Source organism: Panicum virgatum, chromosome 4K (assembly GCF_016808335.1).
Source record: "Panicum virgatum strain AP13 chromosome 4K, P.virgatum_v5, whole genome shotgun sequence".
Lineage (NCBI taxonomy): Eukaryota > Viridiplantae > Streptophyta > Magnoliopsida > Poales > Poaceae > Panicum > Panicum virgatum.
The window spans coordinates 491,425-546,994 of NC_053139.1; the positions used below are offsets into that span (position 1 = coordinate 491,425).

The 55,570-nt window shown below is 46.6% G+C and overlaps 4 protein-coding genes and 2 pseudogenes across 4 annotated transcripts; 3 read left to right on the plus strand and 3 right to left on the minus strand.

Annotated features, from left to right (window-relative positions):
* Positions 1 to 5,272: 5,272 nt before the first annotated feature.
* Positions 5,273 to 15,539, plus strand: LOC120704704 (the record flags this gene model as incomplete). The annotated part of the gene is made up of 5 exons (XM_039989188.1): positions 5,273 to 5,707; positions 13,194 to 13,338; positions 13,669 to 13,718; positions 14,851 to 15,034; positions 15,126 to 15,539. Coding segments are annotated over 5 exons (1,200 nt in total), but the record flags the coding sequence as incomplete, so codon positions are not given.
* Positions 7,702 to 11,159, minus strand: LOC120702346. Its single transcript, XM_039986109.1, has 8 exons — positions 10,906 to 11,159; positions 10,272 to 10,870; positions 10,045 to 10,155; positions 9,845 to 9,901; positions 8,878 to 9,738; positions 8,447 to 8,488; positions 8,124 to 8,267; positions 7,702 to 8,039 (listed from the first exon to the last, which is right to left on the minus strand). The coding sequence occupies exons 1-3, from the start codon at positions 11,119 to 11,121 to the stop codon at positions 10,059 to 10,061; spliced, it is 912 nt and encodes a 303-aa protein (XP_039842043.1). The 5' UTR covers positions 11,122 to 11,159; the 3' UTR covers positions 7,702 to 8,039; positions 8,124 to 8,267; positions 8,447 to 8,488; positions 8,878 to 9,738; positions 9,845 to 9,901; positions 10,045 to 10,058.
* A 7,409-nt stretch (positions 15,540 to 22,948) lies between the features above and the next one.
* LOC120702347 lies at positions 22,949 to 24,531 on the plus strand (annotated as a pseudogene).
* A 3,920-nt stretch (positions 24,532 to 28,451) lies between these two features.
* On the minus strand, positions 28,452 to 29,268 carry LOC120704972 (B3 domain-containing protein Os06g0107800-like). Its single transcript, XM_039989521.1, has one exon. It carries the CDS (start codon positions 29,220 to 29,222, stop codon positions 28,587 to 28,589), a length of 636 nt encoding a protein of 211 aa, XP_039845455.1. The 5' UTR covers positions 29,223 to 29,268; the 3' UTR covers positions 28,452 to 28,586.
* A 4,424-nt stretch (positions 29,269 to 33,692) lies between these two features.
* LOC120704705 lies at positions 33,693 to 41,874 on the plus strand (annotated as a pseudogene).
* A 628-nt stretch (positions 41,875 to 42,502) lies between these two features.
* On the minus strand, positions 42,503 to 43,448 carry LOC120704973 (expansin-A17-like). The gene has a single exon (XM_039989522.1). The coding sequence runs from the start codon at positions 43,445 to 43,447 to the stop codon at positions 42,662 to 42,664; it is 786 nt and encodes a 261-aa protein (XP_039845456.1). The 5' UTR covers position 43,448; the 3' UTR covers positions 42,503 to 42,661.
* Between the last annotated feature and the right edge of the window lie 12,122 nt (positions 43,449 to 55,570).

Here is a 55,570-nt window from a genome sequence, read left to right on the forward strand (position 1 = left end):
TCCCCCATGCATGTAACCCTTCCTCCTTGAGCCTATAAAAGGGGGAGGGAAGAACACCCGCACATTCACCTCTCCTGATATTGGCACTTGCCTCAATCAAATCCTAGCACACCCAGGGACTTGGGAGCTTCTCTCTCTCCTGCACGAGCTTGTACCCCCTACTATGAGCACCCCAGTGCAAGATAATACAGTACCTCTCTCCTTGCTGGACGTACGGCCTCATCGGCCGGAACCAGGATAACAGTCGCTGTGTTTCTTCTTGCATCAACCATCTAGGGGTAGGGACATGCAGCATTATTACTAGTTGGCGCTGGACCGCAAGGTCCGGACGCCGACAGGTATATACTCATTCATTTCCTTCTTTATTTGCTGCTGACTCCTCACGAACACAACACTTCCAAGAGCTTCCAATACTCATTTTCAATCCCTTCTAAAGCTAAACTTTGAGTTGATTTGAGCTAGGGTTTAGGTGAGAGCAAGATTGAGGTATGAGACTTGGCCATTTGAGTGAGAAGGTGGCCACATTCATCTCAAGAGCACTAGAAGCATATTTATCTTTTGATTCGGGTTTGTTACTTTCGAAGCTTGCTTCTAGTTGGTTAGGTATCGCCCGGTTGAGCGTCCTCTCGTGTGTGCGCCCTGGGAAGTTTATCTTACCCATCCTTTATGAATTTGATAGTAAGTGACTCAATCCTCCTTTGTGGTTGATTGAGCGAGGGAAAGGGTTAGTGAACAACTCTGCTCTTTGTGAGCTTCTCAATGGAGATATAGCTTCCTTAGTGGAAGTGAATTTCGGGGACAAATGTAACACCCGGTTTATAAAAGAACATAAACCGAGCAATCATATACGTGCCAGAATCAAGTCACACGTATATACAACAGAATGAACAGTATATCACAGCACATATCACGAATAAGTCATAATAAAGCGAATACAAATGTTATTTATTACATTAATGACAAAATGTCTGATACAGCGGAAGCGAAGTACAAATACGATAAAAGAACTCTCCGAAGCTGAGCAGGACGCCACAGGGACGTCGACTGGGAGACGAACGCCTAGAAGTCCTCGTAGTCCTGGTAGCGCTGAGCGAACTCCCTCGTGTCGGCAGGAACTGAGCAGCAGTAGCGTAGCCAAGAGGAAAAAGTAGAGAAGAGGCAAGAGTGAGTACACAACTTGTACTCAACAAGTATAACACAAACTATGAGGCTCTAAGGTTGGCTGACTCAACTACATTAGCTTTTAATTCTTGGCAAAATTTTATTAAAGCTAATTACTACAAGTTGATGAATTACCATTAACCCAGTTACATAGTAATTAATCAGAATTAATCAAGAAACTACTGAGAACCAAACCGAAACCAAGCCACCCGGGGAAACCTGCCTCGTCAAAGGAAGATAACCCCACTAATCAAAAGGAGGATCTGGGCCGCTCATGACCGTGAGCACGGCTAGTATACCAGTTTTACACTCTGCAGAGGTTGCACATCTTTACCCACAAGTCGTGAGCTACGCCAGTTGTTCATCACACTTCCTTAGGTGAGATGACTAGCGACTCACTACGAGGCCTTTACAAAGAATCTCGTTGGTAGGGAGTAACCGCGAGGGTGGATCGGCGACTATGGAGCAGGTCTAGTGGGCGTCAAGACACGAAGCACAGATGAGGCCACTCAGTACGAGGGACATAGAAGCTTACCGCCCCTGCCCCGCAGGTAAGTTACTCCAAACCAAAAAGACCTAATTATTACGCCAAGACCATCCCATTCCAGTCTTGTGGTAGCGCTGTTGTCCCAGATTGTCGCTCTATGAACCGGTCCTTATGGAGAGTGGCCAACCAAGCACTAAGCACCGTGCTGGCCCCCTAAACCATGTTTCTAACAAAAACCAATTTTAACGAGACGTGAGCCACCCAAGCACGAAGCACAGAGGGCCACTCTCAGAATTAAGTTCAAGTAAACTATTAATCAAATTAATTAAAAAGGACCAGAGTGTGTTATAGCGCAGCAACCTAGCACAACTATCCAAATGCAACCCAAAGGGATATATAAAGGATATAAAGTGGCTAGGAAGTCCTTATAGGCATACAGTATTAAGATGCAGTATGAAATTATATTTAAAAGTGATAGGTTGTTCATATTATACTTGCCTTCCTCGTACTGCTCCTGCTGCTGCTCAAAGTGCTCGGAAGACGGCTGCTCCGGGTACTGGTACGGGGGCTCCTCCGGTAGCTCAACGTCTACTCACGAACACATGGCCAAAACAATGCACAATAATAAGCATACAAGCAAACACTAACAAAAACTAAGAAACAATACATCAATACATAAAAACAGCACACTAAACTAGTCTAAAACTATTCTACGCGTTACAACGATCGCGTGGATATAAAGAACGCCTAAAACGGAGCTAAAATGCATAATCTACGCTAAAAACAAGGTCTAGGGGCTTATTTGTAATAAAAATAGGGTTCCAGGGACTTTTCTGCTAAAATCGAGGGCCTAAACATAAATAACAGAAAGATCCGAGGTCTAACACGCAAAAACATCAAGGAAAGGACGGCGGGTTTAATTTTAAAGAACTCCAGGGGCTAAAACGCTAAAAACAGGACCTCTGCGTAAATATTTTTGAATAAGATCGGACTGCGGGTTGATTTCGATAAAGATGGGGGTCTCTTTAGTAAAAGATCCAAGCCGAACCGTTATCTTTGGATCTCGGCCGTAGGATCGGGATCTGACGGTCTGGATCTAAAAGGGGATGCGATCTAATCCTGGCCGTAGACTTCAGATCGGACGGCGTAGGGGGGTTTTGGGCGCACGGGCGGCGGTGGGCTGCCGCCGGCGATGAAGCCCGCGGCGAGGGATCGCTGGAGAAGGTCGATTCCGGCCTTCCCGTGGCCGAATCGGGCCGGGGCTAGGCTCTGAAGCTTGCCCGTGGCACGAGCATGCCACGGGGGCGCTCTGCGGGGTGCTACGGGGTGCGTAGGGGGGTGCTCGGCGGCGAGGCAGGTCGGCGGTACTCCAGCGAGGAATCCCGCACGGAACAGGGACATGCCGAGGACAAAAGAAGGCACGAGGGGGGGGGGTTCGTTACCACGACGTGAAGGTCTGAGGAGGCGCAGAGGAGGAAGAGCGGCGGTGTAGAGGCGGATCCGTGGCGTCGCGGCGGAGCTCCGAGTTGAGCGGTCGTGGACGAGGTCGACGCGGGGGTCGAGGTGGGGTGCAGCGGGCCCGGGGAAACTCCGGAGGTCGAGGCGGAGCCGGTGCGCTTCCTTGGACGGTTCCTGGTGCGGCGGAGCGGCGACTCCGCGGCGGCGCAGAGCGGATGTGCAGCGGAGCAACTCAGAGGCGGCGCGCTAGGGTTAGGGGGCGCTGGCGGGATGGTTTGGAGTTCTTGAGGCGTGGGGCGATATTTGTAGGGGGCCCAGGTGGTCTTGGGTTGGGGGGGGGGGCGTGCCGCAGAAGGAAGGTTCGCCGGGGATCTCGGAGGGGATGGCGTGGTTGTTGCGCGAGAGGTGGAAGGAGGGCCTGACGGGCGGGGCCGGGCTGTCAGGCGGTGCGGGACTGAGGCGGGGATGCGGTGAAGCGGGGGCGTACTCTGCTGGCAGCGGGCCCGTGCGGGGCGATTGTTTCGTGGGCTGAGCGGATCGCGGGGCAGGCCGAGCGGAAGTCTGGGCCGGGCGGGGCGCGGGGAAGGGGAAAAGAGAGCTGGGCCTGGGTTGAGTTTTTGGGCTGGGCTCTCTTCTAAATCTTTTCCTTCTCTTTATTCTATTTCTAAACCAAACTAAACACAAATGAATTCAAATTTGAATTTGAATTCACACAAGCACTCAACAAATAAAACAATGCTCCAGCATGATGCAACAACAAAAATTAAACCTATGATAAATTTTAATTACTTGAGGATCAAAATTAGATTAAATGCAAGACTAACACAATAATCCTTAGAAATTTAATTAAAACCAATTAAATTTGTTATTAAATAGGAAATTTAAATTAGGGTGTTACAACAAATCTCTTGTCTCTTGTTTTTATTGGTTTACTTAGTTCTTGTTGACCTAGAGTTTGTTTTGTCCCGATCTATCATCTCTCGTGTTGTTTCTTTGTGCAAGATCACCGGCATGTTAAAGAATACTTTGTTGAACTTTTTGATTCAAACAAATTCTGCAGATTCAACTTTAATTTTAAATTTTGTTAAATTCAAAAATTCTTGTGTCAAAGATCCCCTTCTCTAGGCATCATAAAGATCCTTTTAGCTCCATCCGGCTGCAGACCGCCATTCAGCTCATATATGGACCCTCTGCCACCCCAATGTCTGGATCAACCTCTTTCGGAGTGGATCCGCCGATTTCGTTGCTCGGAGTGGCCTCCTTGCGTGCTGATGTCACCGGCTGCTGGAGCAGATTTATGCATGGCCTCTAGGTTTTTATGAGAGGGAGACAACAGGAGGGAGAAGTGCGGTTCGCAACGCATGCAGGTCGGGGAACGTGGAAGAAAACTAGCGGTGGCAAAATGCTTGTAGTTTCTTCGAAGTTTGGTGGCAAACGTTAGACGTGGTACGTGGGGCTGCGACCGGAGCCAGACGGAGCCACCTTTTGTGGCTCCCACTCCAGTCACCTTGTTTTTAGGGGCTTCGATGCCGAAGCCCTTTGCAATTCCAATTCCTCCATTTGGCAGGGATCTATAGACGAATCTATAGATAAATCTATAACTCAGTCATACATGATCTAATAATCATAAAATTTTTACTACAGCTCAATCATATAATGATTAGCTCACCATAAAAATTTCACCATAATGGGACGGCGAAAACTGTAGCTATAAATTAATTATAGAAAAATATATATCTAAAGTTACAGTAAAAAAATTATACTAAAGTATACCATATAATATATTCACTGCGTATATCTACTCATGTGGAGTCCAAAAAAATTGAATTTTCTATTTTATGATTTTTTTTGATTTACTATGATTTTTTAAAGATTCAACTGAAATTTTTTTAAAAAAGAAAAAGACAAAATACGGTTACTGTAGCAAACAGTCTTCAAAACCGCTCGAGGGAGGTAAAATGGACGGTTTGAAAAGTTGAGGGAGGTGAAATACCCGGTTTTATAGTTGTAGGAGGAAAACCAAATTTTGGTGATAGTTGGAGGAGGTAAAATAGACTTTTGCCTCACCTGGATGGATGGACCTGGCCGGTGGGCCCGTTGGGCTTTGGTGGGTTGGCTACCCTGTGCCCGGCCCGGCCCATCTTCCAGGTCCAGGAGAAGCCTTGAAATGCCCCAGCCCTCCCGCTAGAGCAACGGTCGCAACCAATTCTGCTGCTCCTGTCTTCCTCTTCCCCCCCGCAGCAGCAACGCCAAGAAACCAAGAAATCGGAATCGCTCGCAGCCGCCGGCCGGCCGTCCGCCCCCTCAGACCATGACACCGCGCGGACGAGGACGGGCGGGCCGTCTCCCTGCCCCCGCGTCACCCGGGTTGCGCCTTGGCATCGCCTCGTGCGCTACGTCACCGCTAGCGCACGATTCGTCCCGCTGTCTCCCGGCCGCCGCCCCGCCGCGAGCGGCCACGGCCCCACGCACCAGGAGGACGCCTTCGGGGAGGGGGAGCGGGACGGGGACGACCAAGACGTCCTCCTCCTGCGCCTCGGGAGGTGGCCCCCCGGCCACACCAACGCTGGGGGCCGTCTGTACTACGACGACCGGAATGAGGTCATCCCTTCTTTGTTTATTTCTTTCTTTCTACTTGATTGATGACTCGGTTCTTGCAACAATTAATTGTTGCTCCTGTACGTTGCAGTTACATGTATCTGCTTTGCAGGTCGACCTGTTGATTTTTTTTAAAAAAAAAGATCTGTTGATTATTCCTGTTAAGTTCAGGGGGCCGTGGAATTTTGCCAAGATCCCTACTTTAATTTCTTCCGCTTAAAACTTTTTAGCCCACCTAGGGAGGAGGAGGACCGCCAGGATTAATTGGGGTTTCTTTAGGGAGAATCCCGTTTTCTACCAGTTACAAATTAGGATGTTTTCATCACGAATTTCTATTTGCCATCTGCTAGTCTGTATTAGATTGACTAGTGGATTGCACGCGCGTTGCGCGCGCATAATTTCTTTGTAATCTTACTGGTAATTATTATGGTAGTAGTAGATGTTTTGAAGTGTAGGGAAATTAAAAATAGTATATAAATTTTATAAGATCTGATAGGATAATGGATAAAGGAAGGTCAGAGTTAAAGTTTTATAAAAAAATTTTTCCAGGTGTAACCTAATAAGATCGTAACGGGTCAGTTCGTGCAAAACAGCCCAGATAGCATATGTAGCCTAAGTATTAAAGAGGACTCACACTCAAGTAGAAAATGTAACCCAAATGTTAAGGAGTACAGAGATATGACACTGTAAGCAGTTTGGGAAGCGCAAGAAGTATTTGAAATCGTCAAAGAGTTAAATTCTTGCCATCATTTTTGTCAGACCCGGGGCAGTCCCAAGCCAAATATGACCTCTGTTTTTGTTTTAGAAAGCACAGTAACTGTATGAATAAATTTGTAGTAGAGCTATAATTGTCAAAAGATAGGCAAAACAACTAAATGATCCATACATAGAGGATTACAATAGTTCGATGATACTTTATCTTAAACAGCCAGTTCAGTCATTTTGTTAAGCTAGCAAAATGCTAAACATTTACAAAGGATACCAAGGCAGATCTACATGCAGCTCAGGTGTAAAGGTTGTTGTCTGCATTGAATTTTAATTCAACACAAACCTGCTGAATTATCACATGGAGAAGGTGCAAACACACTCAACAAAATTTGGTGGACAAATTCCAGATCCCAATTAACAATACTAACTAAAATTACTCACATTCATTAAATAAAAGTGGAATAATGTCAAGGTATTATAGGGACAATAAAGGAACTGAATTGCTTGCTCCTGTTGTTCACAATCAACTTCATGTGTAAGGACATACAATGTTGCATGTTCCAAATTTGAGAAGAAAAACAACCCAAAAAGAATAACAGCAGGTTCTCATTAAGCTTAACACCGCAATGAGGGCATCAGAAGGCAGCAGTTGTAACATAAAAAAAATAATAGGGGGCTCAAAACACCAAGGCGATTAAGGGCTGAAAAGCAAAACGTAATGTGGTGTGCGCATTTCAGGTAGGATTTGTTTCCCCTACTGCTACAGCTTAAAATTGCATGTCCATGGAGATAGCTCACATGGTTTAGGGACACGTATCGCCGTAACAGTAAGAACCAAAAAGCAACAATGAGCTTAATTCATATTATTACTGTTGCGGAAAGCAACTGAACTTGGCCATCCAAATGTGTCTGGGTGCACGAATTTTTAGTCAGTATAAGTAAACGGGGAGAGGAGCTAACCAGACTTACAGTAGCTAATAAGAGACAGCCAACGCCAAAGATTGCTAGTTAGGCTTATGAATTAGCCACCTATAAAGATAAGAAAACTAATCTACCACATTATCTGAGCAATTCTTGGCAGACTATGAGGTTATTTCAATCCTAAATAAATAGCTATCCCATTATAGTACAGCTAGCTCTCAAAAGAAACGGAATTATTCTGTCAACTTAATGTTTTGTGGTCTTGTTGAGCCAGGCATGCAACAGTTGTATTTTTGGATGTGGTCCTAGTTTCAGTAGAATGCAAACAATATAATCTGAGGAATATGAAATTTGGAAGAAGCTGGATGGGAGGATGCAAGTATATTTTTCAGTTCATTATATATGTACATATTTTTTTCCTCGCCATAGGATACATGCTTACTGGAAGACTGATGAGCAGCAAATGAGACCACCACAGTCCATAAGAAAATAATTTTAAAGCAACATAGAAGGCCATGATAATAATACATGCGAAATGACTTCTTGGCGCACAAACGCTTCAACCAGCCGTTCACGGGGGCAAATGTGAAAGGGAGAAGCCGAAGTAAGAATCTGCGACGCGCACGACGCAAACGAGGCAGGCGGCGAGGGACCCCCACTGCACCAACAGCACCCATTCCAACCCCTGCAGCAGTCGCCAATCCAGCTGACAGAGCAACAGAAGCAAGCTCAGCATTTTCTAGTACCCAAAGGATTGGTAGCTTCCTGTTTGAGTTTCTTGTGTTCATACCAGCCTTGATGGGAAAAGAAGACGGGGCGGACAAAATCGGAGGCAGACAGGTACAGTTTCAGAGTTGTACGTGAAGGATGAGCAGGTCACCGTGAAGTCACCCCCAAATACAGTAGAATGGCATTCTTTTCCTATGCTTTGCTTCTGTATATGTTCACATGCATTAGCAACAAGGAAGTTTCAGTTATGCATATTATTCTGATTGTGCTGGGCAAACATGAATTAGCAAACTTTAAACATTGGTAATCTTCTGGAACGACTTACAACTAATCCTACTGCAGATTAGTTATGCATACAGAAATAAAGGGAGTTTCAGTGTGCACCTTTCATCTCTCCCTTTGGGTTCACAATCACTGCAGCATTCTCTGAAATATCACATAAACAGATCATCCGAACATGAACAATGACTTATCAGCATGATCTTATAAAAACTAAATGGTGCAAACAGCAGCATGTAAATATAAAATGTTGATGAACCTGAGGTCCAAGAGTCCAGTTCACTCAGATAATGACAAGGAAAGCAAAAAAAAAACATACAACTCAATGGTTATCTGGCTTGGCTGTTTTATGTTTGGAACCTTTTTAATTATAACTGGAATATAAAGGAGGTATGACAACAGTTTGTATTCCTAGTTTGAAAGTCGTCCCAAGACTTGTGGTATGCAAACCGAAATGCTAACGCACAAATGGACTATAGTAAAACCAGAAAAAAAAGGATGCCGCTATGATAGATCGATTGACTATTGTCACTGACCAGCAGCTCCCAGGGTGAGCAAATAAATGTAACACCAGCTGCAGGGGTGCTTTCACCTTCTTCTCCGAGGTACTTGACCTACATGAGCAACATATAAGAAAAAAGTCAAAATAACCTTAGGATGTTAAATACAGCAGCAGCAAAATTTCCACTGGAAGGGGGATGGGGGCACAAACTCAACCCAGCATAATACTGGCACCCATCCAGCATTATAGAAGCGATCTGATACTGAAACAAAAATCAAATCCCCATATGCAGTTAGGCAGAGATCTTCTATCTGCATGCCGCGGGAAATTCGGGTTGAAATAAAATCACGCCGCAGGATCTTCTATCTGATAAAGGTATTCATGCTCTAAAAAGGGGGAAACAGAATCAGTTTAAGTAGTTGTTACAATAATGTGTATCAGTAGTTTAAGGGGAAATTTGATGTTGCTAGGGAGGTCAAGACTGAAGACTATGAACCCACAAGCAGTATTGCCATGGAAAATAGCTTTGTAATTCTGAAGTCTGAGGCTCAGAAAAAAGCTTTAACCTAGTAGGGTATTCAGAATTTAAATAACAATGAGGAAAAGGGAAATACAAACCACAATAAGCTTTAGCTGAAGAAGGGACTTTCTAATTTTAATTTAGGACCATAATTAATATCTCCCTGGGCATGAAAAAGGACTAAGAAAGGAGATGTAGGTAAGCAAGTCAAAATCAGAGTTGATAGTTATAATCAAATGTGTAATTAGCATGATATGCGCTAAATCATTTTATTGCAAAGCTGAAGAATGTGAATGATTTTGCGTCACCTTCCCATGACCATGTTGACGATGAGCTTCAGAAGCAGCACCATCGCCTACATCTCCGAGATAAAATCTTGATTGGTTTTGGAGAAACGAAAAAAGAAATGAGCACACTTATGTCGGCCAAACATGTGATAACTGATAAGGGAAATGCTTCTTCTCGGATAGGAGATACTAACCTTCCCCATGTTGCAATGTTTCTCTTTCATATTGCAATGTTCACCCAACTTATTATCCTGACAAAGAAAAATAGACCAAAAAAATAGAGAGTAAAGGGAAGAAATAAAGAAGACATGTCACACCTTACAGAGATTTAGCCAACTAAACGAAATAATCATCTAACTGTCTGTGGGCAGGAAAGGACGAGGCTAACGCATACCACAGGGAAACAGATTAGGCTAATCGCCTGCTGCTTGGAGAAGTCAGTTCTGTAGATTCATTCTTAGCCACAGGGATTGCAACCTTAGTAGGGAGGAGGAAAGGTTCAGATCTGAAAAAACAAAACAACTAACACGGTGTTATCTTCCTCCGCATTTATAGTGAAATGATTTGAGTCCAAAGCATCCTAGCTGATCTACTGGTAGCTGCAATTGAAAGGTTTGTTACCTCGCTGGGGGTTTGATACAGCAGGATCGATTCCTCAGCAACTGCATGCAAGTTGCTGCTTCCAACGAAATGCAGGGGTGGGGGCTGTATGGGAGGGCAGAGGAGATCGGTACTGGTGGCAGCTCCCAAATTTCCAAGCGCGGACGAATCGGCAGTACCTGCGGCCGCCGCTCGCCGGCCACCGCGGCGCCATGCCGCTGCCCCAAAACCTGCACGGACTGACCGAGGGAGCAGAGACGCGGAGCGATTTGGATTCGGAGAGACTCCGAGAGACAGTCCGAGACGGAGAGACGTCGAGACGCGCGGCGGACGACGAAACGCGAGACCCGATCCACCATTTGGAGCCGCCCCTGCCTAAATAGGAGAGCTCGAAGCGCTCCTGGCCATGGATGCCGGCGGCACTGGCCGCCCGGCTGGCCGGCGTTCTGGGGTGCGGGGTACTGCAGGTAGTGGGTACTGCAGGTGCGGGGTACCACCGCCGCTGGACGCCGCCACGAGCTCTGCCATGGTGACCGCGTGCGGATCCGGCCGGCGGAGCTCGAGGCGGCCCGCCATGGCACGCTGCGGAGGCCGTCGCGGTCCGCCATGGCGCGCGGCGGAGGTCGACGCAGCCCACCTCTGCCGCCGACGCCGGCATCTGGAGGAGGGAGAGGGACGAGGGGGTGCGCCGGGAAGAAAGACAGCCTCGCGCGGCTGAGGTCGAGGAGGTCCGGCCCGGCCGAAGTCGCGCGGTGGACCTCGAGGAGACCCGCCATGGCGTGCGGCAGGTGAGGGGGCAGAGGAGGAGAACGGCCGCCGCTAGCCCCGCGCGCAGCAGCCATGGCTCGGATCCGGCCGCTGCCACCGCCATGGCGCCGCGCGGGCACCCGCCATTGCTGCCATGGATCCGCAAGCCATGGAGGGCAGATCCGCAAGCAATGGAGGGCGCCGTCGACGTGCCCTCTCGAACCGACCATGGACGCCGTCTCCGCCGCGCCGGCCATGCAAGCCGCCGCAGGATGGAGGAGGGAGGCTATGGACCCGCGTCGCCGAGGGAGGAGGGAAAGGGAGGAGGGCCGCGCCGGCCATGGACGCCATCTGTGCTGCGCTCGAGGTCCGCTCCGGCCGGATCCGGAGGCCGCCGCCGGAGCTCGAGGAGACCGGGGAGACGCCTCCACAGTCGCCCGCCGGGCCGGGGACGGCCGCTGCGCCCCGCCCTGTTCGCCAACCGCAGCTCCGCTCGGAGGCGAGCATCCACGGCGGTGGCGCGCGCGGCATGCGTGCACGGCGTCGGCGAGCGGCAGTGGCGGGCCGGAGGCAGCAGATGAGCAGGGACGCGGAGGAGGACCGTCTGAAGGCACGCGGCTGGGTAAGAGGACGAGCCGCCGGGCACTCATATATGGCCATGTTTGTTTCCGCTTATAAGCGGATTCTCGGTGGAGAAAAACAAGAAGTCCACCCAAACATCTCGATTAAAATCGGATTGTCTGGAACACCGCTTCCGTGGGAATCGCAGAGACAACGTGAAGCACGATTCTCACCAACGCGTCACATGAGCCGCGCACCCCAGAATCGAGGGGATTTTCCTCACCTTACCCCGATACCCCTTCTTCCCCGAGCGCCCCCTTCGTCTGCGGTGGTGGCGGGCGCGGTGGTGCCGGAGGGCGCGGCCCTGGTGGGCGAGGCGGCGAGCGCGGTGGCCGCGTCGGCGGCGGCGGCGCGGGAGGGCGCCAGCAGCCCCACGGCCGCGGTGGTGCCGGAGGGCGCGGCCCTGGTGGGCGAGGCGGCGAGCGCGGTGGCCGCGTCGGCATCGGCGGCGGCGGCGCGGGAGGGCGCCAGCAGCCCCACGGCCGCGGCGGCGGGGCAGGTCCCCAGCAGCCTTACGGCTGCGGCGAAGGCGGAGGCCCAGGCGCCGGCGGCGGCGGGTACCCGCAGCAGCCGCTCGGGCGCAGCGAGGGCGCGGCTCCGGGCCGCGGCGGCGTGGGGGTAGCATCACCCGTCCTGTAGTGCCGCCTGTGGCCGTTCCCGCGGCAGCCGCCTCGACTTCAGCAAGGTCGGCCGCGCCCGCGCCGGGTACGCCGGCGTTAGCGCCTCCAGCCCCCGCCGCCGCGGCTGCTACTGACTTGGCGGCAGGCATGGGGAGGCTGGCCGTGGCGGGTCGATGCTCCATGCCATGTCCGTGTCGATGCTGCTGCTAGTTGCTAGGACCTTGGAGAATTTTGTTCGCGTGTGTGTGCTACGCTTGTACTGGTAGCTTCTTCTCTGATGGCTCTCCTCTTAGTACTAGTCTGCTGTTTAATCTAATTGTATTCACCATTTATGTACTAGTAGTCTATTTGTGATATTAATCTATTTGATCTAATAGTCTATTTGTGATATTAATCTATTTGATCTAATTATGTAGTCAAGATACTAAAAAAATATAAGAATTATTAAATTCTGCTTGTATTCAGAAAAAAACAAGATATCATCAGCCTCAAGGGTATTTCAGACATTTTACCACTCAACTCAGAGAATCGAGTCAAAATAATCAGGATTGCCAAACACCCAGCTTATTCAGACAGTCGATTCTCCAGGCAGCTGGCTTATCTCAGAATCCTGATTCTCAGAAAAACAAGATGCAGAAAAGCGGAAACAAACAGGGTCATAGAAACGCGGTTGACGGCGCTATAGTTTCAACCGTGCATAACAATCTTTACCGTCCGATAGGCATCCAATGAGCAGTAAAATTTTCGATGACGTGGACTGGCTGAGCGCCCACGGAGCCGCGGGGGACTAATATATATAGAAATGTCACCGTTCTAGTCCTGTCCTGCCTGCCTAGTGGATACTACTATTTCTTTCCATACCCCTAGTCATTGCTCAGTTCTTGCCTGGGCTGTTACATATTTTGATTTTCTAACCCCACAGTATGTAATATATATATATATGCCCCTTCAACAGTTCAATGAATGGTCCGTGCCATATGGAACATGCATTCTTCGGCACAACTCTCTGTCAGTGGCCAACCTTCGACGACCTGCTGACCCCTCTGGTCATTGGGGAGCTCACGGCACGGGGACCTCTGTCCTCACTACTGAGCTTCCAGGTGAGAACCTTGCCGTTTTCCTAGTGTTGGGCTTGTGATTTCCTTCTCATCTGATGATAATTGTAGGTACACGATATGATCAGTGCTGAAAGAACTGTACCGTGTAGCATCCATCTAGCTCACAGATGAATTTGCAATAGAGATCAGTAGATCATATTATCATAAATGACAGTATAAACTGTGAACTGCATGCTGTGTACCGCGGTTTAGAAACATCGTGTAGTTTGGATTACTTACCTGTGCAGTATCTTCATAATGAGTTTACATTTTGCTACTTTAGTCTGTTCCTCTGATATATAACTTACGGTAGAGGAAACTGTATACTTGCAGGTGACATTGTGCAGACAATTTTTGGCACTGGTGGTCCATGTAGAGAACAGGTTAGCTTGCTGTCCCATCTCCTTGTAAGATATTTGAATTTGTGGCTGTCGATCAGGTTTATTGCGATGCAACTCTTAAGTTCGATTGTAGAAAACTTTGCCTGATATGCAATGTAGTATCATTAACAATTGTGACAGCTTTCATGATGAAGGTTTGCTGTTAGCATGCCTCTGATCTTATTATTGTTAATTGTCATCCATTAGCTATCTATTGAGGATGCATATTGATTTCAGAATACATGAACAAATTGGCATCCAATTACTTGTGCGATGTTGTTTTGCTACAATGAAACCCATTGTTATTCCTGCATCTAATGCTCTGGTGTTTCCTTTTTGCCTTTTTTTCGGTCAAGAATTGCTAAACCTGATGATTGCATTCCTTTGTGTCTGCTGTCACCTAAGTACTATGTGACTTTCTATGAAGATGTTACTCACTTAATCCTGCCTATTTTAAGTTCACAGTAATGCAACTATTAGTACATTTTGTGCCAAGATTACTGTTACTGCTCCATTAGGTCAAAGTTATAATTTCTGTAGGTCGTGCTCCTTTGGGTTGCATGGCACGTTCCTCTTATTAGCATAGGGAGCAGTTGTTGATCACAACTTTTGCCTTCTAGTTTCTTTCAAATCCAGTTAAATGTCTATTCTAGGAATTAACTTGGGGATATATTTCCGGTGTGACTGATCTTGTTGTTATTAATTTCCATCTAGCTAGTGAGGACGTGTGTGTTCAAGTCGGAATAGATAAACAGATAGCTTCCTACTCATAGTGTGCTGTTGGTTTGCTACAAGAATACAATGAAGGCCATTGCTGTAGTTTCTTGTGACATAAGCCTTTTGTTTTATTAATTATTAGAATGATTTGAGCTCATTTTCCTCATTGAATCCCTAGTTATTTCTTTTCTGTCAGTTAACAGTGATCATATTGCCCCTGCCACTCTGATCTTGTTGCCATCTGCATTGGCTAGAATATATGAACCGCTAGCTTTGCATCCCAGTACTTGTGTGCTCTTGTTTTGCTACAACGAAACACATTGTTGTTCCTGCATCTGGTGCGCTGCTTGTAGTTTGATTTATTTGATTCTGGTTTGGGATGCTGGGTGTGCGTTTGATTGCTCTTTGGTTACCACAGATTGACAAGGATGATGATAGGCAATGCCTCCTGAGGGCTTGGAGGCGCTGGCTTGCCAATAAGAACAATGATATGACAACATTCAGGTGCGATTTTTCCAAGTTTTGGAAGCCCATTGGGCCTGTGATACGGCACAACTCCTGGGAAGCCTACATGGGGTTTCCAATGGTGCAGACCGTTGAAAGTCAGATATGCTACCTGCTCGTCATCTCTCTCTCAGTTGTTTGCTAGTTGGTGATTGTATCCCAAGCCCGATTTCTGTTTGGTCTGTGCAGACACATGCACCCTTGTGGCGTGCTCGGTCTGTGTGGAGGCGATGCACCGCGTCGAGTACGAGACCTGGCACGGTGCAGGAACCTTCCCCTGCAGGGCTGCAGCACCTCGTAAGCTGCGGAGGGCTTGCTACCGGGATGGGATTTGGGCGCCCAAGGATGGAGCCAATGTGGACTTGGTGCTCAAGAAACTGCGAGAGCTTGGTGGCGTCAGGACAACAAATGCACCAGCCCCAGCACCGTTTGTGCTGCCCGTGCGTTCGTGGCAGGGGTACCATGAACCCACGCTAGAGTGCGTGGAACGGCTACTGGACCATGGGCCATGCATAGGCTCTGTTGGAATTATGGGCTTCCCCATTTATTCTAATCAATGCAATAAAAGAATTTAAACTCCACTATTAAATGCTAGGAAATCAATTGCTTAATTCCATACCGGGATTTGAGGAAGATCTCAACCGACTTAAAGGGTGGACCTCGTGTACACCACTTGTGAAGCCGGTAAGAGGAGGTCGGTGAACCACACGCGTGCGCGCGCTCGCTCGCCTCGAGGCGCGGCGGGCCGGGCGGTGCGTGTGCGTGGCGCGGTCGGACGTGACGTGCAGATGCGGTGCGATATGATGTGCTGAGATGAGAGAACGTTTTGCCGTTGAAAGCATTAAAATAGAGACAATAAAACGTTGGCATTAACAGGTGAATGATGACACAGAATAAAATCTTTGCAGTTAATGAAATTCATGTGACTCAATTGCACCAGTAATTGCTGATCATCAAAGCCCATTATGACGTCCAGGTTCGTTGAATCTGAGGCACCTCCACGCCTATATAAACCAGGCCATCCTCCACTCATCCTCACAACACAGGTACTCTTGCTTAGGAGACCTCTCCCTCTCTCCCTTCTCCCTCTGCTGCTTTCTGCATTCCCATCGCTAGCGCTGCGCGCACAACTCTAGCGAGAGCAGGCCTCCGGAACCTCTGCTCGCTGAAGGTCCTGCACGGGATGCAGGCAATCAGGTTTTTGGGGAGCGTCTTGACGCGACTGCTCGCTCCCTGAACGACTACTTCGTTTACATCCTGGCGTGAACGAACGACTACTTCGTCTACATCCCGGCATGAACGAACGACTACTTCGTCTACATCCCGGCGTGAACGAACGACTACTTCGTCTACTTCCTGGTGACCGTTTGTGGGACTGCACTGTGAACATCTTCCTGCATCGACGTTGTTCGGCTACTTCAGTCAAGGCCAGTTGAATAGAATGTCTATTCCAGCTGGTAACGGCGCAACCGGTGCCTCCGGCACTGGTCCCGCCTTGGGGTACACTCTAAACCTATTCTGGTTTAACATTTTATTCATGCTTATTAGTGAGAATAATATGAACACAAGCACATTCTTTGTTCACACATTATCACCCTTTTATGCCATGAAATTGCTAGTAATATTTGGAATTAAAATATACCGAAAATTGCCTAGTTGTCTAGCAATCCAAAAACCTGATCATGGTAATAGGCTTTCGGTATCTAGCTTTGCTGCAACAATCAAACCACCACCTTTTGATGGTTCCAATTACAAATGTTGGCAAGAGCAGCTTATACTATGGTTAACAGTGCTGAGAGTGATGCATGTAAAAGAGGGTAATCCTGAACAGTTCACTCCAGAGGAAGGGAGTGCGTTCTATGAGGCTGATACCCTCTTTCGAGGCTACGTCTTTAGTGTTCTCGCTGAAAACCTGGTGGATTCTTATGTCCTACTGCCAACTGGCAAAGAATTGTGGGATGCTCTTGAGGCTCAATATGGAGTGTCTGATGCCGGCAGTGAGTTGTATGTGATGGAGCAGTTCCTTGACTATAGGATGGTCGAAGACCGTTCTGTAGTGGAACAGGCTCATGAAATACATACTCTGGCAAAAGATCTCAAAAATTGCAGCAAAGAGTCCCTATGTGTGTTAAGCGATAAGTTTGTGGCCGAAGGTATTATCTCTAAGCTACCACCTTTTTGGAGGGACTTTGCTACTTCACTAAAACACAAGAGACAGTAGTTCACCATAGATGGACTCATTGGGACTCTTGATGTTGAGGAGAAGGCGAGAGCAAAGGACATACGTGGGAAAGGAGTTGTTGGTGCTTCTAGCGCCAATCTTGTTCAGAAGAACAACTCCCACAAGAATAAGAAAAAGCCACCGCAGAGCCAACCAAAGACTAAGTAGACAACCATCTTCAAAAAGAAGAAGAAGAAGAAGAAGAAGAAGAAGAGAGCTTGCTATGTGTGCGCTAGTACGGAACACTTTGCTGCAAAGTGTCCGAACCGCAAAGGCAACGACTCTGCCAACATGGTAATTAGCGAGCCTGGAGGAACATCGGGGTACGGTAATTTATTACCTACAGTTATTTCAGTTTTTTGTTCACCTGAGTGGTGGGTTGACACTGGTGCTAATATTCATGTTTGTGCTGATGCTTCTTTGTTTTCTTCTTACCAGGACAGCGGGACTTCCTCCTTGCTGATGGGGAACGGATCGCATGCGCGTGTTCTTGGTGTTGGTACGGTAAATCTGAAGTTTACTTCGGGGAAGACCGTGCAGCTGAAGAACGTGCAGCATGTCCCCACCATCAAGAAGAATCTAGTCAGCGGCTCTCTACTGTGTAGAGATGGTTTTAAATTAGTCTTTGAGTCCAATAAATGTATCTTGTCTAAGTTTGGTGCTTTTGTTGGAAAAGGTTATGAAAGCGGAGGCTTGTTCCGTCTTTCTTTGACAGATGTTTATAATAAAGTTGCTTACAATATTATTAACGTTGATGAAACAAATATTTGGCATTCGAGGCTTTGTCACATTAATTTTGGTTGTATGATGCGCTTAGCTAATTTGAGTTTAATTCCAAAGTTTACTTTTATAAAAAATTCTAAGTGCCATGTATGTGTTGAATCAAAACAAACTCGCAATCCTCATAAGGCCGCTGAGGCGAGGAGCTTGGCACACTTAGAATTAATTCATTCCGATTTGTGCGAAATGAATAGAGTGTTGACAAAATGTGGTAAAAGATATTTCATGACTTTGATCGATGACTGTAATAGATTTTGTTACATCTATTTGTTGAAGTCAAAAGATGAAGCTTTACACTACTTTAAAATCTATAAAGCTGAAGTAGAAAACCAACTTGAAAGAAAAATCAAAAGAGTTAGGTCAGATCGTGGTGGCGAGTACTTCTCAAATTTATTTACTTTATTCTGCGAGGAACATGGTATTATTCATGAGAGGACGCCTCCCTATTCACCTGAGTCAAATGGGGTTGCCGAAAAAAAGAACCGCACTCTAACAGATTTGGTTAACACCATGTTAGATACAGCGGGACTTTCCATGGAATGGTGGGGTGAGGCTATATTGACTGCATGTCATATCCTAAACCGTGTTCCTACAAAGAATAAAGAGATAACACCATTCGAGGAATGGGAGAAGAAAAAGCCAATACTTTCATACTTACGTAATTGGGGTTGTTTGGCAAAAATGAGTGTGCCAATAACCAAGAAATGTAAGCTTGGACCTAAAACTATGGATTGTGTCTTTCTAGGTTATGCTATTCACAGCGTTGGGTATAGATTTTTAATAGTGAAACCTGGAGTACCTGACATGCATGTTGGTACTATAATGGAGTCCAGAGATGCTATATTTTTTGAAAATATTTTTCCCATGAGAGATGGAACAAGTTCATCTAGGCAAGAGTTCATCGAGGATGATAGCTCTACTGAGCCGATAGAACACAATGAACCTACACTTGTGGAAAGTCCTGAGGAGGATAACAATGCTGCTCTGAGAAAGAGAAAGAGACAAATGACTGTAAAGTCTTTTGGTGATGATTTCATTGTATACCTCATGGATGATACACCCAGAACCATTGAAGAGGTATATTCATCTCTTGATGCTGACTATTGGAAGGAAGCAGTGAGGAGTGAGATGGATTCTATTATGTCTAATGGAACCTGGGAGGTCGTTGAACGTCCTTATGGGTGTAAACCGGTCGGATGCAAGTGGGTGTTCAAGAAAAAGCTTAGGCCAGATGGTACTATTGAAAAGTACAAGGCTAGGATTGTGGCCAAGGGTTATACCTAAAAAGAAGGAGAAAATTTCTTTGACACTTATTCACTAGTTGCCCGATTGACCACAATTCGAGTGTTACTTTTCCTGGCAGCCTCTTATGGTCTTTTCGTTCATCAGACTGACGTTAAGAAGGCTTTCCTCAATGGAGAGTTGAAAGAGGAGATCTATATGGATCAGCCAGATGGATTTGTATCAAAGGGTCAAGAAGGAATGGTTTGTAAGTTGTTGAAATCTTTATATGGTCTCAAGCAAGCGCCTAAGCAGTGGCATGAAAAGTTCGACAGAACTTTGACGTCTGCTGGCTTTGTTGTGAACGAAGCTGACAAATGTGTGTACTATCGCTATGGTGAGGCTGAAGGAGTGATTTTGTGCTTGTATGTGGATAACATACTGATCTTTGGTACTAGCCTTAACGTGATTAAGGAAGTCAAAGACTTTTTATCTCAAAGTTTTGAGATGAAGGATTTGAGGGAAGCTGATGTTATCCTTAATATAAAGCTGGTAAAAGAGAGCAATGGTGGGGTGATTCTTACACAGTCTCACTATGTGGAGAAGGTGTTAAGTCATTTTAGTTATAGCGACTATAAACCTGTCTCAACACCATATAATGCCAGTTTAATTCTAAGGAAAAACAAAAGGATAATGCGAGATCAGCTGAGATATTCTCAGATCATTGGGTCATTGATGTATTTAGCTAGTGCAACAAGACCTGACATCTCGTTTGCTATAAGCAAACTGAGCCGGTTTGTTTCAAACCCGGAAGATGATCATTGGAAGGCTCTTGAAAGAGTAATGTGCTATCTAAAGGGCACAATGAACTATGGAATTCACTACACTGGGTACCCTAGGGTACTAAAAGGGTAAAAGGGTATAGTGACTCAAATTGGATTTCTGATGCTGATGAGATAAAGGCCACAAGTGGATATGTGTTTACACTTGGTGGTGGAGCTGTTTTCTGAAAGTCTTACAAGCAGATCATCTTAACGAGGTCAACTATGGAAGCAGAACTCACAGCATTAGATACCGCCACTGTTGAGGCTAAGTGGCTTCGTGAGCTCCTTATGGACTTGCCGATAGTTGAAAAACCGATACCGGCAATTCTAATAAACTGTGACAATCAAACGGTGATTGTCAAGGTGAACAGTTCAAAGGATAATATAAAGTCATCAAGACATGTGAAAAGGCGGTTGAAATCTGTCAGAAAATTGAGAAACTCCGGAGTTATAGCCTTGGACTATGTTCAGACGGCTAAAAATTTGGCAGATCAGTTTACAAAGGGTCTTTCACGGAATGTGATAGACAATGCATCTATGGAATTGGGCTTGAAACCCACGTGAGTCATTCTATAGTAGAAGCCTGTCCTATGTGATCGGAGATCCCGTGAAGTAGGATGGTGAAACAAACTAAAGTCTGACTGAGAGAAGAGAACCTTTGTGAAAAGGACTCATTCCGTGTATAAGGTGCATTTCTCTTCTAATATGTATGGCAGGTTGGTATATACCTTAATGTGTTCCAGGTGATTTCTTTAAAACAAATGAGTTATTTTCTTGAAACAAAGATGTTGTCCTACAGAATATCTGAAAGGAACATACCTATATGAGTCTGACTAATGGTCATGGTCTATTAGAACTAGGTATTCTCTAGAAACTCATGAAGTGCCTGGAGTATGACTTATAAGCTCCAAACCGTGGGGATGCTTATGCAGCCTAGTACCAGTGTAGGACTCTGGTCAAACTTGTTTGCACAAGACTGGCAATTCAAGGCATAGTCCATTGTACAGTTGTGAATAAGTGTAGCCTTTTGTCCTAGATGGAAGTTCAACTTAACAGTCTCTGTCAAATACTAGTATATCAATGAGAGAATGAGAGCATTTCTAGTGTGGCTTGAATTTCTTGGTGGGGATTGTTGGAATTATGGGCTTGGTCATTTATTCTAATCAATGCAATAAAAGAATTCAAACCCCACTATTAAATGCTAGGGAATCAATTGCTTAATTCCGTACCGGGATTTGAGGAGGATCTCAACCGACTTAAAGGGTGGACCTCGTGTACACTACTTGTGAAGCCGGTAAGAGGAGGTCGGTGAAATACACGCGCGCGCTCGCTCGCCTCGCCGAGCCGGGCCGAGGGCGTGGCGAGGCGCGGAGCGGCCGGCAGGTGCGTGTGCGTGGCGCGGCCGGACGTGACGTGCTGAGATGAGAGAATATTTTGCTGTTGAAAGCATTAAAACAGAGACAATAAAACATTGGCATTAACAGGTGAATGTTGACATAGAATAAAATCTTTGCGGTTAATGAAATTCCTGTGACTCAATTGCACCAGTAATTGCGGCTCATCAAAGGCCATTATGACGTCCAGGTTCGTTGAATCTGAGGCACCTCCACGCCTATATAAACCAGGTCCTCCTCCACTCATCCTCACAACACAGGTACTCCTACTTAGGAGACCTCTCTCTCCCTTCTCCTTCTCCCTCTGCTGCTTTCTGTATTCCCATCGCTAGCGCTGCGCGCACAGCTCTAGCGAGAGCAGGCCTCCGAAACCTCTGCTCGCTGAAGGTCCTGCACGAGACGCGGGCAATCAGGTTTTTGGGGAGCGTCTTGACGCGACTGCTCGCTCCCTGAACGACTACTTTGTTTACATCCCGGCGTGAACGAACGACTACTTCGTCTACATCCCGGCGTGAACGAACGACTACTTCGTCTACATCCCGGCGTGAACGAACGACTACTTCGTCTACATCCCGGCGTGAACGAACGACTACTTCATCTACTTTCTGGTGACCGTTCGTGGGACTGCACTGCGAACCTCTTCCTGCATCGACGTCGTTCGGCTACTTCAGGCAAGGCCAGTCGAATAGAATGTCTATTCCAGCTAGTAACGGCGCAACCGGTGCCTCCGGCACTGGTACCGCCTTGGGGTACACTCTAAACCTATTCTGGTTTAACATTTTGTTCATGCTTATTAGTGAGAATAACATAAACACAAGAATATTTTTTGTTCACACATTATCACTCTTTTATACCATGAAATTGCTAGTAATATTTGGAATTAAAATATACCGAAAATTGCCTAGTTGTCTAACAGGCTCTGTGTGGGTGTGCCCCTGGTGGGTGCTCTTTGATGCTTCCATCAGTGATGACCTTGTCTATCGTGGGTGTGGAAGGAGTCAGGGAGCCAGGGATGCAAGTTTTTGTCTGTTTAAAAAGGACACGGTTGGATACCACGCCGTAGTTTGCTACAAGTACCGTATCGTCTGTGTGGAGGAGCAGGAGGGGGAGGACAGCAAGGAGGAGGGTAAGGGAGAGGCTGAAGCCAAGGAGGAGATGGAGATGCATGTCTTGGTGATGGACAACCACAGTGCTACCGGCCCGTCGCTTTGGATCAACTATGAGGAGCTCCTGAGCCTCTACAGTGTGAATGTCGAGCGGATGGAACCGCCCATACACCTGGGAGGGCGTCGGCTCACATACCCGAGGAGCGGGTGTTAGTGTCTGTTAGTAGACCAGCTGTTTTTTATTTTGCTAGAGCTATTGTTGTACCTGATATGATTGGTGTTGCTGTGCTTCTGGTGGTAGCAGCAATATGAGAGCGAAAAACAGCTTAACCACTTGTTTGTATTCAGCCGGCCGTTCGATCAACACAACAGATGTGTAAAGAAATCATCTTGATGCTTCTTGCTGTATGTATATACGATTGGTTTGCCTGACTATTTTGTTCGAGTAATGGAACATTCAGGTTCAATTTTGTTTTTGTTATATAATATAAAATTCATGGCATTACTCTAGGTGACCACCTGTCGTCTGAAGCAGCAGCTACTTTATAATTTCTTTCCAAATGCAATGTTTCTTGGGTTCGTTCAATGGTAAATTGTCGTCCAACATAAGTGTGTATGTTTTGGTGGAATTTTTGGCCGTCCAACATAAGTGTGTATGTACTGTTTCCATAATTCATAAGATTGTTGCTCCCTTCATTCTCAACTCTGAAGCAACACATGGTTGACGTTGAGAGCCACCCGGCCGGGCTGCTGCAGCGCACAGACACAAGAGTATCAGATTGTATGTTTGCACTTGCAAGCTAAGGGATCGTAAAATGGAAAGCATGATGGATTGGATTGCATTATATTGGGTGGACGAAGAGGAGGGCTCGGTCGGCTCCATGCCTCCATCTCCAAAGCAGCAGATTCAGATTCAGATTGTATCAGAGTCCTGAGCCGGGCCGATCGAATTTGTTGGATTCGGTTTCCGTTTCCGATGCTGCTTGTTCCGATCCGATTCCTTTCCTGCATTGCCCCGCCCCTCTCCTCCTCTACGGCTGGCTCATCTACCTATAAATAAATAAAAGTCGAGAGGATCATCAGATAAGCTAAGAAATCGATCGAGATCAATCATCAGGAACGAGGATGGAGGACTAGATGAGGGCGGCGATGGAGTTTTCATCGCCGGTGCTGGAGGATCTTGTGCCGGATCTGTCCCGCGAGGAGCAGCTACGACTGCAGAAGCAATTCTGCGATCACGAGCGCATCTGGAAGCGGAACAACAAGTCTCCTCCGTTGCTTAGTCCGAGGTGTTGGGAGCGGTCGCGCGACGCCTTCATCTCCCCCCACGTCCACAATGCTCTCCGCCATTACAACGCCAGGCATCCAGGTGCCGAGTTCGACGCCGTCAAGCCCCTGATGCAGTGCCGCGTCGGCTTCAGGGACCAGGTCTGGTTCCACCTCAACTTCTGGGCTCGCCGCCGAAGCAGCAGCAGCGGCAGCAAGGTGATCATCAAGCGCTTCTTCGCCGAGGTGCACTACAAGCCAGCAGCAGCATCAGCAGCAGCAGCAGTGCCTCCTCTATCTCAAGTAGTAATTCCCATCGTGGAAGTATGCACCATCATCGGTAAGTCATCAATACCACTGGCCAGTAATAATCACAACAAGTAAAGTAGCTAGCGGAGCGCATGCTGATCGAATTGAGTTTTATTTGGGCAGAAGAGCCGCTTTCGCAATACCGGAGCAGCTGCGCATTCTGCCCGGCAGATTCGACATTTTGTACCCCAAGGGCTCCAAGAAATTCGTATGTGGAAACGACAAGGACCGGATAGAGCAACGCCTGCTGCACTGCAACACCGGAGCATGCCTGGGGATGCCATTCACTGGCAGCTAGCGTGCGTCTCACATGTGTGTATCCGATTGAAATTCCGATTGATCGATTTGTGCGGGTTCTGATTAGAATTTCAATTAATTTATTAAGGTTCTGATTGACGGGCTGTGCAATCATTGCTTGCTTTAGAATTATAATTATAGTGGAAATTAGAAGTTTTTACAGTCTTGTTTCAAGTATTTACGCCAGCTGGACTTTTAGAGGGTTCGCCGGATGCGAGCAGAGTTTTATTGCCTTAGATTTAACGCAGTACTAGTAGTAAATAGATACCGTTTTGCAGAAGCGGGATTCTAGGAGTAAATTGATGCCTTGTTTTTACGGAAGCGCAGATGGTTGGACTAGACGCTGAGCTATGATGTCTTGGCGTTGTGATTCATGGAGCCGAGGTGCCAAGCCCCTAGCTGACTTGACGCCGCAGGGACCTTGGCGCTGAGCTTAGCGCCACATATTACATCGCCGAGAGCGAGGCCATAGATCTCAGCGTCGAGTTGTTTTCCATACACACCCGGTTGGATCCAGGTGTCTATGTGCTTTAGCGGTTCTTTGTGCAAGTTGATGGAGTCGAAGATTTTAAGTGACGACTTGGGTTCTTTAGAAAACACATTCCGCTTCAGTGCGTTGCCCTGCAAACAAAGATGACAAATGCATAGTCGCCATATTGTGCTCAAACAATAAAGACCATACCTCATGCCATGAAAAACCAGCCAAAATAAACATAAAAGAAAAACGAGAAAAATCACTGAGACAAACCAGCTAAGAAGGTCACATGTCCGGTATCGCGAGTCCGAGGAACCCAAATAAAAGAAAAACGTCGCATGATGACGTGGATGCTTTCCGTTGCCTCGACTTCAAGTTCCGGAACACAGCAAAGGCGCTAAAAAGTTGGAGTGCAAAACATATCGGCTCTGTGCGCCTGCAGCTAGCGATAGCCAAAGAAATTGTGTTCAGACTGGACTCGGCTCAAGACACTAGATCGTTGCAGCCGCACGAACTTGCGCTGAGAAGGAAGGCGAAGTTGTGCTCTTTGGGGCTTGCATCGCTGCATAGGACTTTAGTTCGCCAGCGCTCCCGTATCACCTACCTCGCGGAGGGGGATGCCAACACGAAGTTCTTCCACTTGCAGGCCTGTCACCGCAGTCGCAAAAACTTTATTCCCAAGTTGCGTACCGCTGACGCTGACTTGTTCAAGGATGATGAGATGGCTATAGCGGTTTTTGATCACTTCAACTCAATCCTAGGCGCTCAGGGACGCCAACAAAACCATCTAAGGTTCGATGAACTCCACTTGCCAGTCCTTAACGACACTCTCATTGATCGATGCTTCATGGAGGAAGAAATTTGGCAGGCAATTACGGACATGCCCACGGATAAGGCGCCGGGTCCGGATGGGTTTACTGGGCTTTTCTACAGGACTGCCTGGCCTATTATTAAAGCAGACATTTTAAGGGCCTTCCATGCTATCTGGTCGCTCGATAGTCGCAGTTTTTATTTGGTGAATCAAGCCTACATGGTATTGCTGCGTAAAAAACATGAGGCAGTGTCAGTCTCTGATTACAGACCCATTAGTCTGATACACAGCTTCGCCAAATTATTCACCAAGGTGCTTGCCCGTCGTCTGACTCCGCACATGTGCAGCCTTATCGAACCTAATCAGAGTGCTTTCATAAGATCTCGCCTCATCCATGAAAACTACAAGGCTGTCCAACTAACCGCCAAATTCCTGAACCACAGCAAGGTACCTTGTTCCCTACTTAAGCTTGATATCGCCAAGGCTTTCGATACGGTTAATTGGACATTTCTATTGGATCTCCTACGACATCTTGGTTTCCCTCGAAGATGGGTGAATTGGATTTCGATCATCCTTTCCTCGGCAAGCACAAAGGTGATACTCAATGGTTCCTTGGGTCGGAGGATATGTCACGCGAGGGGGCTCCGCCAGGGCGACCCCCTGTCACCGCTTCTGTTTGTGCTTGTGATGGAGCTACTGAATGCGCTACTCAGGTTAGCTGATGAGAAGGGGCTTTTGCGCAGGTTACACACCAGGGTCAAGGAGAGGGTTTTCATGTATGCCGATGATGTGGTGTTGTTTACCTCACCAGGGTCAAGGAGTGGGTCAAGGAGAGGGTTTTCATAAGAGCCATCCTTGAGATCTTTGCTGGGGCTTCCGGTCTACACACGAATTTGGCCAAGTGCCTTATCTCCCCAATTCAGTGTGATTTGGAATCCACAGTTCAACTGCTTACTCATTTTCCAGGTAGAATTGACCCTTTTCCCATTAAATATTTGGGCATCCCACTCGGTCTACGAAAATTAAGCAAGTCAGATTTTCAACCTTTGATCGATAAGGTTGCCAACCGTTTGCCTACGTGGAAAGCGGGCCTCATGAACAGAGCCGGTCGAACAGTGTTGATTAAGAGTACTCTATCTGCAATACCCACACACACTGCTGTTGCGCTCAACCTTTCCTCATGGGCGATTAGTTGTATCGACGGTATCAGACGGGGTTTTCTCTGGAGAGGTGCCCAAGCAGCAAAAGGAGGCCATTGTTTGTTGGCGTGGCCCAGAGTATGTTGCCCGTCCGATTTGGGAGGTTTGGGTATTGTTGACTTGCAACGCTTCGGTTATGCCTTGCGGATGAAATGGCTCTGGCACCGGCGGTCTGAGAATGCAAGACATTGGCACGCGCTCCCAGATAGTAAAGAACAGGTCGTCCAGGCAATGTTCACCGCCTCCATCTACGTTGAGATTGGCAATGGGCAAAGGGCCCTTTTCTGGACGGATCGGTGGATACAGGGGCAATCCATCGAAGACCTTGCACCGTGCCTCTTTAATGCTGTTACTACACGTGCTAGACAATCGAGAACAGTAGCACAAGGCCTGCATGAGGATCGATGGACTCAGGACATTTCAGGGGCTTTGACTGTGCAAGTTCTCTTGGATTACTTGCGCATTTGGGACCTAACCAGGGAGGTTCACCTGGACATAGATCGGAGCGACCGTGTTTGTTGGATGTGGACACCTGATAAGGTCTTTACTACTGCATCTGCTTACAGATCCTTCTTCATGGCCCAGCACCCAATTAAGGGAGCAAAGATCCTCCACAAAACACGGGCTCCAGGTAAGTGCAAGTTCTTCATGTGGCTTGCGCTCCACGATAGATGCTGGACTGCTGATCGTCGTAAACGGCATGGGCTACAGAGTGATGACACATGCGTCTTGTGCTCTCAGTTGCCAGAGACCATCGATCACTTGCTTGTGGGCTGTCCTTTTTCACGTGAGATTTGGTTTAAAGTGCTACGGTGGCTAGGTTGGGAAATGGTCGCCCCCTCCACTCACACGACCAATCTATCTGATTGGTGGCTGGCTGCAAGGAAAGACGTTCCAAAGATTGGTCGCAACGGTTTTGATTCTATGGTGGTTCTCGTTTGCTGGCTTTTTTGGAAAGAAAGGAACAACAGGACTTTCGACCGGCGGGTGCGGACAATTCAGGATGTAGTACTCAAGGTGGCTGATGAAATTGTTCTTTGGGTTCAAGCAGGTTTTAGGCATTTAGATATGGTGGCTAGTGCCTTAGGTCGGTCCCCAGGTCGCAACACGGTTATTTTGTAATCGTTCAGCGCTAAGTCCGGGGTTGGTTCCACTTCTCTGTAACCAGCCCTTTGTAAACTTTTTTCTTCCCTTTTTAATGAAAAATGTGCTCAGGCACAGTCGCGAAAAAAAAATGACCTGTTTTCGAGTCCAGAATGAAAATGTGGACTCAGCCCATTGTCCAGAAAAGTAAAAAAAACTCAAGTGGGTTGAACTGAGCCAAATATTCTCCGCCATCCCATTAGGGAGATGGGCCGAATGTTTCCTGGATGGGCTGGGGCTGGGCTGGGATGACGAGCCGAATTCGTTGCTGGTGATGGTGGGGACCAGCAGGCTAGGAGCTAAGCTAGCGAAACGGATGAGAGCGAGAAGAGTCAACTGCGTGCTGGTCAACGAGGTGCATGTTGTTTGTCTACTGTCTAGTGTCTAAGTCGGCATTACAATTTTCTCTACGTTTTCTTTCTTTTACTATAAGTAATTTGTAGACAGCGTTTGTTTCAAATATTGTTCGATCAATTGCATGCACTGCGTTGGTTTAATTAACGCCTCTGGATCGATGGATCGAGTTACATTACAATGCTCAACGACAATCACCATGTCATGTGCAAACTTAAATTACAAGGCATGCACGCACTAATTAATATAATTAAAGCTGCAAATCAAGCAGCAGCAGCGGCTCCGGCTCCAGCTCCAGCTCCAAGTTGACGCCGAACAGCCGGAGGCACCGCCCGCTCCGCGCCTCTTCTTCTTCCTCCTCTTTCATGGAGCGCGGCGGCGGCGCCACCACCAAGCGCTGCTGCACCGCCTGCAAGGAGGCCTGCTGCTGCTGTGGCGGCACTACAGGCACAGGGACGACGGCGGCCGGCCTCCTCCTGCGGCGGCAGTCGATGTAGAGCCTGGCGCCGTCGCGGCAGAAGGAGACGGTGTCCCCGGCGGCGAGGCGCTTGTCGCGGACGTAGCGGCTCCAGCCCTTGGTCATCACGTAGCTCTGGCTGCTGCTCCAGTACGAGTAGCGGAACCGCCAGGCCGCCTCGCCACGCGCGTCGTGGAAGCACAGCACGGTGCCCCCCGCCGCCCCCGGCAGCGGCAGCGGCAGCGGCAGGTGCTTCTCCGCCAGGTGCTTGGGCACCACCAGCCGGTTCAGCTTCCCCACGTCGCTCGGCGTCACCACCTTCTCGAACATGCGCTCGCGAGGTCTGCTGCAGTCGCCGGCGGCCTCTCGGCGACGGCCGTCGTCTGATGGCCCGCTGCTGCCGCTCTCCAGTACAAGCGTCAGGGCCATCTCGATCGACAGGCAATGCAGCAATTGACCAAGGCTTGGTGTAGCTGATCTGATCGAGCTTGTGATGTGTTGCCCTGCCGCCTTGGTCTGAGCATATATATATATATATATATATATATATATATATATATATATATATATATATATATAGTAATAGTGCCACTGCCCGTGACCTGCTGGGTTGGCATTGGCAAGCAATTTGGGCACATCTGGCCGTTGGCTTTGGATCCAATGGTCTGCATGAACCCTGCGCTGCGTTGACCTGATAATGGAGGCTACCTAGCTAGCTCGTTCCTTGGTTCGTCGTGGTTTAGGTATGGAGATACTCCTATATGGGTCAAAGGGTTTGTTGATACTTTGTGTTGATTCGCCGACCTCCTGGGTTGCTGACATACATGCACGATAGAAACCACCCGGTCATTTCACCTTTCCAATCTTCTTTTTTATTTAATCACCCGGTCATACACCCTAGCGCGGTGTCATTAGCTTTCATCGTTTAATTAATTTCATGTGCATGGTAGAAAAACAAATGTGAAACCACGAGTTATTTCCTCGTCACTGACTGAATGCTTCCTTCCGGATGACTCAGCTACCAGCAGCTCTTTTCTCAGTAACTACAACCAGTAATTATTCTTTACCTTGATGTAAGGTCTCTTGCTAGCACTTCAGTCTGTCAAAGACAACTCTACACAGTACAGGAGGAACAGGTCATATATATGTCCAGGTTAATTAATGCAGAATAATTAAAGGGGACCTAGCTAGCTATCTGTTCCTTCCTGAACTAATATGTGATTGGAGTACTTAGCAATCCAATGATGCGACCGTGTTCGTACATAATTTCCATTTGCAGGCATAAGCCAATCGTGCTCGGCTATATGTATTTAGTAAACTCTAGCTAGCTTGATCAAGAGAGGTGGTGCAGAAGAGATCAGAGGGCAAGTTAGTTGATGGATTGATTATTATTAGCTATGTCAACTGCTTGTTTTGTCGCATTGTTTGGAAAAGTCTTTCCCCAGTTTTACTATTACACAAGTACAAGATGCTCTCACAAATGTGTACCTGCTAGCACAAGACTTATGCATATAGCATGACAAGAGATGCCAGGTATTTTCCTCTATTGAAAAAGACAACATGCATGGCAGATAGTCCACCAATAATCTATAGCTATAGCAGGTAGTTTAATTTAGGCTTATATGGGTTGCATCAAGCTGGATATGCACCCAAATATTCCTGCAGGTCCTAGAGTATCACTTACTACAGCTTTCTGCAATTATGAAGGGCAAACGTGAGAGGTTATCAACAAATTAAAGCGCGTATTTAGGAATGAAGAAGCAAGCTGTAATCCAGCCCAAACATATCCTCACACAATGTAAATGTGAGAAAGCATTCTGCCTTGCTAATAACGCCGTTGTATCCAAACCTATGCGTGCAAAACCCTCTCCCAGCAGCTGAAAATTTTCTGAAACTTTCACAAGGACGATATACTCCATATAGAGAACCTGTCTGAAACTTGCAACTTTTTAAATGACATATACACCTCTCTGAACTCTGTATTGGTTCACAGCTATGTTGCTAAACTAACGCCCGGAGAGAAAGTTTTGGAACACAGCAAAGGGTTACTACTACTAGCTAGCCAGTATTATCAATTTGCATAATTGAGGCCACAAGTTGGAAATAAACTGAATGAAACTTGTATAAATTGCAATTTGGGTATGTGCCATGTGGTGGGGGGGCTCGTCAGCCCCCTACAAAGGCGTTGTTGGCCCTGATTGGGAGTAAATAATCCCTAACAGGTCTCACAAAAAAAATTAGGAGTAAGCCAACCATCATTAACAATGAGCATAGTTGCAATATGCAGGCCTGATGTCACCCTTGAAAAGGGTGGTGTATGTCAGCCCAGTCCATTGCCCAAGCAGCAAAGCACCCCCTCCCCTGCCCCCTGGTCAAGTCAAACGCAGTTCAGGGATTCCGATTAGCCACAGGTTGCTCCTTGATCAAGCACGCGCCTATTTTTTTTATGGCGAAATCAAAGGAGCAACTTCCTTGCCCAGGAGATTATCTAGCTACTAGCTAGGATGCAAAGCCTTGGGTGACTAGAGAAACACCACTTGGAACCAAGTTGGTATTCTATCCGTCCAATTGGTCATCTCCCCAGGAACACAGAATTATTCGCCAGATTTTTGTAATAAGTCAAGTACTCGATAAGGGTCGTCGTGCTCTGCATTTGCATTAATTAATTAATGTAAGTACAGCGATAGATCAGGCCCAAAACCGCTAGCTCTTCTTCAGGTCAGGCACGGTTTCCGGTATTCTCCGACTAGCTACTAGTACCTGCGCATTGTTCTTGAATCTAGACAAGAAGGTGCTATCACTTTTGCCACTGCTGCATCAAAATCAAAGGCATAAAAAAGGGATTTACTTTCTTTGTTAATTTTTCCACATGATGCTCTGCATGTTAGTTGGGACAAACTTTGGCCGCTAATAACTTAAAACAACAATGGGCAGGGCATTCAGACACCGTCCCCTGAAATAAACCAGCAGGACCCTGCTTATATCTGAATTGATCAGGTTCATTGTGAAGAACAGGCCAAACAAAATGCAGCACAAGTGGGAGCAATGATTTTATTTACACAAACTTTCCACGTAGGATTAGAACAAGACAAAACAAAACAGCCTTTGGTCTTGTTCAAAAGTTGGCCTGCTACTGGCCTGGCTAGCCCCTACCTCTGAATATTTATACTGGCTGACAGTCACAGATGTTCGAAAGGGACAGACATGTTCATAATGAAGGGATGAAATTCCAGACTTTGCTCCCTTTAAAGCATCACACCATTCACTTTTGCGCAAAATAAAATGACAATACTGGTACTATCTACAATTTTGATGGGAAACATTATGAAGCGTAATTCCCGATTGTATCCAGGGTTGGGCATTCGAGTAACTCAGGAAAATCGGATAGAATGATTTGACTCCAATAGTATATTGTGGTTGGTTCCAACTCTTCTTGGTAGACTAATATATTAAAAAAAAAGTTGCACAACCAACTAGCAATATAAGCATCAACGGATATCTCCATTTAAGTATACGAGTTTAACATATGTAGTTCAACATTTTTTTTGAAAAAATATGTAGTTCAACATCAACATTACATAATGTGGCTTGCACAAGACTTACAGATTCATTACATGATATACACATTTTTTTTGAAATTACATAGTACAACTTAAAACTCACAACACACGCATACTCACACCCCTATGAACACAAGTACGCAAATCCCACCCTTATGAGTATCTTTGAAGACTAAACTGGCAAATTCTCAAGATTGATAAAGTCACCTCGCTATCGACAGAAACATCGCCTACCACTAAATTCACAACACCATTAAATTCTAAAATATTCAGTCCCAAGATGTTATAGTGAGACTCTTGTAACCACTAAACTATAAACTTTTTCACAACAGAAATCTCAACTGCCTCGGACTAGGGTGTCAATGGACCAGGTCCCTTATGTCTCGTTCACAATCCAAAATAAATACGTATGGCCCTAACTATATTTTACCAAAAGGAATTATACAGAATTTGTCCCGGGTTAAATTATTGGGCCTTTAGCCATTACCACCCCTGCCGGGTTGCTCGTGTGCTCTTCTGGGTTTGGTGGGCCAGGTCAAAATTCCGGGTCCCAAGCAACCGACCAAAATAAATGGTGAAATGTTTTGAAAAAAAAGAGAAAAATCTAATTGATTCGCCATTCCAACTCCCAAGCAAGGCAAAGCACCCGACGCGGCGGCGCCTCCGGATGCATCACCGGTAGGATGCAAGTTATATTTATTTTGAGTTATTGGGTTGATCCAAAATTTTGATAAAACAAACTAGGATGACATTGTGCATAATTAATTTAGAAGAAGAAATAAATTAGGATGGCATGCCATCGTAATTATTTAGTTAATTCATAATTCACCGGCGTCGACGAGCCTCGGCCTCCACCATCCAGGTTTCCTCCATCAGCACCGACCAGGTTAGCGTCTTTCGCCCCCACCCCCCATCCGCATCTCCCGCGGCAACTCTTGCCCCCTGCCGCCGCTACTACCGTGCCGCCGTGCGACCTGTAGATTCCAAACGCGAGTCGCGAATGCTTTGCTCAGGGTCACCATCTACACTAGATCGTTTTACGCTAGCATTATCGAATCGTTGGGCTGGATCTTCCCTGTTCTGCATTTGATAATCACATAGTATTACAGATAGTGAAATCTACACTGAATGTTCATTCATTAGAGGAAATTGCGGCCTTATTGTTATTGAGCACAAAAAGTGGATTGAGATTCCTAGCACAACGCAGAGATTTTTCTTGACGATGGGTACAACATCCAGCCTCCATCCTTTTCTATCCTTTTCCTTCAGAATATTCTTATTCCTTCACTTTGCAGATAAACGTTTGGAGTGGGAGGTTCACTTGGAGATCATCTCAGACATGCTGCAAGAACAGGAGGGCACACCAAACCAGCTACCTGAAGATGTGCTTGTCAATATCCTCGGACGCCTTGCGCCACGCTGCCTCGCCACATCCCGCTGTGTCTGCAAGCCCTTATGCACTATCATTGACACCCGCCGCTTGCTGCGCTCAGACCTCCTCCCCCTCTCGCTGGCTCGCATCTTCATCAACTTCCATGACTTAGTATTGTCCGAATTCTTCTCATGCTTCTCAGTAACCTCAACACTATCCGACTATCTGCCAATCAGAGATAACTTTGGGGACCACTGCAATGGGCTTCTCATGCTTAGCGACTACTCTCTCCGTTCCAAATTATAAGTCATTCCAAGAATCTTGGAGAGTCAAATCATCTCAAAGTTTGACCAAAATTATAGAGACAAACACAAAAATTTATGACGTCAAATAGGTATACTATGAAAATATAGCTAACAAAGAATCTTATGATACTTAATTAGTATTATAAATGTTATTATCTTGTTGTATAAATTTGGTCAAATTTGAAAAACTTTGACTCTCCAAGATTCTTGGAATGACTTATAATTTGAAACGGAGGGAGTACGTGGTTAACCCAGCGACACGGCAGTGGGCGCAATTGCCCCGTGCCCGAGCCTGCATTTGAGTTCAAAAAACTTCTTTTACAAGGACCACCTAGTCTTTGACCCTACGCTGTCACCACACTATGAGGTTTTTCTGATCCCTTACGCTTGTGCTTTTATCTGGCTGGTCTAATTCCAAGGCCAAATTAAACCCTGCAATAGAGGGATTAGAGTGGCCGCTGTCTCCATGCATACTGCATGTCTTCTCATCAAAGACTAAGGGATGGGAGGAGAGGTCGTTTGTTCGACAAGGGGAGGCTGCAGGGACTGTGGCTGACATGCGAATGGATGGTTCTTATAGTTATCGTGTTAAGATCAGTTAGTGTTCTAGGATCGACTAGACACGGATCAAGAGGGGTATCTTCCATCTTTCCTTTTCACAAGTGCAAAAGAGTTCCTAGATCTAGAACACAGAGAGTATATTAGAGTACAGAGAGAGGGAGAGAGAGACCATCACCACCGGAGGAGCTTGAGGCAGCCATCACAGGTTCGCTGATGAAGATCTGCTCTAGGGCAGCGGCGAGCGATGCAGCAGCTGCACGGTCGTGGTGGCGTTGTCGTGGACGGCGCCGCCGCCGACGAACCAGGGTTGATGGTGGCGGCGGTGAGACTTCCCACTGCTCCAGCGCCTCTCTCTAGATCGGCTAGGGTTAGGGAATGTGAGTGAGGGTGCTGGCGGCGCGACGAACCTCGTGTCGTGTGCCCCGGCCCCTCACCCCCTTTTTATTTTGGCGCTGTGCAGCGGGGGCCCACCAACCATTAAGGGTTGGGCGCCCCCAATCAGGGCGCAGGGCGCAGATTAAGGCCCTAATAGACCGTTGGGTCTATTAGGAAGGAGATCAATTCAACATTCTCCCCTTTGATCTCACTTTGTACTTTAACTTTATACTTTAATATGAAACTTTTTCCTTTAGTTGTTCCATCACAGATTGATAAATAGAGCATGCTTTATCGTCACGGTCCAAGACCGATAGACTCAACAGCTACCATATACATCACTGTTTTGAAACAAATTCTTTATCTTTTGGGCCCTTTTTATTCTCCAGAAATCACAGGCTTTCCCTTAAACCCATGCCGGCTATGTGTTCCATGAACACATTGGGTGGTAAGCCTTTAGTTAGCGGATCCGCAAGCATTTTCTTTGTACTTATATGCTCGAGTGTAATAGAGTGATTCTGGATTTTCTCCTTCACAACATAAAACTTTATGTCAATGTGTTTGGCAGCACCACTTGACTTATTGTTGTGAGCATAAAACACTGCTGGTTCATTGTCGCAGTACATTCTGAGTGGTCTTTGAATGCTGTCTACCACTCTTAAACCGGGTATAAATCTCTTTAACCATTCAACCTGCTCCGAGGCCTCATAACATGCCACAAATTCAGCGTACATGGTCGATGACGCAGTGACGCTTTGTTTGGAGCTTTTCCACGATATAGCTCCCCCTGCGAGTGTGAACACATAACCGGACGTGGACTTTCGGTCATCGATGTCCCCCGCAAAATCCGCATCTGAGTACCCTTCTATCTCTAGGGAATCGGATTTTCTGTATGTTAGCATGAGGCTTTTTGTGCCTTGCACATAACATAATGCTTTCTTTACCATAATCCAGTGTGCCTGTCCTGGATTACTTTGATATCTGCCAAGTATCCCGGTAACAAAAGCTAAGTCAGGGCGTGTACAAACTTGAGCATACTGTATGCTTCCTACAGCTGAAGCATATGGAACCGCTTTCATTTGATCGATCTCATACTGGTTCCTGGGACATTGAAATTTCCCAAATCTATCGCCCTTGACTATTGGAGCAGGTGAAGGCTTGCACATATGCATACTGTATTTCTTTAGAATTTTTTCTAAGTATGCCTTTTGTGACAGTCCTAATACCCCCTTTGTTCTATCTCGGTGAATTTCAATTCCCAATACAAATGAAGCTTCACCAAGATCTTTCATATCAAAGTTTGAGGACAAGAATTTCTTTGTCTCCAGTAGCAGATCAACATCACTACTAGCAAGTAGAATGTCATCCACATATAGGATCAGGAAAATAAATTTTCCACTTCTGAATTTTGCATAAATGCAATTGTCCTCCTCATTTTCTTTAAACCCAAATTTTCTTATGGTTTCATCAAACTTTAAATACCACTGCCTAGAGGCTTGCTTTAATCCATAAATGGATTTCTTTAAGCGACACCCCATATGTTCTTTTCCTTTCATGACAAAACCTTTTGGTTGTGCCATGTAAACATTTTCATACAAATCCCCGTTAAGGAATGCCGTCTTTACATCCATCTGATGTAACTCTAAGTCATAATGTGCCACCAATGCCATTATAATCCTGAAGGAATCTTTACACAAAACCGGAGAAAAAGTTTCGTTATAGTCTATCCCTTCTCTTTGCGTAAAGCCTTTTGCCACGAGTCGTGCTTTGAACCTTTCTACATTCCCTTTGGAGTCATGTTTTATCTTGTAAACCCATTTACAGCCTACTGTTTTGGCTCCTTTAGGAATTTCCTCTAAGTCCCAAACACCATTGGAACTCATTGATTTCATCTCATCCTTCATAGCTTCCAGCCATTTAGATGAGTGAATACTTCTCATGGCTTCTTCATACGAAGTGGGATCACCCTCCATATGAACCTCTTCTGTATTATAAACTTCATAGTCGCTAGAAATAGCCGACCTTCTTTCTCTTTGTGACCTTCTAAGAGCTACTGCTTGTGGCACATTTTGTGCCTCAACTTCTGGCACATTTTCCATAGGGGGCTGTAGCACCACCTCCTCATGTCCAACCGCGGGTTCAGGCTGTTCCTGGATGACAGGTTCCAAACCTTCGCTCACAGTTGGTATGGGTGGAGTTACGACAGGTGTTGACACCGTAATAACTGGAATAGTTGGCGCAGCAACAACCGAAGAAGGTACTGACGTCACTATTTCAGTAACTTTTGGTGCAGCATCAACAGGTAGTGAGAAAAATAGCTCTTGAATCATAGGAGTAGGCACATACACCCGCTTCTCCTCAAGGTCAATTTCTCTAGGTACCATGCTCCCCCTGATCATTTCACTTTCTAGAAAGACAGCATGTCTCGTTTCTACAAACTTTGTATGTCTGTCTGGACAGTAGAAACGAAAACCTTTCGACTTTTCAGGATAGCCTATAAAATGGCAGCTTACAGTTTTGGAATCCAGTTTTCCAATATTTGGATTAAACACTTTAGCCTCAGCTAGGCTCCCCCAGACCCGTAGGTGAGTCAGTGAGGGTTCTCTTCCTGTCCATAGCTCATACGGCGTTTTGGGCACCGATTTGCTTGGCACTCTGTTGAGAATATGGATGACGGTTTTCAACGCCTCCATCCACAGACTCAATGGCAATGAGGAATAACTCATCATACTGCGCACCATATCCATTAGTGTACGGTTGCGCCTTTCAGCTACTCCATTTTGCTGAGGCTCCCCCGGTGTAGAGTATTGGGCAACTATTCCATTTTCCTGTAAAAACCTCGCAAAAGGTCCAGGAACTTGTCCATAAGGGGTATGTCGACCGTAGTACTCCCCTCCACGGTCTGATCTTACTATTTTAATTCTTTTGTCAAGCTGATTCTCAACCTCAGCTTTGAATATTTTAAATTTATCCAATGCTTCAGATCTTTCTTTGATTGGATAAATGTAACCATAGCGGGAGTAATCGTCTGTGAATGTTATGAACGAATCATATGCATCCACACTTTTCATAGGAAACGGTCCACATATATCAGTGTGAATTATTTCTAACATTCCTGCACTTCGTTTGGCACCCTTTTTAATTTGCTTTACAAATTTTCCTTTAATGCATTCAACGCATTGTTCAAAATCAGAGAACTCTAGCTGTGGAAGAATTTCACTTTTCACTAATCTTTCAATTCTCCCCCTCGAAATATGGCCTAAACGACAGTGCCATAATTTCGATGAAGTATCTTGAGTTCTCTTTCTTTTCTTTGTTTCTTTCTCTGACAAGGATTCATTCACATTCACATTACATACAGAATGCACTTTATCACGCATAGATAATAAATAAAGATCATTGTAAAGGACAGCATCACCAATACAATTATTATCAAACCATAGTTCACATTTGCCATTCGCAAAATGACAACCAAAACCATCTGTGTCTAAGCGTGATACACTGATCAAGTTTCTTTGAAGCGAAGGAATAAATAAAACATCTTTTAATACAAGCATGAAACCATTAACTAGCTCGAGGGAGACATCGCCAACAGCTTCCACATCTGCTTGTACTCCGTTCGCGACTTTAATTTGTCTTTCGCTTCTTAGCGTAGTCCTTGTCGAACAGAATCCCTGTAAAGAATTTGCAACATGCACAGTTGCACCAGAATCAATCCACCAAGTAGATTTAGAAAACTTTAAATACAGGGATTCATTAACAAATGAAATTACATTCTCACCATTCTTTGCCATTATCATTTTTAAATAAGCGGGACAATCTGCTTTGCGATGCCCCTTGTCAAAACAGTGGAAGCACTCATCTTGTGCTGGAGTGCGCTGTTGCTGACGCTGTTGCTGATACTTCTGTGGCATAGGGGCTTTGTCTTTAGCTTTAGAGGAAGAAGCAGCTTGGAAAGGCCTTTTCTTGTTATTATGCACAAAATTGACAGACCCACCATTCTGTTTCTTGAGTCTATCTTCCTCTTGTGCACACATTGCAATTGCCTTTTCCATGTTCCACTTCTCTGGCTGTGAGTTATAGTTTACAACGAACGTTGCAAACTCTTTTGGCAGAGAGGCGAACACCAGGTGCACCATAAACTCTTCTTTGAGATCCAAGTCCATTGGTTTGAGCTTGGAGTTCAAAGCACACATCCCCATGATATGATCTCTTATCGTACCGGCATTGCCATAGTACCTTTTTGTGACCAACTGCTCTATGATCTGTGTGGCATAAGTCTTTGAAGAACCAGTAAACTGATTCTTTATCTTTGCAAGGTATTCTGCAGCTGAATCACACTCTCCAATTGAACCCAAAATATTAGGATCAATTGTGTTCTTTATAACTGCCACACATTTCTTTTTGGCGTTATTCCACTTTGTCTTTTCGAGATCATAAGCCATCTTTAAGGGAGCATAGTCCCTTTGCTTTTTCTGCCACTCAGCATCAGTGTCAGAATCTCCTCTCACTGGAGCCGGTGGCTCAGTGGGCTTTGGAGTGGTGATAATCTCATCCACTTCTCCACAGACGAAAGCAAGATCAACTTTCTTAATCCATTCACCATAGTTGTCTCCTTTTAGTGTTGGGATGTGACTGATGAATCCCATCAAATTCATCCCCGCTGAAAATTTCAAAAAATAGTGAGAACATAATAACAATAATTGCATGTAAAATTTCAACGTTGGTCAAAATAGAACATACAACTGTTTATGCAATTAAATCTATATCACCGTTGGGCAGAAATAGAAATAAATGCACAAAAACTATGAAATTACAGTATTGTAATTAACAACGTTGGTCAGAAAATTAACAATACTATAATCCTCAAAAATAACCTTTTAATCATGCTCTTAAACTTTAATTGTCTCGTTGGTTCGAATTAAAGTAAAGAACAACTGTAATGACTTTTGCAGCGGAAACATGTAGAAAATTTCTATTTTCAGAAGCAATACTGTGAACTTTTAGCTCTAAACAATATACACGTTGGTGCAAAATTGAATAGAGATCAAACTATAAACAAATTCATTCAAAAAACTATTGAAATTGCTTCTGGAAAAATAGAAAAAACAATAAAACGAAAAACACTGTTCAGCAGCCCAGGAGCAAAACCGGCCCGCGGCCTGCTCGGCCACCCTTCCTTGGGCCCGAGGCCCGACAGCCAACGGCCGGGCCGCCGAAACGGCCCGCCGCGGCGTCTCCTCCCCCCGCCCGCATGGGCCGCCTGCCAGCCCAGGAAGCGAGGAGCGATCTCGACCGTCGATCTTGATCGGACGGTCGCCCGCGCGATTCGCCGGATCAAAACCGACGACGACGCGGCGTCCCTCAAACCCTAGTTCATTCTTTCCCTCCCCTTTCTCTCTCCTCGAAACGGAGGCGACGGCCGCTGGCCATGGTGGCCCGGCGGAGTGGGCAGGGCGGCGCCACCGTGGCTTGCTCGCCGGCGCGCGCGCTCGCCGGTGGGTGAGCGCGCCGCCGTCGAGCTCGCCATGGATGGCGCCAGGCTCTCGAGCCCCGCATGCGCAAAACCCCAGCGTCCCGGAGCGGCAAGCCGGCGGCTTCTCTGTGCCGAGATGTCCAGCGAGCGGCGGCGCAAACGCGTCCCGCGCACCGGTGGCGGCAGTGGCACGCGGACCAGGTAGGCCCCGCGCCCTTTCACCTCTAGGGTTAGGGTTAGGGTTGCATTTTTGAGTTCGATTTGCAATCGATTCTCTCTGTTCTTTTCGATTTGCATCGAGTTCTTTATTTTCCTTCGATTTCTTTCGATTCACAGACGAATCCGTCTTTGCCCCTACTGGATCTATGCACTAGCATGACGTCTGATACCATTGTTAAGATCAGTTAGTGTTCTAGGATCGACTAGACACGGATCAAGAGGGGTATCTTCCATCTTTCCTTTTCACAAGTGCAAAAGAGTTCCTAGATCTAGAACACAGAGAGTATATTAGAGTACAGAGAGAGGGAGAGAGAGACCATCACCACCGGAGGAGCTTGAGGCAGCCATCACAGGTTCGCTGATGAAGATCTGCTCTAGGGCAGCGGCGAGCGATGCAGCAGCTGCACGGTCGTGGTGGCGTTGTCGTGGACGGCGCCGACGACGACGAACCAGGGTTGATGGTGGCGGCGGTGAGACTTCCCACTGCTCCAGCGCCTCTCTCTAGATCGGCTAGGGTTAGGGAATGTGAGTGAGGGTGCTGGCGGCGCGACGAACCTCGTGTCGTGTGCCCCGGCCCCTCACCCCCTTTTTATTTTGGCGCTGTGCAGCGGGGGCCCACCAACCATTAAGGGTTGGGCGCCCCCGATCAGGGCGCAGATTAAGGCCCTAATAGACCGTTGGGTCTATTAGGAAGGAGATCAATCCAACATATCGTTGTCACAACGCTGTCTATTGGCGGGGAGCACTTTATGTCCATTGCCAAACCAACTTTGTTATGAGGTGAGGTACCTGCTCACCCTTCTATATATGAAAAGGCTGTTTAATGCTACTGTTTATTAAGATTTCTCTGTTATTTCATTCTTGCAGATTATCACTGTTAGATGGTAAGTACCAGGTAATTAAACCACCAGCAGGTATTGAGTTGACACCAGATCCAAAGCTTTATCTGGGAAGATCACAGAAGGGGGTTTACAGTGCATTGGATGATTATTATGTTTATATTCTGGATGTATCATATGGCAAGATGGAGTGGGTTCGAAAGGCTAGTATTGGCCTCAGACATAGACAAACTGATACTAGACCTAAACCCACAACGGCAAGCACTCAGAACTATTGTTTATTTGGTATACATGAAATTCTGAAGGCTGGAAGTTACTTACAAATTGCCATTACCTACCTATGGAAGCTATCATGCTTTCTGGTGTCTGCTTGAACTGTTTGCTTCATAACTGTTTGCTTAATGTTTTGCTTCATAACAGTCTAATATTCCAAAGGTAGACATAACTGAGACTGCATTTCATATATGTTTTCTTCGGTGAGTGTTGTGCCAGGAGGTTGATCCTCTGCAATAAGCTGTACTACGTGGTATCCACAATTTGCGAGAGGGAGAGGGAATGTGTGTGTGTGTGCGCGCTGTCGGATGGTGATGATGTATCTGTTACAGTTAATTTGAGCCTAGTCAGTGCCCACAACAGATTGAAGACTTGGGGAACATGAACTGAATGAAGAAATCATATGAATCCAAGACAAAATCTATCATAGATAGTGCAGCAAGTCACCTGAATTGGTCGCTGATATTACATGGGAACAAAGGCACACACCGTCTCCCTATTGCCACACTTGCAAATGGATATTCATGATTTGAATGGGGCAGAGGAGAAACAACCATGACCATTGCCCTCCGTAGGACGAGAAGAACACATACGTGTTCCGTGTGCACAAATTAATGCTAGCTTAGCTTAATTGATCCGATCGATTAGCACTAGCTATGCCTATACGATCGAAATCCAAATAAATAAATGGAGCAATGCAAATCTGTAGATAAAATCGATCCACGCAGGGAGAAAATACATACACATATGTGATTGCTGAATTAACAAGTTGAGGAGAAATTTCAACGAATGATGCATGCATATGCATGTCCGTCCGATCCAAAAGCTAGCAGCAGCAGCAGCTCTGAAGAATGAAGAATGTGATGAGATAGATAGATGATGGTCAAGTCAATAGAAGTTGTTGGATCCCTGGTAGCAGAGTCCCGTGGTCCATCCGGCGGGGATGGCATCGTCGACGACGACGGTCTGCTGCGGCGAGCTGTAGCTGGTCATCCTGACGACGAGCCCCTGCGCGTTGCCCAGCGCGCCGAAGACCTGGTACGTGATCCCCCAGTTGTGGGTGGCGTGCAAGTAGTTGCAGTCGGGGTCCCCGGCGCGCTTGACGGCGAGGTCGCCGACGTCGCCGCCGCCGGCGACGTTCATGACGTAGACGAGCAGCCAGTAGTAGTTGCCCTGCAGGCACAGCCTGACGCCGCCGGCCCGCTGGCACGGGACGCGGCGGAACTGGACGGGGATGATGCCGGCGACCCGCTGGGCGAGGCGGTAGAAGGAGGGCGGCGCCATGTCGAAGTGCTGCCGCGGCGGGTTGCACCAGCCGCCATTGTCGCTGGGGAGGTACCAGTTGGGCGGGCAGAGGTTGGTGCCGGTGACGACGACCGACGGCGAGCCGGGGTTGCACCAGCGGGAGCCGGCGCAGCGGATCTCGTAGCACTGCCCGCACCCGTTGCCCTGGGAGAAGAGCGGCGTGCTCAGCGCCGCCGTGTAGGTGGAGTAGAGGGACAGGATGTCGCTGGCGCCGAACCCGCAGGCGCCGCCGAAGTCGGCTCCCAGGCCGGAGTCGTCGCCGTAGAAGGTGGCGCTGCCGTCCTGCCACTGCGACGCCTGCTGGAAGGGCTGCTGCTGCTGGTGGTAGTACGCGCTCGCCAGTTGTGCTGCTGTTGCTGCTGCTGCCATGACCAACACCACGATCGCCGGCGTCGCCATGGCCGCCCGCTAGTAGCTCTTGATCGATTGGATGGGGACAGATCGATGGATGATGCATGTTTATAAGAGCTAGCTCAGCTCGCGGATCATTGCATTTGTCCGGAACGTACTTGTTGGTCAGCACGTTGCTTGAGAATCGAATTGTTGGTGAGCTGCAGCCTGCCGGCCTACGTCGTGGTTGACACTTGCAACTTCTTCAACCCTTAATTGGGCGCACGATCGATATCGATATGATTTATTTTCATTTCAATTTTTTTTCTTGCTTTATCATGCACGTGCGGCACACATAGTAGTACCAAAATTTTTATTCAATCAACATAAATGGCAAAGGCTAAGCTGAACGTATTATTGTATCAAAGTTTAAACTTGGTCTCTGTGGAAACTCTAGCGGCCAGCCATGCAACTCTAGAACATGATTTTCCTCAAGCATCATCATCTGTGATCTTGCATCATTTCAGATTGCTTCATCAATCTCTCGTTCCAATTTCAGAGAAGCAATTAGGATTTCATCTAATACCAATCTCAGAGAATCAATCTTTAGGATCCATGTCTCATACATCTTACACTTGAGCCATATTCTATTTTTTGCTCTAATTCAGACTACATCTCTATACATCACAAAAGAAAGACCAATCTGCATCCAAATCACTGCAACCCAACACAAAAACTGGATTCTCCTCCTACGAGGTATAGGATCCCTTCTCTCTCTCTCTCTCTCTCTCTCTCTCTCTCTCTCTCTCTCTCTCTCTCTCTCTCTCTCTCTCTGCATTTGAGCCTCGGCTGCAGTAGTAGTATGTACGGGGAAGCAGAGCTTCGATGGCCATGGTGTGTGGGCAGCCAATGGAGTAAAGATCCTGCCGCTAAATAGCTCGCGACCGCCGCTCTGCTCCTCAGGCGAGACGTCGCATCGGCGGCCATGCGGATGCGGTGGAGCGCGGGGCAGCCGCGGGATCCCCATGTTGCCACGGCGCGAGGCCGAGCGCTCAGGCGAGCCTAAGCACCAGCACGCCACCGCGAACTCACCTAGGGGGTTCACGGCCTAGCACGATGGCCGGAGCTGGCCGGCATCGCGCAGCAGTTGCGAACAACGGCGAGCGCACGATGGGAGGCCACTACAGCGCGAGGAAGAGGATGGAAGACTCGGCGTCATGCTCCCCGGAGGGTCCCTGATGCTCGTACTGGGCTTGGCTGGGGAGATGGCGGGCCGGAGACCAGTGGTGGGTGGTGGAACGGAGCGGTTTCCCATCGCCTGTGCGGGCGTGCAGCGGCGGATGGTTTGGTGGCCGCGTGCGGCGGGTGGGCGGGTGGGCGGGCGGCGGCGCAGGTGAGCGTGTGGGGGCGGTCTGGCGGGGTGCGGGTATACACGGGCGGGTATGAGAAGGTCACGGTGAAAAAAAATAGAGATTTTTTTTTGGGGAATTTTGTCCATAGCACACCATGAAAAGATGTTTTTGTGTGGAACACACCGTGAAACTTGATTTTGTTTTCAACACACCATGAATGTACACTTTAGTCTGGAACACACCTCACCAAGTAAAATAATAATTTTCAACTTAGATGTTGTGTAAAAGTTCCAATTTACCCTCAGACTCACATGTATATGCGTTGCTTAACAGCTCCGACGTCGAGTGCAGGTCAGCCTGGTGCCTGACATCGCGGAGGAGTGACATGCAGATCTCGTCAAGCTGAGGCCAAAGCCCAGGTCGGCACAGCACTTGAGCTCCTCGAAGTCGTCGTCTCGTGAGGCTTCTACACCGCTCCATGCCGTGACGCCGTAGCGACGCCGGCCGGCGCCGACGTCAGGTGCAGTTGATCGGCATGCTAATCTCATCGAGCTAAAGCTGAAGCTAGCCCAGGTCGGGGTAGCTTTTTGAGCTCCTCGACGTCGTCGTCTGCTATGCTTGATCCTGCACCGCTACACGTCGTCGTCCGCAAGGGCTGCCGCGAACAGGACGGGTCTCGGCCTCAGGTCGCACTACGCCGCTACCTAGCAGAGAGAAGGGTCGACGGGAGAGTGGGTTAGGAAGAAGATGATGGGTGGATCTGAGGGCAAAGTAGTCTATTTACACCATAGCTCAGCTGAAAGTGAATATTATACTCTGCCGTGTGTGTTACGGACCAAATGAAGCTTTCACAGTGTGCTAGAAATAAAATCCGTTTTCGTAGCGTGCTGCACACAAATCCACACTTTCACAATGTCCCTCGTACAAATTTCCCTTTTTTTTGGCAGAAATGCTCCCCAACATGCGGTTTTTATAGATCTACACCTCCTCCCACCTCCCTTCACCCTGACATGTGGGGTCAGCGTGAGAGGCAAGGCGGGCCCGATTCAGATGAGAAAAGTTTTCAATTTTTTCAATCTTTATAGTATAGATAGATAGATAGATGTATATGTCTCTTTCTGCTGCTAGCAGCTTTAAATTTTATATGATATAATGCCACCCACTACAAATTTAAATAATCCAGCAGGTCATCGATGATTGAGGGCAACACAACAACATGCATCAGGTGTATATATGTCCATCAGGTGTGGTGTATTGTGTTTCCATCTCTTTCTTCTTTCTGAGCTATATATAATACATTTTAATTAGATTGCCGCCGTACCCTCTTTATTTTATCTCATTACCGACGACATATATCCCCCGTCTCAAAGTCATGATTATATTTTAATATTCTTTTTTGTTTTTTAAGAGTTCTATTATTGGAAGAGCATTTTCATCTGCAGAACTAGCTAGCTTTGACATTGATCATCAGTTGACCTAGTTTAGCTAGCTATACTCATGGATCTCGGAAAATAATAAACAAATAATGCATCGCGAACTGAGCATAACTCACCTGGTAAGGTTTTTTTATGATAGATTCTGCGCATCCGGATTCAAGTTCTAAACTCGACAAGGATGCTCGCAATTTTTTATATTTATTCTAGAATTTAACCGACGCTAGCACCTTCTTTCTATGGTACGCAACGTGCACATCGTCGGCAAGGCGCCTATGCTAATTTCGTCAAAGACTTGTCAGCTTAGTTTCTCAGAAGTACTCATAGAGATAGAGTTAGTGTAGGATCAAGAACACCGACTAGAGGGAGGTGAATAGGCAGTTTAAAATCTAAAAGCAATAACACTAGAGAAATTTAATTAGTAACAAAGGAAAGCCCTATATCATGCTATTACTATCTCTAGATGGGTTTGCAACCTAGGGTGACAAGTCACAAATCAAGCTCTAGTAAAGTAAATTGCTCAAAGTAAGAACAAGTATTAAAGAGAGCAAGAGAAGTAACCAAGCTTGACACAAGAAATTATCCCGTGGTGTCGATGACTTGCCGGTCACCCCTAATCCACGTTGAGGTGGATTCCAAGAATCAACCGCTCCTCTATCAAGAACCTCTTGATCTTGAGCCGGCTTGAATCAAAGAACCGCTCCACACCTCGATTCCACTAGAGTTGCTCTTCACCACTCCGGTGAGGTGAGCACAAAACCTCTCACAACCGAAATCGGGGCTCCTCAACAATCTCCTTGGAGGAGCTCCACGAAATCCACTTCTCCAAGCCGTCTAGGGAGCGGCAACTCCCAAGAGTAACAAGTTGACGACGCTTGCTTGAAGTATCCCTAATGCCACAAAGCTCAAACTCTTGATGCAATGCACTAGGAAGCTCTCACACTCTCAAAAATGCAATCTCTAAGCAAGTGTGTGTGAGAGAGGGATGCCTTAGCTCTAATGTGTCAAGAATGCTATCCAAATGGCCAAGAGACCCACCCAATGCCCGGGCATTGGGTATATATAGACATCCCTCCAAAAACTAGCCGTTACACTCTTTTCTGCGAAGTCGCGGACCGTCCGCGATTCAAAAACCGGACTGTCCGCCGTTATAAACCAGTGAGTCAGAGTGCATTTAATGTGTGTCAGAACTAGCCGTTAACCCCTGGCGGATCGTCCGCGCCCTAGTGGCGGACCGTCCGCAGTTAAGAGTTCCAACCCACCAGAGACTAACAACGTCTCTGGAACAACTTTGAGATTAGCCTGCGGACCGTCCGCGCCTCAGGAGCGGACTGTCCGCAGTTTAACTTTTCAGCCCAAACCAGAGAGACACCCTTTCTGGTACAAATATGAAATACAGTGGCGGACCGTCCGCCCACCTGGGCCGGACTGTCCGCCAGCCCACCAGAGCCTATGCAAGCTCTCTGGAACGGTCGCGGACTGTCCGCCCGTCTGGGCCGGACTGTCCGCCAGCCCACCAGAGCCTCTGCAAGCTCTCTGGAACGGGCGCGGACTGTCCGCCCCTCAGGCGCGGACTGTCCGCCGTTACTCAGTCAGCTCTCGAACTTAGTCTATTTCAAATCTTTTCAAAACGCCGTTAGCCCTCATGTATGCAACTAGACATTTTGAGCAAAATGGCACTAAAGACCCGTCAAGCATGAGTACACAACCCCTCTTGATAGTACGGCTATCTATCCAACAAATCCGGTCACTTTTCATCCACTAAACGCCTTGTGACCGGTAAAACGCAAAAGCCCTAGTTTATACCTTTGCCTTGAGTCCGAGCTTTGCTTATCACCTCCAAAACTCCATACGTTCTCAACCAAATCTCTTTCACTTGTGGATCAACCTATACTCATTATCTCAAATGAATTCGTTAATCCACAAACCGTTGTCATTAATTACCAAAACTCGAATTAGGGGCCTAGATGCTTTCATTTAGTTGTATGAGTTTTTTTAGGGACGATAGAGTTGTATGAGTGTGTACGCTTTTTGTGAGCGTCTGTACAGTGTCTAAAAAACAGTGCACCATAGCGGCTACGGGCTGCCTGTGCCTGGTTTGCGTGGGCCGAAATATGCATGGCCTAGCTGTCTGCGTAGTAGGCCATTATGTTGGGCCTTGATTCAAACATTTTTTCATTATATTGTGTAAAGTCTATTTTACTTCTACCTCCCTTAAGCTTTAAATGCTTATTTTTTCACCACAAACCTCTGAAGAAGATATTTTTTCCCTGGGCTGTTTTGTCCTTAGATTTATTTAACATAGAATGAGTTTGCAAAATACATTCTATATGTATTTATTATTAACCATATAAAACTAGTAGGATTATTAGACTTAATTTATCTCTAGAAGTACAATATGCCCTCGTGAACGTTTACATCATAACCTCTTGCATCGGGGTTTGGGTGGCCCACCAAGAAGCTGGGCACAAAGTTTTGCATCCACACAAATATCTTTGCTGACTTTTCTTCGTTGCAGGTTGCAGTTATCCAACATAAGAAACATTATTTGTATACTTTTGTTCTCCTATTATATGCTTAAATTAATATGGTGGGGATTATCCCAGGCTGGGACCAAACGTGGCTGCATTAAGGCCTTTCGTACCCTAACTCTCTAGCATGGGTTCATTCAGTTGCTCCCGCAAATTAGTGACCTAAATTTCTCCACTTTCCTCTACTGTTTCTATTTTCTCTTGTAATGAGAATAAGGCTGGAGCTCCTGCCGTATCTAAAAAAATTGGGTAGTGATAAAAAGCAAATCTAAAGATGAAATTTAAAGGTATATATGTCTGACTTACATGAAAATAATATGGTGTATAATGAGCTGCAAAAGGATGCGACAAACTCCTATCACTACTACAAAACAGGCCTTTGTTCCAGGCCATTTGTCCCGGCAGCCTTTGGCCCCGGGACAATAGGTGGCTTTTGTCCCGGGTCCAATGGCTAGCCGGGCCAGCAGGGGGACAGAGGCCTTTTGTCCCGGTTCGAGACACCAACCGAGACAAAAGGGGGGCCTTTTATCCCGGTTGGTGGATCCAACAGGGACAAAAGGCTACGCGGGCCTTTTGTCCCGGTTGGAGACACCAACCGGGACAAAAAGCCCCTTTTTTGTCCCGGTTTGTGTCTCCAACCGGGACAAAAGCCCCTTCACGGGCTAACTTCGATTGACATCCTTTTATTTATTTTCACCGCTCCTCTCTCTCCATCCTTTATCTCTTTCTTCTTCCCTCGGCATCTTCTCCCAGTGAACTTTTCCTCCCCTCCCGCTCTCACCCCTCCCACTCCTAGCTCCCTTCGATGCGCCCCTCCTCGGCGCGGGCGGGGGCCGGCCAGCCGCCGCGCGGGCGCAGGCCGCCGCGCATGCAAGACGGCAAGCTGCCACCGCTGCAGGCCGACGGGGACGGCGCGGACGGGTGCAGGCCGGCGGGCGCGCCGCCTTGGATGGGTGCAGGCCGGCGGGCCGCCGTGTGTGGCCAGCCGTAGGCCGCCAAGAGCCGACCAGCAGCAGCCGCCCAGATCGGCGCGGGCTGGGGCCTGACGAGCCGCCGCCGCAGCGCGTGGCCAAGCGCAGGGGGGCGGGGACTCCTGCCGCCGTGGGCCGGCGAGGGCAAGGACGGCGAAGAACCGCGGGCTCTGTTGTTGATTTTCTTTGTTTGTGAATCTTTGTGATGTGAATCAATAATTTTAGATCTTGTGTTTTCTTGTGTGTGAGATAAGCATATTACTTGTGTGTTATGTGTTGTATGAAGTACTAATGCGTGATGTGTTATGAATTTTAGATCTTGATTTTGAAATTGCAGTTTTGGATAAATTTTTTGATTTGGAGAACCGGCTTGCAAACGCGTAAGCGGGAGCTAGCCATCCGATTTTTTTTGTTTGTGAAAAAAGGCATTTGTCCCGGTTGAATAGCTGCCGGGACAAAAAGACACTCACATTTGTCCCGGATGGATAGTCCCGGTTGAAAAACCGGGACAAAAAGTAGTTAGGAACCGGGATAAAATAGCGATTCTGTAGTAGTGTATGTCCATAAGCATATGAGGGACCGAAAGGGCGACCAGAGGGGGGGGGTGAATGAGAGCCGATAAAAATTTCTCGCAATTTGAAAGCTCGGCTTATGATCCCTTAATACACACCCAACCCTAATGTCCTAGGTGAAGTGCGTTGTAGCTATGGAGAAGCTACACCAACACAAAACAACCTAAGGAACAAGCAAGAACCAATGCGGAAGAAATCACGAACAAACAGCGCAAGAACAGCATGGTATACTAACACCGGTTAAACCGACATGTGAAGAAGTACTCCATCGGTTCAACCGACGTCACAGAGCTGGCAGAAGAAAAGAATCACTCACCGGTTAAACCGACGCTATGGTTCAAACAGCGTCGGTTCAACCGACGATAGCACACCGGATAAACCGACAAATTCAAAGTCGAACGCCGGTGCAGTTGTCCAGAGGCGCTTCAAACCGGACTCAACGAGCACCGGTTAAACCGACGAAGGCAAATCCAAAACACCGGTGCAGTTGTCCAGAGAGACTGCAAAACTGATCACAACGAGCACCGGATGAACCGATGCTAAGAAAACTCTATACGCCGGTGTAACGGGCAAAGCAGCAGCAGAAAAGCACTCACCGGTTGAACCGATGCTCTAGGGAGAGAAAGCACCGGTGCAACCAGATGACAAGCAGAAAACCCTATCGCACGAAAAACCTACTCACCGGTTGAACCGACGCACATGAGCACAAGCGTCGGATTAACCGGTGATAGGAAAAACTCTGTCCAGAGAAATTTTTCCAGCCCGTGATCCTTGAAGAACTCGATGATCGAGTGGCCAAATCAAGTCCAAATCTCACCAAATTTTGCAGGCATGATCACAAGGGATTTGTGAACACATCCACGGAAGGAATCGACGAATTACTCCATGGTTTGGGAGAAATCGACGAAATCCTAAGCAAGATTGGGGTTTTCTCAAGAACGCCAAAATTTCAATTCGAAGGAGCTCGTGAATCCGAGGGTTTTAGGGATAGGCAAGAAGGATTAGGACAACCCCAAGGAGTCACAAAATCGTCAAGAAACAGCCCTTCAACTCGTGCACAAGATTCGACCAAGGAAAATCAAAATTCGTTCAAACAAAGCACAAGATGGATGAACTCGAATCGAAAACAAACGCCAGGAGGGCATAAGGAGGATTGGGCCTCCTTTCCCACACAATCTCAGTACATAGTCTTCAAAAATCCATACCTCTAATCCCTAGAGAGTAGAGGGAGGAAGAAGAGAGGGAGACAGGAAGAGGAGGGTGGCGCCAGGAGGAGGTGATGGCGTGGTGCTGGTTTTTGGTTGGCGCAAGGTGAGCTGGTGCCCCCTCTCCTCTTTTAACCCCACTAACCCTCTAACCAAAGAGACTAAACTACCCATAGAGCTGAACTTTAAACTAAAAAGCCCGTAGGGGCAAAACCGGAAAAGATACAATGGACTCATCTGACGGCCGATGTTCTTTCTTCGAAACGAAGTCTTCTCCGTGATGCCGCCATGTCGATGAAGATCCGGTTCGCGGTTTTGGGGGGTCCGCGAAACCCGGGTAGGTGGCCGGTTTTAAGAAAACTGCCAAAACTCCACGCGCGGGAAGATTCCCGCCTCCACGCCGTGGCCCTAGACGCCGTTCCCGCCTCAGCCTTCTGACGGCCCTAGACGCCGCCCGACGCCCGTCACCTCCTTGCCCGCAGTGAGGCCCTAGACGCCGTCGACGCCCGTCGCCTCCGTCAGTCCCGAGACCGACACCCGTGCATCCACGCCTTGGCGTCTTCAACTGCCGTCCGCCTCCATGGTTTTGTGGCGCAAACTAAGAAACCCGCCTTCCGTCACCGCTTGCATCCTCGATCCAGGAGTGGACGTCACAGCTGCCGGCCGGCCCGAGCTCCTCCACGGCAACTCTTCGTCGACACTCAACGCCCGTGTACCTGCAATCCAAAGACCAAGCGCACGATCAAACCGCACGGTTGACACTTCACTCATCACAAGCAGGATAGAGTACTCTCATTCCTCAATCTCCCCCTTGATGAGTGCATTGTCAACACACCACAAACGAACCAAGATTGAAACAAAAATAGTGAAGAACAAAGAAGCAAGAGAGAACTTGAACAAGTGACAAAAGCTCGAAAGAGGCAAGAACAAGTCACTTGACCAAGCAAAGATCGATTCCCTCAGACAAGGGCAACGGCTCGACGCAATCGATCAAACACAAGCATGACTCCTCAAAGACAGAGGCAGGGCTCGACACAGTCATGCCAGAAGCGGAGGGAAAACCAGGAGCTAAACAAAGCAGTGCAACTCTCACCAAATGTATGCACCCTCAAGGCCCTGTGCTCAACAAGTTTTTGGTTCTCTCAAAAATCAAACAATTCCCCCCCCCCCCTTGTTCGATCACTCACTAAACTTCTCCCCCTTGTTGGCACATGCACACATCAAGGCTAAAAAGACCTAAAACTCCCCCTGAAACTGAGACTCCCCCTGAAAATATGCTATGCAATGGATGCAATGCAGGAGGTGTAAGTGAAAGCATTCAGAGATACAAAGATATGAGCAGCAACTAGTCACAAGCACGTGTGCATCCACAAACAAGACCTGCATCTAGCTCAACAGGGTATATCAAATCAGTCTAGAGCTAGGCAAGTTCAGTTTAGGAGAAATAAAAGCATCACCCTTGATCTAGCACAAGCAAGTAGGAAATGAAAGACAGTGCTAATCAAACTCATACAGGTGAGCCAAAACAACCATAGCAAATTGCAAACATTCATTTTTCAATAAAATTATTAATGCCAGGGGTTGAAAGCTTGTCATGCTTTACTTAGCAACTACTTAGCAACGAGGCCAAGCCTATGCCAAAGGCAGTCAGAAGCTTAAGACACTCGTTTCAATCATGCACAGCCTTATCCGGGTTCTCACAAGTGCAAAGTGAGTCGTCTCGAAAGCTCGATTAGTGCGACAAGCAATCCCACCTGAATCTTTCCATTCCATTTCAAGCACAATTCAAGCAATTTTATCAAATTTTAGATCATGTCAAGTATGAATTGCTGAACGAAAGGCTACACTAGCATGAATGAGATAGCAAAGCATATCAACACGCCCTAACATGCTAGTAGCCAAGACAGGGTGACCATGTTTTCAAATTTTCAAATCAAAATAGCTTAACTAAGATGAAGTCATATACACAGTGGAGCAAGCTATACATGATCACGTTTATAAACTCACACTAGCAAGCACTAGAAGATCATAATAATATATACAAGAATGCTAGTGCAAGTGAAGCATATACAAGAATCCATAAATGATACTTTATGCTGCTAAGATCAATCTCATCGTATATAGGAGTGTCATGAGCATTAAATGCCATGCCACATCAGCAAATTAGCTGACATGTCAGAGTCATTTATAAGGAGAAAAGAGTAGAAGTTTAATGGGATGGGACTCCTCCGGCACAGTTAGGGGTTTTTTTGTTCCAGGGCTAAACTTTAGTCTATGTCACATCAAAGAGAATCTTAGTATTTAGAAGTATTAAATAAAGATTAATTATAAAACTAACTACAAAATCCTAGGGCTAAACTGCGAAACAAATCTAATGAGCTATATTAATCTATGATTAGTGGATGATTACTATAGCATCACTGTAACAAATTATAGATTAATTAGACTCATTAGATTCGTCTCGCGAATTAGCACTTAGCTGTAAAATAAATTATAAATAAATTTTATTTGATCCTTCAAAATAGTAAGATTTTTTTTGATGTGACAGGGACTTAAAAAAACCTTTGGAAACAAACAAGGTCTTACCAAGTTCACAGTCTTAGTAACTGTGCGATGGCACTCCCGATTGAGACTAGCCTTAAATAGAACAAGATCCATATGCATCTTACTATTACTAATTGGAGGCTTCTTTTGAAGTCTTCAGGTGAAGCCACATAGGATCCTAGGTGGACAGCCTAACAAAATAGAGAAATCCTACAAATTCTCACAAAAATCAGAAACATTCGGCCATCAATTTGGCAACTCTAATCATAATAGCCATTGGATCTGTTATCTTTTTCTAATAAATTACCCACCTTTGCCATTATAAAAATAGACTAAAGTAACCCCTTAAACATATATCTAAATTTCCCACATCTGCCATTATAAAAAAATAATCTGAAGTAACCCCCTAACTTCATATAAATTAACCACTTATGCCATTATAAAATAATATCAAATAACCCCTAAATTTTCATATATATTATCCAATGACATCATAATAAGAAGTTAAAATAAACCAAAAATCTAAATCAAAACTATATTATTATAAAAAATCTTTTAGCACATTACTATAAAATTCTAAATTAGGACATGCGATACAGGATGCAGGATGCAGTCGTTAGGACATGCGTGAATCTTCTGCACGTCCAATCTAAGAGGGCAAACTATCTTTTTAGCTTCATATGTTGTTGACGGCAGTTCATTACCCTCAGGAAACATATTCTTTACAATCTTTAATAGCTCACCAAATCCCTTATCGGTGACACCATTAGTTGCCTTCCATTTCAGCATCTTCAGCGTGGTACCCAACATCTTTTGCTCCGGTTTGCAACTAGGGAACAACGGCCTTTTGTGATCCTTCAATATCTTCTCGAACTTTAATGCCTCCTTCACAGTCTCACTATCTTTCTGTGCATCAAGCCACGCCTGACCTACCTAGTCAGGTCTCTTGTGCAACATTTGCTTCACCCTCGTTCATTGGTTCATCTTGAAGGCCACCTGCTTCATGAACCCATGCCCAATCTGGAAGATTGTTATCACCATCGTCGTCTTCTTCATTTTGTTCCATCATAACTCCAACTTCGCCGTGCTTGGTCCAAAGGCTATAGTTACTCATGAAACCATTCAAGGCCAGGTGATTCCATAGGGTATCTCTTTTTCGGAATTCCTTTTTATTTTCGCAAACACTGCATGGACAACACATTAAACCCTTTGGAGACCTATTTGCCATTGCCGTCTTGAGAAAAGAATCTCAACCCTGAATCCACGCCGGGGTGCTCCGGCTTCCGTGCATCCATTACCGGTCCATCTGTAATTAATTATCATATAAAAACAAAAATCAATTCTACATATCTCAAATTGGCATAATTGTCGCTAAAAGAACGTACACAAATAAATGTCTCAACATCCAACACAAATTATCCAAAAAAAACTAGAATATGCAAACTATCAGTGAAACTTATTTCTTGTGGAACTTATGTACAAATTAAAAAAATCATGCTCATTCTCCCTAAAAACAAGTTACTATGAAGTAATTCAAAAAAATTGTAAATGTGC

Coding starts and splice junctions, on each gene's coding strand:
- LOC120702346 (XM_039986109.1), bottom strand. CDS start 11,121: ATGGCGGTGGCAGCGGCCGGATCCGAGCCATGGCTGCTGCGCGCGGGG. Junction 10,871..10,905: donor CCCTCTCCCTCCTCCAGATG/CCGGCGTCGGCG, acceptor CTGCGTCGACCT/CCGCCGCGCGCCATGGCGGA. Junction 10,156..10,271: donor TGTATCAAACCCCCAGCGAG/GTAACAAACCTT, acceptor TTGTTTTTTCAG/ATCTGAACCTTTCCTCCTCC.
- LOC120704972 (XM_039989521.1), bottom strand. CDS start 29,222: ATGGCCCTGACGCTTGTACTGGAGAGCGGCAGCAGCGGGCCATCAGAC.
- LOC120704973 (XM_039989522.1), bottom strand. CDS start 43,447: ATGGCAGCAGCAGCAACAGCAGCACAACTGGCGAGCGCGTACTACCAC.